The sequence below is a fragment of the Sorex araneus genome, chromosome 1, assembly GCF_027595985.1.
Source record: "Sorex araneus isolate mSorAra2 chromosome 1, mSorAra2.pri, whole genome shotgun sequence".
NCBI lineage: Eukaryota > Metazoa > Chordata > Mammalia > Eulipotyphla > Soricidae > Sorex > Sorex araneus.
Genome location: NC_073302.1, coordinates 89589415 through 89661503, shown reverse-complemented (window position 1 = coordinate 89661503; position 72089 = coordinate 89589415). Strand labels below are relative to the sequence as shown.

The 72089-nt window shown below is 43.9% G+C and overlaps 1 protein-coding gene across 1 annotated transcript; it reads right to left on the bottom strand.

The window, feature by feature from the left end:
• Positions 1–45327: 45327 nt before the first annotated feature.
• On the bottom strand, positions 45328–51133 carry RFK (riboflavin kinase). Its single transcript, XM_055135521.1, has 4 exons — positions 50837–51133; positions 50203–50354; positions 46618–46720; positions 45328–46114 (listed from the first exon to the last, which is right to left on the bottom strand). The coding sequence occupies exons 1-4, from the start codon at positions 50916–50918 to the stop codon at positions 45984–45986; spliced, it is 468 nt and encodes a 155-aa protein (XP_054991496.1). The 5' UTR covers positions 50919–51133; the 3' UTR covers positions 45328–45983.
• Positions 51134–72089: the final 20956 nt, after the last annotated feature.

Here is a 72089-nt window from a genome sequence, read left to right as displayed (position 1 = left end):
TAGTCCATGGCTGTAAGCAGAAGCTGGGGGAGGTGGGGACTGTAGAGTCCAGAGGGTGAGATGCTGGCCTCACACAAGTCTGATCCAGGCTTAATCCCCAACATCCCATATGGTCCCACAAGCCCCACCAGGAGTAGTTTCTAAGTGCAAAAGTAACCCTTGAGAATTACTGCTGTGACTGTAAAAACAACAGCAACAAAAAAGAAGGTGTGGAAGGCAAGAGACATTGTCACTAAGTACTGTATTCTGAATTGTGGAGCCAGCAAAATTTTTTTTAATTAAAACAATTTTTTTATAAAGTAGTTCACAATTCAAACACCAATCCCACCACCATTACATCTTCCCACCACCATATTTTAGATGTTTCCATCCTGAATCTCAACTCTGTCCCAAAGCAGAACCAAAATAATATATTTGGTATCATTTGTTATGAAAAATGGCTGAAAATCTTACAAAAAATTTCCTTAGAGGAAAGTGTGAAGACTGTTGTATTTCACCAAGGGGGCATTAAGCCCTTCTATAAGAGATCATTAACATGTTGTTAAAGGTTGAGCCTTCTGTGCATATGTGTGTGTGTGTGATATATGTGTAAAAAAAAATTTCCTTCTAAATTTTGCCTCCTACTTTTAGCTTCAGCAAATGTGGTGCGGTACTCTTGGAGTATGGGTGGTGTGTGGTATGAAGTGTTGCGAATGTAACCATGTGGTCCAGAAATAGGTTCACTCTGGGGTGAGCCTCGACCGGAGTGTGTGGAGAGCGGCAGTGAGCATGGCTGCGGTTGAGTTCTGGAGGTTTTTGGCTGCTAGGGCTGGGTCTGCTGGGACGGGGAGGGATCTCACAGGACCCCCACCCCAGGTGAATGAAACAGTCTGGTGTGGGTTCTGGTGGCATGATTATGGCGAGTGTTGTGTTATGCTCCCTTCCAGGAGAGGACATGCGACCAACAAATTTTATTTTTAAACTTTCTCATTAACTCACCCACGTCTTTGATATCTAAATGTTATTCAGAAAGAAGAAAAAAGAGCAAGTGTCTCCCTAGGGTTGGTAGAGGAAAGACTGGGGTGGTGTGGAACTGAATTACTCAACTCCCACTCCTCTCAGTGCATAGTGAGGATGAAGCATTTTCATCTACTGTTCAAATTCATAAGCAAAAAGAGACTTTTTGTTCATAGAACTTCATGTTGTAACACATAGAAGTAATCTATATCCTGTGTTCATGCAAAAGAGCAACCAAAGTTTATATTTTATAATATCAAATGTTATGTAAAAAACAGATATTGAAACTTCAGTCCCTAAGTCTATGAGGGACCTTCAGTTCTTCTAAAGATTTTCCTATATTTTATAATTTTATTATTATCAGTAAAATAAACACTGTTTCCACAGTTGTATTAATGCACAATGCAAGAAATTAATAGAATTTTGCGATTGGGGTCCTGGACCACACCCAGAAGTACTTGGGGGTTACTCCTGGCTTTGTGCTCAGAGATCACTCCTGGTGTGCTTGGGGGGTCATGTGATGCTGGGAATACATCTGGATTGGCCCCGTGCAAGACAATGCCCCACCCAATGTACTAGTGCTCGGGCCCTCAAATTGTGTAATTTTAATTTTTACATCAAAATAATGGACTTTGAACCATTTCCATCTACATGCTAACCAAGGAGGAAATGCAGATATTGGAAGAAACTTAATGTCAGTGAACTAAGATCTGATCCCTCTTTGTCTTGGGAGTGATACCAGGAACCTGAAGAGTTAACACCAGTACACTAATCTGTAATTTGGTTGATTTTTTTAAAGAAATCTTTTTGGGGGCCGGAGCAATAGCACAGTGGGTAGGGCATTTGTTTTGCATGAGGCCGAGCCGGGTTTGATTCCCAGCATCCCATATGGTCCCCTGAGCACCGCCAGAAGTAATTCCTGAGTGCAGAGCCAGGAGTAACCCCTGTGCATTGCCAGGTGTGACCCAAAAAGAAAAAAAAATCTTTTTGGTAGGCATGCTGTTGGATGTCACCCAGGCTGTGCTCAGGACTCACTCCTAGTGGTGCTTAGGGGATCGCATGTGGTACCAGAAAGCGACTGAACTGGGGGCTCACCAATGCAAGACAGTCCGCTTGTATCTACTGTACTACCTCTTTGGCCCTGTAATGTGCTCTTCTTAAATTGTTCTATTTTTCACTGGGGCTACTCTCAACAGTGCTAGGAGATACATCAAGGTGCTAGGATAGGAATGGTGGTGCAGAGGGGAAACTCCAGCCCTTGGTTGTGATGGACATGTACTTTTTCATGGGAGCTCTGTTCCCTGCCCTTCATGCTTGTATTTTTGGACAGATGGCAAATAAAGTGGGTTGGTGTGCTCCATAACTGTTAACCTGCTGCAGTTTCTTTCATGGGAATAATTTGTTTGGTTCTAATATCCTATACCATATAGTAATGTAATATTTAACTTGTGTTATATAATCATGCAACCTCTAAGGTCTAGTTCTTTCTCTCGGAGAACCCAGCAAGCTACCAAGAGTTTCCTGCCCGCATGGCAGAGCCTGGCAAGCTCCCAATGGCGTATTTGATATGCCAAAAACAGTAACAATGATGGGTCTCATTCCCCTGACCCTGAGAGAGCCTCCAATGCAGCACTGTGGGAAAGGGTAAATAAAGAGAGGCTGCTAAAATCTCAGGGCTAGGACAATTGGAGACATTACTGGCACCCGCTTGAGCAAATCGACGAACAATGGGATGACAGTGATACAGTGATACAGTGAATTAAATTTGAAGGGCTACTGTGCAAACAGAGCAATAGATCTGAAGTTTAAAATCTTACATGGGAGGAGTGTAACCAAAGTTGAAAGTTGAAGTGACGAAAGTGAGTCACCCAGTGTCCCTGTATCAGCTTTTCTTCAATCCCCCCTTGATTCTTACTGTCCCTGTCTCTGCCTAAATGTTCTTCTGTTTGCTGGGGGACCCCATCAATTCTCCCACTCACAGACTTGGTATCTTCTCAACAACCTGAACGATGTTTTCTCTTGAATCTTAACACCTATCTAGTGAGTTCTACTTCCTGTGCACATTTCAAGGATATCCATGATCCTTCCTGGACACCATCTCATCCCCCGGGGACTCTGTTTTCCCTTATGGGGCTGTTAGGAGACCATAGAGGAAGCGCGGGAGACATTGTCACACCTAATATTAAGACAGACTCTTTTCTTCCTTTGACAGACACCACCTGTGTGAAGGCATGTCCTGAGGGCTACTATGAGAACGGTGATGAGTGTGCCCCCTGCCACAGCTCTTGTAGGACTTGTGAAGGAGGGCGCAGCAGACAGTGCCTCTCCTGCAAACCAGGCTTCTTCCGGCTGGGAGAGGAGTGTCTGCCCCAGTGCAGGGAAGGGTAAGGCACTAACAGACTTCTCCTTCATTTAACTCCACTCCAGAGACCACCAGTATTTGCAAATCCATTTTGCAGGTGAAAAAATAAAGCTGCAGAATACTTCCATGGCTAGAAGGGACAAAAGTGAGAACCCAACTCAGGTCTAATGACCTATAAATGATTTCTGCCAACTCGTAGTTATGGAAATGAAAATGAACGAGGAAAAAATGACTGAACGAAGGTCATTTAAGGGGTCATACTGTCAAGTCAGATGCAGTTGCCAAATTTCACTACTTATTCAAAGAATTAACAATCAGAAGACAAAGACAAAGATTTCTCCCTAAAGACACCCGAGATTAGAGCCATGCTTTCCTTCTCTTCTGCATTAGGATTTGAGTTGATCAGTTTCATATGTTAGATATATGCAATCTATGTCCCTTGTCAATCTATAAAGAGAACAATTTCAGTTAAATATCTCCATTTATGCCACCACCACTCCTCTAATCTCTCTTCCCCCTAAAATCTATGTTACATGTTTAGTTATCATCAACTACTCATATACACAGAATATACGAGTGTATTCTTCTAAAAAACGTTTTACAAATGAAAGTTTTCTGTTATTTTTCTTCTCAGGAAGAGAGTGTGTGTATTTTTTAGAAGTTCTGGTTTTCAGAAAATCTAGAAGAGGATTTGATGGGGTCATCCCCATTTTTCCCCCCCAGGCATTCTCCAAAAGAAAAAGATTGATTACAGGTCTCTGTGAACTCCTTCTCCTCAACAGTAACCTAAGACACTAAGAGTTTCCAGACACAAATTGAAAGGCTGTATTCTTGAACTTAACCCACAAGTTTCACCCAGATGGTCTTTTTCCAAACGTTCCACACATCTTTTCTTTTCTTTTCAGGTCTATTATAATTGCTTACAATTAGTTGTAATTAGCTGTATTGCTAATTTTAGTACCTTATACTGCCTTGTGGTTTGATTTATCTCATTCATTCAACACATGTTTAATGAAGAACACACATATGTATGACTGTGACAAAGACCTTTTAAGTTTTTTTCTGCTTAGTCATATGTCCCTGAATGAGCTTTTTCAAAGTGAAAGGTACCGTCCAGTATAGCAATGGTCCCTGTGTATAGCAGAGGTGTGGAGTAAACTACACCCTCTAGGTTTGTGATCTAAAACTGTGACACACAATAATGAAATCTCATGATCAAGTGATGCATTGTATATCTCTTCTCATAATGAGAAAATTTTATATTTCTAAATATAAAAATACAATGAATCTTTTGCATGTTACTACATGTTTTACACTTATACTCAGCACAGAACCATACACATTACCAACTCTTAGAAAAACACCAGCAAGCCAGTCAATAAAGGAGAGTCTCATTAAGACAAGAGAGGGGATTAGTTCTTCGTCTTCATCTTAATAAGCACCTGAAAAGAGCTGAGTCCCTTATGAAGAATCTTCATCTTCATCAAATCAATATATTAAATATTTTTATACACAAAAATGCTGTAAACAGTGATCTAAATGGCATGCATACCATGAAATAAAGGAAGTAATTGTTTGACAGTGCGTGAAGCTACTGGGTAGGAGAGTCACAAGTTGACATCAATTTTTCAATGGAGAATAAACAGGGTAGAAAAGATGTGTACATGGAGACATTTAACTAAAATGGTTCCTCTTGTGAAGTCAATATTCCACACGCATCATCTGAACTCCATATGTTAAATACTTTGCCTTTGCAAGACAGGTATGTAATGCTCTGTATCCTGAACGACGCACATAGATATTTTGGTGTTTAATCTCAGAGTAGTTTGTTTACGGCCTCAGTTAATTTCTATGGCCATGCCTGAAATCCTATTTAATGCTTTGAGACTCATGCATGTTTTAGAATTTAATGTTCACACACAGGGATGGACTAGAAATGCCCAATTTAACAGACAAATAAACAGCATCAGAAGACTTACTATATACTAGCAATGACTAAATCTCCCAGCTCCCAACTTGTAAATAGCCCTATGCCAAAGTATTTTGTTTTCCCACCACATCCAAGTTTAGAGAGAAGTTGGTGTTCATGCCTCACTTTCCCTCTTGGTTTCAGATATTATGCAGAAACTTCCTCAGGTCAATGTCAGCGATGCGACAAGAGCTGCAAGGGCTGCCAGGGCCCGAGGCCCACAGACTGTCTGTCTTGTGATCCATTTTTCTTCCTGCTGCACTCCAAGGGAGAGTGTCGGCGCACCTGCCCAGACCACTACTATGCAGACGAAAGCAAACACACCTGCGTGAGGTGTCACCCCACTTGCAACACATGCCAAGGTGAGGTTTCCCTTCCTGCCCACTGCCTCTGAAGGTGTCTTACAGTCGTCAGCTGTCCTTAGCATCCGCTCCTTCCATTTTCTCTCATTTTCTGTATCTGCCCTAAAGATGTTCTGGGCAACTTTATTTTCTTGGGATCCAGCAGGATAATACAGAGGTTAAGGTACTTGTATCCCAGTAAAATAAAAATAGCTCCTGCTACAAGTGTACAATAAAGCTGTTCCCAGGTGGGAGGTGACTTCTTTTGTTTCCTTGGTTTTGGTTTGGAAACACAGCGGCTACTCACGGCTCTGTGCTTAGGAGTCAGTCATGGTAGTACTCGGGGGACCATGCAGCACCAAATATTAAACTCAGGCTTCTTGTGTCCAAAGCATATACTTGGCCCATTGAGCCATATATCCAGCTCAGGAAGTGGCCTCTAGTATCGCTGCGTGTTTATGCTCTCAATCTGCATTTCCCCTAGTAGTCATCTGGATTCCATTCCCATACTTCCAGCAGCTTGCTGCTCCAGTGGTATGCCTAATAGACACCTTAAAATAGAAATGTAGGGAGCTGGAGGGATAGCTCAGCGGGTAGGGTGTTTGCCTTGCACACCGCCTAACCCAAGTTCGATTCCCAGCATCCCATATGGTCCCCTGAGCACCGCCAGGAGTAATTCCCGAGTGCAGAGCCAGGAGTAACCCCTGTGCATTGCCAGGTGTGACCCAAAAAGAAAAAAAAATAGAAATTTAGACTGTCGAGATAATGCAGTGGGTTCGGGGACATTCTTGAGATGCAGGGAGGCCCAGGTTAAACCCTCGGGTTGCACAGGTTCTGATGCCTCACCAGAAATGATCTCTGAACAAGCAGGAAGTAGCACCTGCGACCCCTCACACCTCAAGACTAAAATGTAGTTACATTATTTATGGGCTTCCTCACACCATTCCTGCATCACATCTTCTTTCCTTTGTACCTTAATGACTGGCTTTCCCACCTACCAGTTGGCCCCATTAGAGTAATTGGGCCATTTTCCTCTATTCCTCTCTCACTCCCCATGTCCAATTTATCCTCAGTTCCCATCAAATTTACCCTCAGATAACCGCCAATTTCACACTCCCAGTTTTACAGTATCACTGCCTTCATTCAGACTTTTCCATTCCTTGCCCTAAATTATTCATTCGTTCTTTAATTAGCCTTCCTGCTTCTAATATTAATCATTCTATAATCAGCCAGTCCTCTGTTATTTTCTTAGATCTCTCTCTAGGAAAATGTCCTAATGATACTCATCTGCTTAAAAGGAGCTCTCCTTGATTTTAAGAAAGAATCTTTCACCCAAATTATATTTAGGCACCATGATTTATAATATTGTTATTCATACCTTGGCCTCAGCTTACAAAATATATTAAATTTTTAATTTTAATTAAAATTAAATTAATTTTATTAATTAAATAAATTAATATTTATATTTAGTATTAAAGGGAGGAATAGAGGAGATGAAGGTCAGAACAGAGGTGATATAAGGATGGGATGGAGGTCATGGATACTTTGGTGGCATGCAGCAGCTTTGCACATCAATACTATAAACTTAAACACAATTGCAATCATATTACCTAGATGGTAATAAAAATTTGGGTTTTATTTATTTATTTATTTATTTATTTGTTTGTTTGTTTGTTTCGGGTTGGTGTGAGGACCACATCCAGCTGTGTTCAGGATACTCTCCTGGTTTGACACTCAGAGAAACTATGGACTTCCAGGGCCTTTGTAAGGAATGAACTTGGGTTCAGTCTCTTGTCTTCAAACTCCTTGTAAAAGTGATTTCTTGGTATCTTCACAGAAGGAGATGCTTAAGTCTGTCATCACTGGGGGCTCTGAATTAAGAGAAAGCAATTAGCTCCAGAAGAAAGAGCAAATAGGATGCTAAATTTCTGAGAAGAAAGAATAGAGCTCTCAAGAGAATTTTTTTTGGGGGGGAGCATTTTTGATTTTCCCATTCTCTTCCCTTTGCTACAATGGCTTGGGGTTCCACACAGGCCTTCCTGTGGCATTTGCATATTTTTGTTACAGTGCTCAGCAGTCTTCATGATGGTTCTCGAGCACTCCCTGGCTTCAGTGCTACTCTCACAGGTGCTTACTAGGGGCTGTAACTCCTCAGACATATTCTGGGGTCCGGCTCAGAACACTCTCACTATGGTGCTCACACAGAAATTGCTTCTGGTCCCCAAGACAATAGGCCACAAAGCTGCACTGGTCTAGGAGCAAGTGGTCACTCCAGGGATTGAATTCACAGCCTTCTATTAGCAAGGCAGGCAAGCTAAACTAGGGCACAGTCCCTGGGGTGCCTCCAGAAAGTTTCAAAGGGGCTGGAGAGATAGAACAGCAGGTGGGACATTCACCTTGCACATGGCTGATACAGGTATGATTCCTGGAACAACACATGATCCCCAGAGTTAGCCAGGAGGCATCCCTGAGCACAGATACAGGAGTCAGCCCTGAGCACAGTAGGGTGTTGACCCAAAATAAACAAAAATAAATGAAATAAAGTTTCAAAATAATATATCCACAGCCACCTTTTCCCCAAATAAAGTACCACTGGAGAAAACAACCTGCTAAATTCCATTAGCCAGCCCTGTGAGCACTAAGTCTGGTGGGATTTCTCAATGAGGAAGTGCCCAGTCATGCTTTCCTAAACAATACTGGGTTCCTCCAGATTAACATGTATCATCCTTGTTCTTTATGCAGTAAGTAATAAGCAGAATGATGAGAGTTATATAAATTTTCTCCGTGGATTCTAATACTCTAAAAAAAATAATATTTCCTTTTGTGAAAATTAAAGAGCTGCCCTTTCCAAACCCTCCATTTCCAAACTGAGGGTTTCCATTGACCAAGCTAATTGTATGATTTCTAGTTAGTAGCTTGCTGTTTTATAGACATGTTTTCTATGTAGAAAAACTCACTCTTCTTGGCCAGTTAAAAGACAAAATTCTTCTCCTAAAGTGCTTGAAAATAAAGACACAGATGGAAACGTAAGGCTGGTCTTCTAACAGAGTATTTTTATTTTCAGGAAGTGGAGACTTGAATTGCTTATCCTGTGTGTGGAGTTACCACCTGATGGGAGGAAGTTGCACCACCGACTGCCTCGTGGGGGAGTACCGAGTAGGAGAGGTACTGGAGCCGGCAGGGTGCTCCACTGCCCTGCTCACACAGCCACCTGCACCTGCAGCTGCATGTCATTCTGCAAAACCTAGACGTGCTGAAGACTACAGTGCATGTCTAGTACATTAAGATCTTCTGTCACTGCACTGTGGAACAATGGTGCTCCCCACCCGAGCCTTAGAGTCAACCAGAGGAACTTGAAATACCCGAGATAATTAATAAGGAAGTTCAGTAATGAGTGCCTCAAAAATAACTTTATATTAAGACTCTTATATTTTTTGGTCTGCATATGAATGTTATTTCATAAATACTAGATTTTAAAAATATTTAAATACTTAGAAAATACACAGGACACTGATGAATTGAATGGTGACCCCATTCCACCCCTAAAAGAATATTTAGGAGATGCCAAAGAGATAGTACAGTGGTAGTGGTAAGGTGTTTGCCTTACTTGAGAGGCCCACCTGGGTTGGCTCCACTGCATCCCATATGATCCCCTGAGCACCACCAAAAGTAATTCCTGAGTGAAAAGTCAGAAGTAACCCCTGAGCCTTGCCAGGTGTAACCCCACAAATGAAACAACAACAACAAAAAATAGTCTTCTCTTGCTTCCCTCTGCTACCTAAGCTAAAATATGTGACCAATGTCATAAATATAGTTTTATTTTCTCCACTCTTTTATAGTATATTGAGAAAGAGTTTCTTTGAAAAAAAAAAAGAAAGAGTTTCTTTGTTTGCTTTGGCTTATCTGGAAACTATAGATTTTCTGAGTATACCAACTCTCGGCATATCCGATATGCCAAAAACAGTAATGATAGGTTTCATTCCCCTGACCCTTAAAGAACCTCCAATCGTTGGAAAAGACGAGTAAGGAGAGGCTGCTAAAATCTCAGTGCTGGGAGGAATAGAGATGTTACTGGTGCCTGATTGAGTAAATCGATGAACAACAGGATAACAGTGATACAGTGATACAGTGATACCAACTCTTTTTTTTTTTTTGCTTTTTTTTTGGGGGGGTCACACCTGGCGATGTACAGGGGTTACTCCTGGCTCTGCACTCAGGAATTACCCCTGGCCGTGCTCAGGGGACCATATGGGATGCTGGGATTTGAACCCGGGTCGGCCGCGTGCAAGGCAAACGCCCTACCCGCTGTGCTATCTCTCCAGCCCCAAGTGATACCAACTCTTGATCATGCTTGCAAACTTTGGAAATAAAATAAATGTCTCCCTGGTAAAATTTACACCTTCCAACATATTCACATAAATTCTGATGGTTCTTCCTCATTGTGCCTTGGAGAAACTGACATTCCAAGCCATTAAATAATTTGCTAAAGGTCACACAGAGAGAAGCAAAGTTGGTATTGAACCCAGGGGTCCTGACTCCCTATGTAGAATTTATTAAAATCAGAGACATAGATAAAGTACTATCTTGGTGCCTGAAAAATGCCATTGTACTCAAAAAATGGCAACCATATTCCTTCCTTGTCTATTACACCATTTTATGGAACTGCAAAGTAAAATAGGAAAATTTGTTACCTTACCTACATTTCTTTCACCAGTGAAGGAATCATTTACAGGATGATACTTTCTCCTGCACTCTCTTCCCACTGAGATTTACTGGCTTTATCTTGAAACTCTCCACAATATTATTCTGATGCAGGGCCACAACAGTCTAATAATCACAAAAGCCAAACTATAAATGAGTGAAGGCTATCAGGTCAAAGTCCAGCCAAAGTTTGATGAAAAGTGGAAACTGACTTTTCTCTCTGTGATTTCAGAGTGTACTGGAGCGATAGCACAGCGGGTAGGGCGTTTGCCTTGCACTCGGCAGACCCGGGTTCGATTCCTCTGTCCCTCTCAGAGAGCCCAGCAAGCTACCAAGTATCCACCCGCACAGCAGAGCCTGGCAAGCTACTCGTGGCATATTCGATATGCCAAAAACAAGTCTCATAATAGAGATGTTACTGGTGCCCACTTGAGCAAATCGATGAACAATAGGACAACAGTGCTACAGTGCCCCAGTACAGTGCTACAGATTTCAGAGCAAGTCTTGAGATTGAACTAACAAAAAAGAGTTCATAAAGACACTTGAGCCTTGTAGCTCCTAAAGAAAAATTAGGAACAGGTTTGCATATGAAATATCCTTCCAGTTCAGAAAAGGACGTGATTGAAAAAAAAAATTGAACTGTGAAGGTCAATTTAGTGTGGGTGAGACAAAACTTGTCTTTGACCAGCTGACCAGCTGCAGCTGAACTGATCTGTCAGTCTGTAACCTGAGCTATTCCAGAGTCCTGTTTTCCTATGACTAGCAGGTACCAGAAGGGAAGGCCCAGGTATGGCTCCATCCTAACACACACAGCTCTATCTTTCCTCCTGCACAAACCATCTTTCTACTGTTCCCCACATGTTTGCCTTTTCTCTGGAATCAAGATAGAATTCCTACTAGAAACTCCAAGGCATTTTTGTTTCTTTTTGTTTGGGGGCCCCGCCAGGAGGATTTACTCCTGACTCTGCATTTAGGGATTGCTCCTAGTGGGCTCCAGGGACCATGTGGGATGCTGGGGATCAAACCCAAGTGTGGAGTTACACCCAAGAAGCTCCCTACACACTGAACTATCACCCCGGTCCTACTTCAGGCTACTTTTTAGTCCCAATGTACTCAAGAGCCATCTGGTTGCTTTTCGCAGGAAAAGGAATTCAAATGTGCAAGATGTCACGAGAGCTGCATCGAATGCAAGGGGCCCGGTGCCAACAATTGCACTGTGTGCCCCGCCAACCTGCTGCTGCACCTGGACGAGAACCGCTGCCTGCACTGCTGCAATGCCTCTGACCGCACGGACACCCGGGAGTGCTGCGACTGCCAGGAAAGCACGGGTGAGTCCTGGGAGAGCAGCCTGCTACACAAGGCCTGCCCCGGGGAGCTGAGCAGGCCAGGGGGGGCAGGAGGACACTCCAGAGTGGGCGTGGCTACCGTCCGAGTGCCTGCCTGTTGCACAGCGTTTTCCTTTGGACTCTCTCGTTTTCCAGGTAGACATTGTTAATACCGTTTTACAGATGAGGGACTAAAGGGTTTGGTTAGCATGGCCAGGGGCTCATCAACCTTAAGATGCTGTACTAGAATCAGACAGGAGTCCTTGGGGCTGCAGACTTCGTAGTCCTCCTCTGCCCCTGGTACGGGTTCTAAGATCAGAGCTCAAGTAGAAAGGGCGAGGAGGGAATCAACTATCAAGGCAACAGATGCTGGCGTTGTCTTGATTCTGCTAAAGAACCATTCTTTTAAAGCTCTACAAGTATAGCTCTCTTATTAGAGGCATAGGCATTTTAGAAATTAGCTTTCAGGGGCTGGAGTGATAGCACAGCAGGTGGGGCGTTTGCCTTGCACGTGCCCTACCCGGGTTCGAATCCCAACATCTCATATGATCCCCTGAGCATCGCTGGGAGTAATTCTGAGTGCAGTCAGGAGTAACCCCTGTGTGTCGCTGGCTGTGACCCAAAATAAAACAAAAAAAGAAATTAGCTTTCAATGAAAACTAAGAGACAGTAAATTGTCTCTAAAATTTTGATTTTTGATTTTAATTAAAAGCAGTGTGTGTGTGTGTGTGTGTGTGTGTGTGTGTGTGTGTGTGAAGTTCCAGGTTCCCAGCAATTTCTCACTTCCAACTCTAACCCTATTAGTACTTGGACTTCTTTGGTCATACACTTAGAAAAATTATAAATGGAGTATTGCTTCTAAAAAGGAAAATGTACCTGTGTGTGTGTGCTCTAGTTCAAAAGCCAATTATTTCCTTGGATGTATCACCACCAGAGAGAAACATATTTATGGTAGCTGGTCTATTTGTGGGTCAAGAAAACCTTAAACCCATCACTGTTACTAGCCACTTCTTTTTAGCCCTATACTAAGCTGTCAGTTAAATTTTAAGCATCATATTTCCGGAAGCTAGCTACTCCCTTCCAATTTTCCCAGGGCAAGAACAGCTGGTTTCCCTGGAACCTCATACACATCCACTTTTGGATCAGAGAAAAATCCCAATGGTCCTAGCATTTTCTTTCCTTGCAGGAGGTCCAGGTTTCCAAAAATTGTGGGATCCTCTAAGTACCACCAAAACAAACCCTGAGTAGAGTCAGAAGTAAAGTGACCCTCCTGCTGAATGTGCCTTCCACCCCCCCAAATAAAAGCATACACCTGCACCTTCAGGTCTGGTTGCATAATATCCATGTGACTTCAGTCCAGTACTGTCACTGTCATCCCATTGCTCATCAATTTGCTCAAACGGGCACCAGTAGCGTATCCATTGTGAGACTTGTTGTGACTGTTTTTGGCATATCGAATACGCCATGGGTAGTTTGCCAGGCTTTTCCGTGCGTGCGAGACACTCTTGGTAGCTTGCTGGGCTCTCCAAAGGGGGGCGAAGGAATCGAACCCAGGTTGGCCGCATGAAAGGCCAACGCCCTACCCTCTGCGCTATTGCTCTAGCCCAGTCCAGTACAATAACCTTAAGTACATCAAGATCTGTAGGGCAAATTAGAGGTGTATGCATTTGGGGGCACAGTTCTGCAAGCCTATTCCTATGAGGAACTGTTAAATCAGTTGTTCAATATGGGCAAAAATCCTGTGAGAATGAAATTCTCATATGAAAGACAGAAAATAAGGTTATAGTAAAATTATGACCAAAAAAGTGAAAAAAATATAGTAAAATTATACAAACAAGGAGGGAAAAGGCATAATGGTGATAAAATTAATATAATTCAATAATATCTGATGAACAAGAACAATTATCTCTAAAATAATTGACAGCAATGTGTGTGTGTGTGTGACTATGAGGTGGCTATGAGAGTAATGAAACTCTCATGAATTAATCCCAAGTCTAGGCCCAAATCAAGAAATACTTGCGGTCATCTTACTATGTATTTCAACCTAGACATCCAACCTACAGGCTGCTAATTGTCCCCCCCTCCCGCGCCCCACCTTCAGTTCTTTTAAAGTCTCATTAAACTCTCACTTGGTGGATTAAAGAATAGGAAAAAAATCTAGATAACTTGCACAAATCATGTCACTGGATTAAATAAAAAAAAAAAAGACACAGGACTGCATCACTGTTGGTGTGGTTTGGTCCTTACTTCTGTGACAGTTTTGGTTAATAAGCATCAAAACAAAGGTTGGTGCATAGTGCCTAAACTGAGAGAGAAAAAGAGAAAAAGAGAGAGAGAGAGAGAGAGAACAGAGAGCGAGCGAGAGAGCAGAGAGGTGCCTGCCTTTATGGGATTGGGGGTAGCTTGAAGGGGAGGGAGGGAAACTGGTGACACTGGTGCTGGGAAATTACACTGATGGAGGGATGGGACTGTTGGAACATTGTATGACTGAAACACAATCATTACCAATTTTATAATGCTCTATCTCAATTGAAAAATACAAAACAAATATTTCTGGAGGAAGATCTTTAAAGTTCATTGTTGGATGTAGAAACTATTTCTGTTATTCATTAAATATATGATTTAATTGAAGAAAAAACAAAAGCTGGTGAACAATAGGAGGAAAAGCTTTCAACATCCAAAATCTTAACTATTATTGAAGAAATTCCTTATTACTCAATGCACCTGTCAGTATTTAATAATAGTGCATCCCTTCCTGCCAGATAAGGGTCACAGAACACCAAGGTCTTAGAAAACAGTTGTCAGACCATTTTGCCTGAATGTCTCCAAGACAGTACCACACAGTTTGAATTTTGATCGTTTCACAAACAAGCTCTTGCCTCTGACACTGTGATGATTTACTTCCTCTCCACAAGTCTCAGTTTCCTCAATGGTCAAGCCACAGGCTACGTAAATTCTAAGCCTATACACAATGATGAATCAGTGGCTCTCTGAATAATCTGCTCTCGCCTTGAATGTGAGACAAACAAGCTGAACAAGCTAAAGCACGTTCAGAGGAAAGTAGGGAGAGGACCTAGTCTTACACTCTATGAGAGTTACAAATAAGTGGGGCATGGTCCAAGAGGATACTTCTCTCCTGAGAGAGGTAGAACGATTGGCTAGAAAGGTTGAACAGTAGGCAAGCGAGTCTCAAGTTACATGGATGAGAGAAAGGGGTCCTTCGGATCTCAAACTCAACTTCATCCTAGAAGCATTTGTTGGTGTCCTCACATGAACAGAACCCAGTGGTACACACAGGGCCAGGCTGTAGAGAAGCTGCTCTTGAAATTCAGAAGTTGAGTTCTGAATGTTTGGACTTTAGGCTATTGCAAAGACTTTTAACCTCTGAAATAAGCTTTCCCTATTCCGTTCCCCTCTCCTTGCCCTCTGGGGCTGTGTTCCAACAGATGAGTGCATCCTTCGTGAGAGTGAGCTGGGGCAGAAGGCTCATTTCAAGACCGCCCTATTCATCACCTCCTCCATCATGATGGTGCTTCTCCTCCCAGTGGCGGTGCTGGTCTGGAGGCGGTCCCGGGCTCGGGCGCAGGCAGCAGGGAAAGCTGGCTATGCCAAGTTGGCCGATCCGACCAGATCTTACCCTTCCTCCACGAGCAGTCATCTGCAGAGCACACACTTCGAAGACCAGGTGATAGAGTACAGGGACCGAGAGTATGATGAGGATGATGAGGATGATATCGTCTACATGGGCCAAGATGGCACCGTCTACAGGAAATTTAAGTATGGATTGCTGGATGATGAGGAAGAGGATGAGCTGGAATACGACGATGAGAGCTACTCCTACGGGTAAACAGAGGCCACGACACCGCAGTCTTCCTCACTGGTAGTGTGACATTACAGTACATGCTGAAGTGTAGCGTCCTACATCAAATTTATGTGAGAGCATTTGCATTTGTCTTTATAATGTTGAATTCAGCTATAGTGTGTAAGAATGCTGAAATACTGTCTTCTTTGACTAAATTCAATGAACCCTAATCATTTGACCATGATTGAGAAACAAGGCTAAAATTCACAGAGATTGTCCTTAAAATAATATGGCAAAACCTGGGAAAAGGGTACTGGTGAGATTCCCATCAACTTTTATATGTGATTGAAAAAGAAAGAAAGAAGCTTATAGAGATTCTATTTCTATCTGCAGTAGCACACTTGTTTTGGACATGTTTCTTCCTGGGTTTCATCCCCAGACCACAAAAAATATGTATCAAGAATAGATAAGAGTAAAATTTTATTGTACACTTTCTATACACTGGTACAGAGCTAAAAGACTCCTTTAAGCACTACTTGTTCCCGTAACTTTATGAAGTTAGTACCATTGTTATTCTATTATTATTGTAAGAAACCTGAGATTTCTGAGTGGGGTAAGTAATAACAACATCATCATCCCATAACACATCACATAAAGCTAATAGTCGAGGAATTAATGACTCTAAAGCACATCCTCTTGGTAACTCTACAATACTCACATAATGAGAAAAGAGATACGTCCTAAAATGGAAAAAGTCATATTATCATTTTATTCTGTGATATGGCATCTGTATCACCTCTGCTAAACTTGTGAATCTTTCTAACAAGTTTAGCAGAGGTGGCAATGTCTGTGAAAGTCTTCAGCTTATGAAGATCTCAGTGTTTTTTAATAGGGCAAAGCTCTTTTTTTTTTAAGCCGACAACTTTTACTTCCATTCATATACTTCATGAAACAGGAACGGGGGCCAACAGACCGAGGCCCCGATGGGATGGGATGGGCTGCGTCTGCGCGTGGCTCTGTCTACGCCTGGGAGGATGAGCCAGTTCCGCCTCCCCAAATCCAGGCGCAGCAGTTGCACAGATGTCCCTTGGAAGGTGCATCCCTGGGCGCCCTGGGCAGCGGGAGCAGCACCTTTTCTCGGCAGAGGTGCATTTGCTGTCTTTGCGTTTGCGGTGGCCGGATCGTGCGGACACCGCCAGCGCTGCAGGGACATCTGGCGGTCCGTTTCCATTTGGCAGTGCCGGGGGCAGGAAGGCTGGCCGGCTGGTCGCAGAGGAGGTCTGATCTAGAGCAAAGCTCTTACAATAAGATTCAAAGGGCGTCTCTTCACACCCGGGAACGCGCTTGAACACACATTGAGCTTGTCTCTCTGTATCTCTTCTTGCTTTTTCCACACTGGAGAAGCCATACTCTCTCTTGAACAGGTACTTCTCTCTTTCTCCCCCCACATCTCTCTAAGCAAGTTTTGTTCAATAGAAAACTGTCTTGCTTCACAAATAATAATAGTAATAATATAGTAATAATAATAATGGATAATTTTTTGGAAAGTGACAGTAATAAAATCATTAGTCTTGGCACAATTGCTCAGCTAGGTCACAGTAGCACACATAAAGTCAACTCAAGTGATTGAACTGTTTTCCAATATTTATGTACACTAAAATTTTATAGTGTCTTATTCGTCCTATATGTGTCCTATATAGTGTCTTAGTTGGTCTAAAATTTCATGGTGTCCTATATGGTCTTTACTTATGGACACTAAAATTTTAATTGAGATACTTTTATAATCATAAAATATTACTTTTAGTTTGGTATTTGCTTTTTATTTAAAAAATGTCAAAACCATACTTAGTTAAGGATAGTAAATAAATTGGGATGGAGGGATGGGCTGGGGAGGTAGCTGGAGAGATAGGACAGCAGGGAGAGCACTTGCCTTGCACGTGCCAACCTGAGTTCAATTCCCAGCACCCCACATGATCCCTTGAGCCCCTCTAGGAGTGATCCCTGGACTCAGAGCTAGAGGAATAAACTCAGAGAAGTGTCAGGTATAGAAACAGAAGCAGGGTAAGGACTAGATCTGGTCAATAGTTTGTGATTTGCCAATCTCCTCTTCAAAAAATCCTTTAAACACTTATGATATGCTTCCCCAAATATCTGATCCTATAAAATTATCTCTTCAGAGCATTCACACAACCTGCAATACGTATTCCCTCTCTCCTGTTTTCTAAATAAAACTGTTTTACTTGAAAATATAATAAATAAAATAATTTCTTTAAAATCAATTTGAGATCTTGAAAGTTCCATTTTCAATTATTAAAAGGAAACAAGAAGATATGTAAATGTATCATGTCACTGGGAAGGTTTATTCATTTCTTGTTGTGTAATTAAAGTGTATCCTGAGGAAATAAAGAATCTGGCTATACTGTTGTTGCTTACTATATGTTTCCAAATAATAAAAGGTGTGTGGGCACATGCGTGGGACTCAGTGTTCGGTGGCCAAGAGCCACCTCCCCAAGCCCATCCACAGTGGGGGCAGAATACAGGCAAAGGATCGGCATAGAAACAGGAGTGGGCCCCAGACTGGTGGGTAGTCGGTTTATTTCTCTCTCCTCCCCGGCGTTGTCCCGTCTCTCCCTTTACGGCACAGTCATAGTCGTAGTTTTGGTCGTAGTCCTGGTCATCCACCCAGAGTTCCATCATCCTAGTCTCCTCGTGGACCTCACAGTCCTCTCCCTCATTATATCTTCTTCCTTGTCTCGATGTAGTCTCATAGTCCTCTACTTCCAGTCACCATCGTCATCTGGTTCTTCTTCTAGTCCCAAAGTCTCCAAAGTCTCAGTTCTCCTTCTCGTCTTCAAGGTCTCATCATTGACCTTCTCGTCCTGTGTCTACCCCTCAGCATCTTCAGCATCTCATCCCCCAACATCTAGTCCTCAGTGTCTAGCCTTCAGCATCTCGTCCCGACTTTCTCGTCCCCAACATCTAGTTCCCAAAATTTTCAACACCTCCTCCCCTCTTACCCCTCAGAGCATAGTTCTATAGGAACCATGAAGGGTGGGGATACAAAGGTGGGGTTGAACATTATCATAACAACAAAGAGAGGTAAAGGTCATTGCTTCAGGAGATTAACTCAAGGACAAAATCTCATCTGAGGATATTACTCAAGATTATTAGGAGACCCGCTCAAGGGCAGGATTCCATCCAGGGTGTATTGCTTTCTCCTTTCCTCAGCTAGTAATCCACTTAAATAGTTGTAGTAAATTTACTTCTAATATTTCTAGCAATGTCATTTTGTATGAACATAGTAAAAGATATATTAAGCATAAAAATTGGCTCTGACTGGGGACATCTCGCTATATATTCCAGAACACAGTCCTCAGGCCATGTTAGTCTTCCTAACCCCAGCAGGGTCCTTATTCAGTTCCTTCTCTTTGGGTCATGACAGAGTTTGTCCATGACAGTGCCCTTAACTTATCGTTAAGTATTATGGCACTTGGCCTAGCCCATTTTCATGCCAGGGGAGCTCACAACTTGCTCTGGGTCCATTAGTCCCTCATCGGGACCCTGCTTTTGGGGTGCTAGGAACTAAGGGCAACTGAGGCTTAAGTCAAATAAATATGGATGCCCAAGAGTAAATATCATCTTTGAGTCAATTAACTCCCATGTCACATAGCATAGCATCAGCTGTCTTCCTGTGTCTATACAAAAAGGACACTGCTAAATGAATCATGCAAATGACATAAAGGAAAGAGAAACCAATAAAGGATTATTAGTGCTTGATGGAATTGGGTGTGCCTCAGTTGCATTGTTGTGGGAGTGGCTCAATAAACCTTAAGCTCTTGCCAAGGAGCTAGGGCAACCCACTGTTATCCAACAGCTTACTTTCTCTCAAAGACTAAATTTCAATTTTTTTTTCAGTAATACAAAAAAATTTTTTTTCACTCTTTTTCCTGGTGGGGAGTGAGGCATGCCTGGAAGTGCTCCAGGCATACTCCAGGTTCTGCACTCAGGGATCACTCCTGGCAGTGCTCAGGGTACCATATGGAGTGCCAGGGATTGAACCTGGGTTGGCTGTGTACTAGGCAAAGACACTATCCACTATACTATCACTCTACCTCTCTGAATTTGACATTTCTTTGTGCTGTCTGGAATTTTTTTCCCTAGAAAAATTTTTGTTTATGAAACAGTTAAAGACTAAGTGAGGTCAAGATGACCTTGAGCACTAAGAAAATGAAATTGTTGTTACTCTCTGTGAAGCTGACACAAAGGTGCATGCCATGCATCATACAATTTGACAGCTCCCTCTTTTATACTTAGCCAGGCTACATTATTTTTTTGTATTCTTTTCACTACTATGCTAACAAATCTCTAAACAGATTAATATTTGGCTTGAAACAAAGTCACTTTTTAGTTTTCTGCTTGCAAATAACTTGGAAATTGAGAGAATCCTTGTAGGCTGAAAAACAAGAGAGTGCAAAAAGGCGTGGGACATTTTAGTCCATACAAAGCAATTTTATTTGTGGGTGAGGCTCGGCCCGGGCATGTGGAAAGTGGCCACGGTCATGGCGGGGGGTGAATACTGGAGGTTTTTGGCAGCCAGGACTGGGTCCCTTGGGGCAGGGAGGAGCCTCACCCAACCCCCCCAGGGTGCCCTGAATGAAACAGTCTGGTGCGGGATCCGGCGGTATGGCTATGGCAGTGTCATTTTATTCTGGCTTCAGAGAGAGAAAGACAATGAGTCTCTGGATCATGGTCACAGCTGAAATCTTCCAGAACTCAACCACCGCCATGCTCATGGCCACTTTCCACAAGCTCGGACCGAGTCTCACTCATGAGTAAACCTAACCCTGGACTGACATCTCAGACCTCACACAATTCATACTACAAGAATAGCACGACATATTTGCTGGGGTTAAAAGTAGAAGGCAATCAATCTTAGAGGGAAATACATTTTTTTACAGATATATATAGGTAGAGAGATATGGATAAATATAGATTGATATAAGCACACAAGGCTCAACCCTGAACAACATGTTGGTAATCTCTTATAGAAGGGCTTAATGCCCTTGGGTGAAATACAACAATCTTCACACACTTCCCTCAAAGGAAAGTTTTTGGGAGCATTTTCGGAAGTTTCTTAATAGCACACAATACAAAATAAATCATTTTGTTTCTGCTTTGGGTCAGGGGTTGGGCTTAGGGATGGAAATATCCGAAATATGGTGGTGGGAAGGTGTAGTGGTGTGGGATTGGTGTTCAAAAATTAAGTGTAATAAAATATTGTGAGCTACTTTATAAAATAAAATTAAATTAAAATTAAAAAAGAAAGAAATTTTAAAAATTGGAAGTAAAATGAAATCAAGATCAGATAACTATATCAGAACTTGTTTATTAAAGGACTATTTCTGAACACTTTTGGATGTCTGGTATTATGCTTTATCAAGCAAGAAAGAGATACAGCACAAAAATTGTTGTTTGTTTTTTTAATCTTTCTACCAACAATGACTAAATTAGCCACATTGTTAATCTGAAAATCCAGATGGTTAAAAAAGTAAACTGGGTTTCTTTGAGATCAAAGAGTTGCAATTCTGGGTAAATTAGTTTCAGATAGAATCTAAAATGTTTCCCCAAGAAATGATAAAGTCAAGAGTTGTGTGTGTCACTCAAAAGAACAAAAGCAACCAGTGCTGGCATGGATGTGGGGGAAAAAGGGACACTCTTTCACTGTTGGTGGGAATGCCAACTGGTCCAACCTTTCTGGAAAACAATATGGACAGTCCTTCAAAAACTAGAAATTGGACTTCCATATGACCCCGCAATACCCCTTCTGGAGATGCAAAAAAGCACAATTGAAATGACATCTGTACCTATATATTCATTGCAGCACTGTTAACAATAGCCAAAATCTGGAAAGAACCCAAGTGCCCTAAAACAGTTGGCTGGTTAAAGAAACTTTAGTACATCTACACAATGGAATACTATGCGGCTGTTAGGAGAGATGAAGTCATGAAATTTGCTTATAAATGGACAGACATGGACAGTATCATACTAAGTAAAATGAGTCAGAAAGAGAGGGACAGACATAGAAGGACTGCATTCATTTGTGGAGTATAGAATAACATCACATGAGGCTGACACCCAAGGACAGTAGATACAAGGGCCAAGAGGATTGCCCCATAGCTTGAAGCCTGCTTCATGAGTGGAGGGGAGAAGGCAGATGGAATAGAGAAGGGATCACTAAGAAAATGATGGCTGGTGGAACCAGTTGGGATGGGAGATGCATGCCGAAAATAGATAATGGACCAAACATGATGACTTCTCAGTTCTGTCTTGCAAGGCATAATGCCCACAAGTAGAGAGAGAGTATGGGGAATATTGCCTGTCATGGAGGCAGGGGGAGGGTGGGAAAGTTGGGGTATACCGGAGATATTGATGATGGGGAATATGTACTGGTGGAGGGATGGGTGTTTGATCATTGTGTGATTGTAACCCAAACATGAAAGCTTCTAACTATCTCACGGTGATTCAATAAAATAAAATTTAAAAAAGAGTTGTATGTGTGTGTTATTTATTTTTATTTCAGGAATCTTGATTTGCAACATTGTTAATGACAGGGCTTCATGAAAAAGATGATAAAAGTGAAAGCAGAAATCATGAACAAGCTTAGTTTGGCTCATCATTCTTTGACTGGACATACTGGTTGCAGATTCTGGCAGATTTCCAAGCAGTCCATTCTTGGATCAAGGCTGTCTATTCTCCTGCAGATTTCTCAAAGTATGGTTTGGTTTGTGAAATGACTGTCCCTAAGCTTGGGTCAAGGCCTTTGGCCCAATTCAAAGAGGCAATTTTTCTATTGTGGGTCTCTGGCCTGTTTTAAAATCTTCTGTGCAAGCCATCTCTTCACAAAGTTATTTACAAATCTTTTCTCCTAAAAATCTGCTCACGCTGTCTTTCAGCTCTGTTGCTGCTCTCTCAATAAATCCCCGAGTCTCTCTGTGGGAGTTTTCCCATTGCAAACTATTGATAACTTCAGTCATTTTTGGTCCCAATTCACTCTCTCCACCATTATTAAGTCACAGGGAGAGGGGTAGGTTGGAGTCACACCTGGTTGTGCTCAAGGCTTACTCTTGACTATGCTTAGGGATTACTCTTGGCAGTGCTCAGGGGGCCATTTGTGGTACTGCAGATTGATTGGGGATCAGCTGCATGCGGGGCAAGCACCTTAAAAATGACAGAGCTGAAGACATAGTATGGGGGTTAAGGGATTAAGTCCCATGACATCAGATCCCAGGTTCCTCTTCACCCACCGATTATGATATTGGAGTGATAGCACAGCGGGTAGGGCATTTGCCTTCCATGCAGCCAACCCGGGTTTGATTCCTCTGTCCCTCTCGGAGAGCCCGGCAAGCTACCGAGAGCCTCCCACCCGCACTGCAGAGCCTGGCAAGCTACCCGTGGCAATATTGATATGCCAAAAACAGTAACAACAAGTCTTACAATGGAGATGTTACTGGTGCCCGCTCGAGCAAATCAATGAACAATGGGACAACAGTGCTACAGTAATCCTTAGAATATTCTTTCCCACTGTGACCGAATTGGAAAATTCCTGACCATTTCTTAAATTTAGTTCTTTATAAGATCTCCAACGGTCTTTGGCTGCCAGCAGACTCTCCTGCCCCCGCACCTGGCTGTCTCCACCGGGGCCCCTTGGAGGGGCGGGTTGAGTTTTCCTCCCTACCCCGAGCAGAGTCCTGGCAGCCAAAGACCTCCAGAACCCAGCCACAGCCATGCTTCAGGCCACTCTCCACACGTTTGGACAAGCCTCACCCATGAAGGAACCAGCAGAGAAACCCAGGTGTGCGAGACCCAGGACTGAGGTCTCCAAGCCTGCTCGGATCGGGACTGGGCCTCCTCCACCCAGAACCCCCATTTTCCAGTAGCTAGGAAACCACACCCACAAACTTCCCCTGGTGCCGTGTAGTCCCATCAACAGCCAAGATCCAGAGACTATAATACAAAGCTCCCGGAATGCAAATGTGGCTGTGCGACCTCTTATAGCCTCCCTCTCCGAGGAGAACCTGGCAAGATACCAAGAGCATCCTGCCCACACGGCAGAGCCTGGCAAGCTCCCCGTGGTGTATTCATATGCCAAATACAGTAACAATGATAGATCTCATTCCCCAGACTCTGAAAGAGCATCCAATGTGGCACCGTTGGGAATAATGAGTAAAGAGAGGCCGCTAAAATCTCAGGACTAGAACGAATGGAGACATTACTGGTGCCTGTTCGAGCAAATCGATGATCAATGGGATGGCAGTGATACAGTGATAAGATCTCCCAGGGAATCTTCCTGCTTGGCACAGCTTGGAGAGTCTTTTATTCTGTGTCTCTGGGATGTGTATACAGGAAGCTGCTGCTTCCCAGAAATTAGTTCATCTGGGAGTTGGGTGAGCAGGAGACTTGTGGCTTATTCTGGGAATTGGACAGCAGAATTGAGTGATGATGGGGCCTGGGGTCTGCTGGGCACAGCTGACTGTGCTGTCAGGGACAGGCTCAGCCTGTCATGCCTTTGAAGTAGGGACTCAAGCTAGGTAGATTATTAGAGGCTTCTGCAAGACCATTTCAGAAAGTTTTAAACTTTTTGGGGTCTTCTTCCCAATTCTGATCTTAGGAGCTTAGTTCCTGCTCCAGCTTCTCTCCTGCAGCCTTTCTGGCCTGGTGCCGGCATGTTCTAGGCCTGTCAGGCTCATTTCCCCCATCTCCAGTTTCAGGAGGCTTTAAGGCTGGTGACAGAAACTTCCCTGGATTCTATCTTGCTTTTATGTCCTTGCTTTTAGGAGTCCTTGCTTTTAGGACTCCCTAAATCCCACTTACTACCTGCCCTCCTTACTGGCATTGCTGATGTGGCCTGGTGACCCCTGTCCCAGCACCAGACTTTCAGGCCCACAGCACAGGAGCTTATCGGCATAGAGAGGGACCCCTACAATGAAAGAAAGAAGTTAAGTGAAAATTAAGACAACACCAAGAAAAAATAAATCTTTCCAGACTTAAGAGATCTTTCAGTGATGGTGAAAAAGAAATTGCCCTGCGTCGCTGAAGAAATAGATTCAGGTGCCAACAGGGATTGAACTGAGTCCCTCATCCCAATCAAGAAACCCAACATGGGGGTTGGAGCAATAGTACAGTGGGTAGGGCATTTGAACCCGGGTTCGACTCTCAGCATCCCATATGGTCCCCCGAGTACCGCTGGGAGTGATTCCTGAGTGCAAAGTGAGGAGTAACTCCTGTACATTGCCGGGTGTGACACCACAAAAAAAAAGAAAAAGAAAAAGAAACCCAACATGTTAAATACTTCGTATGGAACAACTTTCCTAACACATTATTGGCTCTAAAGGTCAAACACTACCAACCTGTAAATTCTGCCACCAAGTCAGTGGGGCCTTTGACCATACCCACCTGCTCCCCAGCTAGGCAGAGGGGATTCCTTGCCAGAGGCTTGAAGTAATGTGACATTTGCACCCCCTCTGGTACTTCTGGGGTCAGGAAAGAGAAGCCTGCCATGTTAGTGGGCCTGTGTTCTAAGTTTGCCTCCCAGCAGCATGCCGTCTTCTGACACCTGTGTGGCAACGTGTTGGGTGTGCACAGACCCGTGGGCGTGCCTCTGGAATCCAGGCAGTGCTCCCCAGCAATGGACAAGGTGACAGGATTGGTAAGATATTTCTGACCTGCTGGTGGCTCAGCACGGTGGGGGAACAAGAGAAGAGACTTTGAGAAAATCGTGCTTACACCTCTCTTGGTCATCAAAGTTCAACTCACTTTGGTCATCCAGGGAAGTGCCTGGCACAGAGCAGGACTGGCAGAGCCTGCTGTTAATGTGTACATATGCATGCCAGCCCACGAGGCACTGCATGCCACACTGGCGTCCACCTGTTCTGCACAGCATGGGACATGCTTCCTGCCACCACTCTCTGGGAGAGCCTCGGACTCAGGCTGGAGCAAGGGATTGCTTTTAGCAGGAACAGAAAGTCAGTCCTCACCTCAGCACCAGTGTTCCAAAATTGTCGCCTTCCCTTGCAGAAAAGAATTTCAGGAGAAGGAATAGTTTTTACTGAATAAAATTTAGAAGGATATGAGGGGAGAGAAAAAGAGGAAGTACATGTTCAAAAGAGAACACAGACTTCTCCAGAGTGAAAAAAAGAGTGAAGGTACATAGAGACAAGCAGGAGACATACTGTTCAAGGAAGAACACAGGCTCGAGAAAGGAAGTTCAGGAAAGCTGTCAGGAGGAGCTTAGATACGATTCTTCCAGATGGTTCTTTCCTGGAGTTCTCTGCCACTGCCATGTGGAAGTTAATCTGGGTGTTGTCCCAGGGAAAACCTTGTCCTGTTTTTTGATTTTTAGTAGGGATGAGCTGGAGCGATAGCACAGTGGCGGGGCGTTTGCCTTGCATGCGGCCAACACGGGTTCGATTCCTCTCTTGAAGAATCTGGTAAGCTACCGAGAGTATACCACTCGTACAGCAGAGCCTAGCAAGCTCCCCGTGGCATATTCAATATGCCAAAAACAGTAACAACAAGTCCCACAATGAAGACGTTACTGGTGCCTGCTTGAGCAAATCAATGAACAACAGGATGACAGTGCTATTAACAGTGCTAGACAGTAGGGGTGAGTGGTGGTGGTGTTTAGGGGCCATTCCTGGTGGTGCTCAAGGTTTACTCCTGACTCTGCATTCAGGGATCACTTTTGGCAGGACACAGGGGACCGTATATGGTACTGATGATAGAACTCAGGTCAGCAGCTGTGTGCAAGGCAAATGCCCTCCCACTCGTACCATTGCTCTGCCTAAGCCTTGCACTGTTGATGGTTTCTCCATAATCTCATCCTTGGCAGTGTGGATGGTCTTTTCTTCTCTTTTTTTTGGGGGGGGTGGAGGGGCCACATCTGGTGATGCTCAGGGGTTACTCCTGGCTCTGCACTCAGGAACTACTCCACACGGTGTTCGAGGAACGTTATGGGATGCCAGGGATCAAACCTGGGTCAGCCACATGCAAGGCAAATGCCCTCCCCCTGTATTATTGCTCCAGCTGCCGACAGTCCTTTCATAATATCGTGAGTTCTCCTGTAGCTTCCCCTCTTCTGAGAGGTCCTCCCTTCCCTGGGTGGGACTTGGATTTCTACATCTGGGTAGTGCTTCAGTTTCTTTGTCCCCAGAAAGTTTCAATTTCAAAGAGCTCAGAATTTACAACTTCATGCCTTCGGACTGCTTCAGGGCTGGGGGAGAGATCACCTAAATTCTATTATTTCCCAAAAATGCTTTACCAAGGCCCTCAATATATCTGTCTGCAACAAAATAAAGTCAATTTGCTAACATCTCTGGCTCTACTTCTCTGGGAAGTACCCACACCTGGTAGGTTCCTGCTCTGTGATACAAAAAAATGCTCAATGGCAGAAGTGGGCTTACAAACACCCGTTTTATTTCTTCTAGCCAAGGGGCAGCAGACACTCAAGCAGCACCCAACTCTGAGGGGGAGACAGGCTCTGTAAATACCAGTGATGTTTCTGCAGGCGAGACCACATAACCGCCAGGCCACAGCAGGGCCAAGCTGTGAGGAAGAAACTCCACTGACTCCTTGCCTTTGTAAAGTCAGTTGGGGGAACAGAAATTGAGAGTTGGACAGCTTCAGTTCCATTTTACTGTGCTGAAGAGCAGGCAAATGGCCAGGGTTTGGAAAGACTTTAGTTTGGCTTCTCACCCCAAAGCCTCCAACCAGTGCAACTGAAGTCACACCCATGCCGAAGGAAATGGGATTTTGGTGTTGATTCTGGGTAGATAGGGGATAACAAACTGTACTAATGGTTGTGACATATTAAAACTGTAATACTATGCAACACACAACATGATGCATAGTATCTGTTAAGTGACACTAGTAAAGAAAATCACTGCTTGAGTGTGACTTCAAGCTAAGGCGGACTTCAGGTTCAGGCCATTTTCTTATCTATAAAACAAGCATGACAGCAAGTATTTGGTTTTAGAAAGAAGGAAAGAAAGAAAGAAAGAAAGAAAGAAAGAAAGAAAGAAAGAAAGAAAGAAAGAAAGAAAGAAAGAAAGAAAGAAAGAAAGAAAGAAAGAAAGAAAGAAAGAAAGAAAGAAAGAAAGGAAGGGAAGGAAGGAAGGAAGGAAGGAAGGAAGGAAGGAAGGAAGGAAGGAAGGAAGGAAGGAAGGAAGGAAGGAAGGAAGGAAGGAAGGAAGGAAGGAAGAAAGGAAGGAAGGAAGGAAGGAAGGAAGAAAGAAAGAAAGAGAGAAAAGAAAGAAAGAAAGAAAGAAAGAAAGAAAGAAAGAAAGAAAGAAAGGAAGGAAGGAAGGAAGGAAGGAAGGAAGGAAGGAAGGAAGGAAGGAAGGAAGGAAGGAAGGAAGAAAGGAAGGAGAACAATCCCTGATTGTTTCAACTTCTAGGCTGGCACAGATAGCTTTTAAGCTGATAAGAATGTCTCCAGCACTGACGAAAGTGTTCACAGATAAGACCTGTGTCCAGGGGCTGGAGCGATAGCACAGCAGGTAAGGCGTTTGCCCATGCAGCTGACTCGGGTTTGAATCCCAGCATCCCATATGGTCCCCTGAGCACCACCAGGAGTAATTCCTGAGTGAAGAGCCAGAAGTAACCCCTGTTCATCTCTGGGTGTGACCCAAAAAGAAAAAAAAAAAAAGACCTGAGTCCAGGGGCAGAGCCATAGTACAGTGGGTAAGGTTTTTCCCTTGGGTTAGATTCCCACATCCCATATGGTCTCTGAGCACTGTCAGGAGTAACCCCTAACACTGCCGGATGTGACCCTCCCCAATAAACAAAGACCTGATTTCAATCTATTTACAAGGAAGTGATATACGACTTATTAATCTGCTGAGGCGAAGTATGTATTTATGAAATGGGGGAGTATAACTTATACGTGAACAGGATAAGACTGGGGTGCAGGGAATTAGCATCCCTCTGACTCTATGGGATTAGTGGCCAGCACTGTGAGTCTGGGAGTGAGAAGAACCCCGCTGTGTCATTTGGGCTGCTTTTAGTTATGAAAAACAGCACGTTTAGGCCAGGGATGGTGTAGCCCAGCTGTAAAAAGCTTTCTGTGTACACATGAGGCCCTGGGTTTGATATCCAGTACAAAGAAGAAAAAGAAGAAAATTAAAGTTAAAAGGAGGAAAGAGAAAGAAAGAAAATGAAAAAGATAAAAATGCAAACTCTTAAACCATGTGGCGGTGCTCAGGGATTACACCTCGCTCTGTGCTCAAGGTCACTCCTGGTGGTGCTCAGAGGACCTGGCAGTGCCAGGATCAAATCTAAGCCTCCGATGTGCATGCGTGCACTCAGCCCTTCCAGCTCAACCATCTCTCTGGCCAGGCTTTTCCCTTTGGAGGTACCGGGGCAACTCCCCGCTCCGTGATCAGGAGTCACAGCCCTGATCAAACCTTGGGCTCCTGCATGCCAGGCATGCATCTCAGTCCCTTGTCTCACTCTAACTTTAGTTGAGATTATCTGGTTCCATTTACGTGCAAATGTTCTTATCAAAGCCAATTTCAAGCTTCAAAAATATGTCAATACATTGTGCGAAGCTTCCTTCCCTTAGAGCAGGTCAGGCTGTGCACCTCTGGGGGTGCTCAGGAAACTCTAACTGATTGATTCAAAATCCTATTTGGAGGGCTGGGAATGTAGCTCAGCTGTAAAGCTGGCACTCTAATAATAATAATAATAACAACGACAATGATAACAATAATAATAAATAACTATTGATTGTTATTATTTTGTTATTATTATATTATTGCTGGAGTGATAGCACAGCAGGTAGGGCGCTTGCCTTGCATGCGTTCGACCCGGGTTCGATTCCTCCGCCCCTCTCGGAGAGCCTGACAAGCTACAGAGAGTATCCTGCCCTCATGGCAGAGCCTGGCAAGCTACCCATGCATATTCAGTATGCCAAAAATAGTAACAACAAGTCTCACAATGGAGACGTTACTGATGCCTGCTCGAGCAAATTGATGAGCAACAGGATGACAGTGACAGTGACAATAAAATAATTATTAGACCCCGGAATTGCTGCAGTCAGATGGCAGCCTCCCTGGTAATGACATTTTTTGTGGGGAGGTGGTTTTGGATTACACCTGGTCATGCTCAGGGTTTACTCAGCGATTACTCCTGGTGGGCTCGGGGAACCACATGGGGTGCCAGACTGGCCACATGCAAGGCAAGTGCCCGGCCTACTCACTCTCTTTCTGACTGCTGCTAAAAACTTTTTCAGGAAATAGTAAAATCTGGAAGGAAGTGCCTAGTCATCACACCTGAAGCTGCCCAGAACTGGGAAAGCCACACCCCTTTGAGATGCAAATCCTGAGCTCTTTGGAGAGGGAGAAACTGAGGTGCCACCCAGAGAAGGGTGGGTCCCCTCAGAAAAGGAAGCTTCTGGAGAAACTAAAGGTTGCAGAGTCTTTCAGGGGTCCTAGGCTCTTATTGACAGTGCCCCTGGCAGCCCATGCTTGAAAGCCCCAGGTAAGGGCTATTGGGGAAAATCCCTGTTCTGAAGCCATCTCTGCAGAGGTAAACAACCTGAATTCTCCATCCTCTGTCTGAGGGGTCGCCAGCATCTCCTCATGAGCTTTTTCTCCTCTGGAGAAGCCCATGTTCCCTCTTGAAATGTATCTGTCTCTGTCTGTGTCTCTTTGCCTCTGTCTCTGTCTGTCTCTCTGTCTCTGTCTCTCTCTTTTTCACATTCTTCTAAATAAAACTATTTTATTTTTCTATTTGTATCCCCCTGAAATTCTTTCCTGCAAGGGAAAGTGGCAATCCTGGAAAGCCTGTGCAGAGGTGAGAACTGACCTTCCTTTCCTGCAGAAAGCAGTTCCTCACTCCAGCCTAAGCACTCGGGTAGTGGGACCCAGTCCCTGTGCTGTGCAGACCAAGTGGACTTTGGGTGCAGTGATGGCTGCCTTGTAGGGCTGGAGGGACACGTGTAGGTGCTCAGAGAACTTTACCAGCCCTTACTGTCCCAGGTATACTGAGGGGCAGGGAGGTGAAAGCTCTGTTCCCAAACTACCACCCTCTATCCTGCCTTGTCCAACATGCCTGTACCACGTGGCAAGGTAGCCAGAAGTCAAGGCACCTGCTACAGAATTCAGGAAACTACTTCTGCCAGGAGCCACTTCTACCTGCAGCATTATCACCCACATCCCAACATGGAGTATATGTATTTCATTCTTTTATTCCATGGGCCTCCTTTGCTCTGTGGAGGAGGAGGAGGAGGAGGAGGAGGAGGGGAAGGAGAAGAGGAGGAGGAGAAGGGGAGGAGGAGGAGGAGGAAGAGGAGGAAGAGAAGAAGAATGATGAAGTGGACAGGCATGTGGCACTTTATAAAGTCAGAGCTTGCTCAAACCTTGTAAGAATCCATCAAAGATCCATCGGGGCACATGGAACAATGCCTTAGCAACAGACCACGAGTGGGGGTGGGGAGCAGCTTGGAAAAATCCTTTGAAGACTCACTTGACTTGAGCACTGAACACTGGCCACTGTACACCTTTCCTCAGAGTCATCCACACCTGCCCATTGTGAGTGTGTGACTATTTCCCTTTGCCTTGGGGACATGGAACACTTCTGGGAGTCATCCACAACCAACTCAGGCTGTGGAGTAATTTTCCTCACTCTCTTCTCCCTGGGACATACATACTTGCATGCAGGGACATGCTAGCTCACTTCTCTCTCAGTTCTCCTCCTTCGTAATTTCCAAAGTAAAATTCCTTTGCTTCACCAATGGTCTTCTCTTGACATTCTTTTTGCTATTTGCTTGTTTTGATTTTTTTTTTGTGGTGGGGCAGAGTAAGGGCTTACTCCTGGCTCTGTGCTAGAGATCACTTCTAGCAGGGCTCAGGGGACCGTATGGTGCCAAGGATTGAACTCAGTTCAGCTGTGTATAAGGCAACTATACTATCTCCCTAGATCATTCTCTTGACATTCTTTTTTGTAAGACTTGACAGTGAACCTGAGAAAACTGGCTGAAGATGAGGATTTTATGGTCTTCATGGTACAAGAGCCCCTGCACATGTTTTGCCCCCTGACTTGGAGGGCTTCACCATCATGCGCCAAGCAGGAAGGGCCAGCAGCACCTTCCTCTGTGGCCATCCTCTCTCCCTGCGCTGCCTTCACCAGCACCACTGCCAACAGAATTGCCATGAATTTGGGGCTGAGAGATCCCAGGCAAGAAGACCAGTTCTTGCCCTTTTCTCCCTTTTCTATTTTTGGGGTTTGGACCACACCCAGTGGTTCTCAGGGTTTCCTCCTGGCTCTTGGGAGGTTTGGGGGGGTTGGAGGTCAAACCTGGGTTGGCTGTTGTGTAAGACAAGCACCCTACCTGCTGGACTTTGGCTCTGGCCCCTGTTGCCCTTCCTTGTGTGTCATCTCAGACAAGCTAGTTCAAGGGCTCTCTGATTCTCTGTCAGGAAAAACCCGCATTCCAGCTCTCCCCAGGCTGCCGTTAGGGGAAGGTGTGAGCCCAGCCCTTAGGCCTCATGCTCAGAGGAAGGCGCTGTGTGGTGTTGACCTCGCTGTGCTCTCTCTCTGTACCTCCATAGCGCCGAAGCTTGTTGGTAGCCTCCCTTTCCGAACCTCTGCTTGGAAAGGATTTGTGAAGAGCACGTAAGGGATAGAAAAGTGGACCAACTTGCTTTAGCCACTTAATCTGTAAGCACAGACACACCCCCGGCTTTCGAAGCAGGAGGCCTTCTCAGGCAAGCACGTATACTCCAAGGAGCGGTGTAAGGTAACCGAACCATTAACTGCATTTCCTTTCTTGATTTTTCAATGGGTAGAGAGACGGGAGTCTACAGTGTTTTCTTTTCTTTTCTTTCTCTGTTTTGTGCTTTGAACGCAAGGATGTGCTCTAACCATGGAGAAAAACACTTGTTTTTCACTAACATGATGAATACTTTAATTAAAAGCTGTCAATTCCGTAAACGCATCAACCAGATGCTTGACTTGTAGTGAACGTGGTTTCTATGCCTACGGCTTTTCACTTTCTGGAACCCAATCCCAGTTCCACCCAACAGGCGGGTTTCTCAACAGAAAGCTGCCAGGCTTTGATGGTGATGCTAAGACAATAGCCAGGATATGGAAACAACCCAAATGCCCCATGAGGCATGAAGGAACGAACAAAGAAACTGTGGGATATAGACATAATGGGATATCATGTGGTTGTTAAAAAAAAAAAAAAGAAATCTTGCAGCTTTGACAGAGCTGGAGGCTCTCAGGTTACAGGGAAAGATCAGTGAGAAGAAGGTCAAATACCCCAGGTGGGGCTGTTTGAGAAAAGCCTCATAATAAAACCAACACAGGGCACATTCCCAGCCTTGGAGCCTGGCCCACATTTTGAAATGAGGTGTGTCTCCCACTTTGGAGAAGCCAATGTTCTCTTGCTCTCTCCCTTTTAATTGATTTTTTTTTCTTTTTGGGTAACACCTGGCAATGCTCAGGAGTTACTCCTGGCTCTGCACTCAGGAAATACTCCTGGCGGTGCTCGGGGGACTGCATGGGATGCCAGGAATCGAACCCAGGTCAGCCGCATGCAAGGCACATGCCCTACCCGCTGTGCTATCACTCCGGCCCCTTAATTGATTTTTAAGGCACTGTGATTTACAAAGTTATTCATAATAGAGTTGTTTCAGGCATACAGTGTCCCAGCACCAATCCCACAAGTGTGACCTTCTCTTGATCAAAGTCCTCAGATTCCCTCCCAACCCCTAGTCTGCCCCTTTGGGAAGCCTTTAATAATTTATTTCATATTGCTTGCTTCAAAAAATCTTAAAGAAATGGCAAAGGGAATGGCCAGAAAATAAACTAAAGTCAGTTTGTGATGATTGAGTGCTATATGATTTTAACTTTATAGTTGGTTTTTGCGCCACACCCAGCAGTGCTCAGGGCTTACTCCTGGCTCTGCACTCAGGGCTTACTCCTGGCTCTGTGCTCAGGGGTCACTCCCATCGAGCTTGAGGGACCATATCAAATGCCACAGATCAAACTCCGGGCAACTGTATGCAAAGAAAACCTCCTACCAGCTGCACTACTGCTCCAGCCTTTAGCCTTTAAAGATTTTAACCTTTCTTAATCTAGTAGTGGGCCAGGATATGAGTGAGGCCATACTCGATGCCACTGCTGGGAGGTTAGTCCTGTCCTTTAAAGCAGTTCCGTTAACGGTTCTTGCAAAACTGGTTTCAAGGCTATGAATTTCCTAGAATATTCTTGGGAAGGTATTCATTGCACTGAGCATCTGTACTATGACCTTCCATTCTCTTCGTGCGCGTAAAGTCTCATTTGATAGATCTGTTGTGAATATTATGGGATTTCCTTTGAATGAGGTTCCTTTTTTTGATTGTTGCTTTCAATAATCTATCTCTATCTTTTAATTTTGTCATTTTGAGTACATTGTGTCTTAGAGTTTTCCTAACTGGGTCTATTTCTGCTGGGATTCTTGGGGACTCTTGATCTCAGTGCCTGTTATTTCTTAGTTATGGGAAATTCTTATTGATGATACCTTCATTTAACTGTTTCTTCATCTAATTTATCTTCCTGTTCTTCAGGGTATCCAATGCTTCTTAAATTTTCCTATTGAACTCAGCCCATAGTTCTCTGGTGTGTCGCTCATTTATTTTCAGACTTTTGCCTACCTTCTGTTGTTTTCTAGCTGTTTCCTCCATCTTGAAGCTCATCATTTTTTCCCTCAGCTGCTGCTATTCTGTTATTCTTCTACTGAGTTTTTTTTTTTTAATCCCCTACCACACCACACCTTCATAGTCTCTTGTACTGTGTCATTGTTTCTTGGAGCTTACCAACATCCTCATCACAGTGTCACCAAGTCATTGTCTGATAATTTACTGAGATGATGGTGCTGGTAGAGCCTTTTGCTTTTCACGTTGTTTTCACTCATTGAACTTGCGATACTCCTGCTGTACTGAGGGTGAATCTTTGTAGTTAGCCATCCTGGGACTCTGAATTAAGGCGAAAGTTGATCTTTTCCTTCCTGCCGGTCATCACCCAGTCATAGGGTGTATAACTGTGAGCAGTGTGAAACCTCATGAGAAACTGCCGCCCAGCTCCTTACGTGACTGCACACTGGAGGGGCTACGGATGTGGGACCAATGAAGTGGGCCAGGGAAATTTTGCTGTATCCTTAAATTTGTCATTTCATTTTTGGCCAGAGGAAGAAATAACCATCATTACAACAACTATTTGGTTCATTAAGAACATATTGTTTTTCAGGTACTATCATAAGGACTTTACTGGGCTTGTCTAATCCATATAATCATGGTAATGATCCTAGGAAGTGCAGGCACCACTGTTATTTCAGTATTTTAAGTATAAAACAGATTTAAAGAGGTTTGCAAGAGATCCGGACCCAGTTCTGATTTTAGTTCTAATCTTGCAGATTTTAGCTTCTTAATCCCTCCAGAAATAATCAGTCTGTACCATATACCAAAAAAAGCTAATTAAAACAAAGACATTCAAGTTTGTGTTTATTTGCTTTTCTGGACATTACAATAAAACTTACAGACTAAGGATATCTTTCTCTTGCTATTGCATAATCCCTCTCAAATACTGTGAGGAACAACCCCCAAGCAATGAGTCAGGAGTAGCAATCTGAGCACTGCTCAGTGTGGCCCCCCAAATAAAACAAAGTCATAAATGATATTATTACTTATACCAACATCTTTTTCTAAAACTACAGACAATTTTTCAATGAAATATACTTAGTGCAGGTTACATATCTTCTTTTATAATCTACATTCTTATAAAGTTGATAGCAATCTGCTGACTTGATTTCATAACACATAGTTAAAACACTCCTTTTTAGAGGAAAAAGTCCAATTCTACTTGGCTGACCCCAAGCTCTCTGTAACTAAAGCTTGTTCCCGTCCTAGTTTTTCCTTCTGACGAAACTCAAGTGCACTGCCTGTGGTACACTGGGAGCCTGTTAGGCCCTTTATGGCTGAGTCTCTGGATACTCTGCATTTGCCTTTTGGAGTCATTTTAGAACTCAGGCTGTCGTCTGGAAGGAGGCTCTTGTAGACAAGACTGCAACCATATCTGCACATCTAGTTCAAGGGCAGATGCACCATTCCCCCTTTCAGAAAAAATTACCTTCTCTTTCTCTAATCTTGTTGAAGGCCAAGCTAGCTGCAATTCTTTGAAGATTCTGAAATCCAACTTCCTATTTTAGGGTAGTCATGATCTGATCAAACTGTAATAAGGCACAAATGGAACACATGGTTACCATCTCCAGAAGACCTGCCTCCGAATCCTCTCTCCAAGCTTATATTGGTTGAGGCGGGGATGATGGAAACAAATAGTTTCACATTTCCTTAGCAAGGCCTAAATAGTGTAGGACCCAGTATTAGAATATTGGAAATTCAGCCTTATTACAAAACAATTACCCTTACTTGGCTCTTTCAACAGTCTAAAAAAATGTTCCATGTTCTTGTTTATTTTATTTGTTATTGAGTCACTATAAATTACAGTTATTCATGATTGAGTTTCAGGAATACAATGTTCCAACATTGGTCCCTCCACCATGCCCACTTCCCTCCAACAATGCCCTAGTTTCCCCCCACACACACCCTCTGTACCTCCCTCCTGCTTTATGTTCCCATTTTTTAAAAAAAATTTATTAGTGAGTCACTGTGAGGTACAGTTACAAACTTATGAACTTTCATGTTTGCATTTCAGTCATACAGTGATCGTTTACCCATCCCTCCACCAGTGCCCATTCATTCCACCAATGATCCCCGTATCCCTCCCACCACCCCCACCCCATCCCCAACCATATGTTCCCATTTTTGAAGATCCCAGGAGAGCCTATATCTACAGAAATCTTTGTAATGTTTACCCTCAAACTTGAATTACAAGAACCAAGAGATTCTTTTTTGTTTGTTTTTGTTTGTTTGTTTGTTTTTGCTAGATTTGCTTTTTGAGTCACACCTAGTGGTGCTCAGGAATTATTCCTCACTCTGTGTTTAGAGATCACTTCTGGCAATGCTGGGGTGGCAGACACAGGTGATGGGTCAGCTACATGCAAGGCAAGTGTCTTAGCCTCTCTGATCTATGTGGCAAAATAGAGAAAATTCTAATAAATTAAGTCAGAAATTAAAGGGTAAAAATTGCAACAGATACCACAGAAAACACAAAGGAAAATAAAAAACTACACTAAACAAATATAAGGTACCACATTGGAGAACTTGAAGATACGGACCAATTTTTGTAGTAATAGGACTAAATCAAAAAGAAATAGGATATTTGAAATCAATTAAAGCAACTTTGTTATTTTAAGGTCACAGTTCATTCACTGTCACTGTCATCCCGTTGCTCACCAGTAATGTCTCTCATTGAGAGACTTATTGTTACTGTTTTTGGCATATCCAATACACACGGGTAGCTTGCCAGGCTCTGCCATGCGGGCTTGATACTCTTGGTAGCTTGCTGGGCTCTCCGAGAGGGGCGGAGGAATCGAACTCGGGTCTGCCACGTGAAAGGCGAATGCCCAACCACTGTGCTATCACTCCGTTACTGGTGTCCGCTCGAACAAATCGATGAGCAACAGGGTGACAGTACAGTACAATTAAAGCAAGAGCAGTAAAAATATCTATCCAAGCAAAAACCAAGGTAAGAAGGTCCGATTAGTGAATTCCATCAAATCTTCAAGATGGACTTACTGCCTTTTCCTACTCTGCCAAAAATTTAAAGATAACAGAATTCTTCCACTCATTTTCATGAAACCAACACTTCCCTGATAATAAAAATAGAGATATCACACCAAAAATGGAAAGACAGACCAATATCTCTGATGAACATGAATGCAAAGATCCTCAATAAAATCCAAGCAAGTTAAATTCAACAATTTATGAAAAGGATTATACACCATTACCAACTAAGATTTATTCTACAGATTATAGTTCAAGAAACATGAAATAATTAATGTAATATGCTTTATCAACAAAAGAAAAGAAAAATCATATGATATTATCACATTAAAAAACTCAATCAAATGGAGATAGAATGAACATATCTCAAAGTAAAAACAAATTTGACAGACTCACACTACAGATAAGATCAACAATCAGTTAAAAGATATCAATTCTTGTCAGTATTAGTCAACATAGAAAGTTGTAGTCACAGCCTTTAGGCCACAAAACACAAAAATTTTTCTCCACAGAAAAATTTTTGGAGATAATAAATCAATATATATAATATAATAAAAGGATGGACATATCAACTATTCCTAGAAACTAAGATCTAGAAACAATCCAAGTACCAAGCAAAAACACAAGGAACTACTACTTGATTCCAAGAAAAGATGAGATGTTTCCTTTTACAACAACATGGATAGAACTATCGGGATCATATTGAGTGAAAGGTGTCAGGAGGAGAAAGAAAAATATGGGATATTAATATCACAGATGAGTTCATTCATTCCATTTTTGTAGGGGCCTCTTCATGTGGTGCTCAAGCCTAACTGTGCCCTGGTGCCACAGGGCCATGCCTGATGGAATTGTGGGGGCTGCAGGCGTAAGGTAAGCTGCCACATCACCTCTGGACAGGGGTGGAAGGATATTGGTCCTTTGATGCTGCATGTGATATAGCAACACTGGTCCCCTTAAAGAGTTAAACATTTACCATCCTATAAAAAATGTTTCCTTTACAAATGTTTTTAAAGATTAGTGAGCCATGTATGCATATGTGGAGTGGAAGGATTCACAGATCCCTGAGTGCAGCATTAGCACTTAGAACTCATAGGCCAGAGAAGGTGAGCTCACCAGTTCACATGCAGTCCCACCACACACACAGCGCCACGCAGGGACCACCAGCTGCTGTCAGTGGGGTCTTCTTGGAAGCTAGTTGAGTAACCTAGTCCATTTGTGAGCTGGATTCCTGACACATCCTGATTCTTACAGACTCAGAGATTCTATTCTGTCCTGTGTACATAAAATTTATTAAGGCCTAAGTGTTTGCAAAATTTCTGCCATTTTGATGCCTAAGTCAAAAGTTTGACTTCAGTACTTGTTCTTGAAATACTCTACTAAGAGAGGCAAGAGGCAAACAAAGGGTGTACTACCAAGTCCCACCAACACTACTAACTTGCAGACCTGGAGATAACCTTTATCCAGCACTCCACCATCCGTAGCATCCACGTCCCAACTATGCAGTTACAGATCAAGTAGCTAAGCCTGAGTCTAACAAGCTTGGTTCCCTCCTGAAACAGTAGGTCTTTGACCTACCTTCTTTTTCCTTCCTTCCTTCCTTCCTTCCTTCCTTCCTTCCTTCCTTCCTTCCTTCCTTCCTTCCTTCCTTCCTCCCTCCCTCCCTCCCTCCCTCCTTCCTTCCTCCTTCCTTCCTTCCTTCCTTCCTTCCTTCCTTCCTTCCTTCCTTCCTTCCTTCCTTCCTTCCTTCCTTCCTCCCTCCCTCCTTTCCTTCCTTCCTTTCTTCCTTCCTTCCTTCCTTCCTTCCTTCCTTCCTTCCTTCCTTCCTTCCTTCCTTCCTTCCTTCCTTCCTCCCTCCCTCCCCTCGCTCCTTCCTCCTTCCTTCCTTCCTTCCTTCCTTCCTTCCTTCCTTCCTTCCTTCCTTCCTTCCTTCCTCCCTCCCTCCCTCCCTCCCTCCCTCCCTCCTTTCCTTCCTTCCTTCGTTCCTCTTCCTTCCTTCCTTCCTTCCTTCCTTCCTTCCTTCCTTCCTTCCTTCCTTCCTTCCTTCCTTCCTTCCTTCCTCCTTCCTTCCTTCTTCCTTCCTTCCTTCCTTCCTCCCTCCTTCCTCCCTCCTTCCTCCCTCCTTCCCTTCCTTCCTTCCTTCCTTCCTTCCTTCCTTCCTTTCTTTCTTTCTTTCTTTCTTTCTTTCTTTCTTTCTTTCTTTCTTTCTTTCTTTCTTTCTTTCTTTCTTTCTTTCTTTCTTTCTTTCGTTCTATCTTTCTTTCTTTCCACACCTGGCAGTGTTCACGGCTTAATTCTGACTCTATGCTCAGGAATCACTCGTGGTGGTGCTCTGGGTAAAATATAGGGTGCTGGGGATTGAACCTGGGGTCAGCTGTGTGCAAGCAAACACCCTACCCTCTGTACTATCGCTCCAGCCCTAAAAGAACTATGGTCTGTGTGTGTGTGTTTTCAATGATGTTTAAATAAGATGGTTACAATTGTGTTAAAGTTTATGACAGTCATGTTCAAAGGTACTGCAAAACCTGACACCAAAGTGCCCACGCCCCTCCGGCTCTGTCCCCATCTGACTTCTGGTCCCATCTTCATCCCCCATTCCTTTCCAGGGTCTCTTTAAAGCAAGCAAGGTGGGTGGAAAATGGCAGCCCCTGGCTCGCCCACCCCTTCCCTGGCGTCCTTGGGAAATGTTTTGCAAGTCAAGGTTCTGGGTAGTTGCTGAGATGGAGCATTAGCCCTGAACTCCCTGCCAATTCAAGAACGAAGGACAGATACCTTAGGTCACAGTTTTCTTCTGAGAGAATGAAACAGGTTTCGTTAGGTGTTGGATAACACAGGGTTGTCCTTGCTCCTCCCGCAGGGAGCTTAAGTTTATTAAGTTACTCCCACAACAGTGCCCCTGAGGCACACCCAATTCCATCAAGCAATAATAATCCTATATTGCTTTTCTCTTTTCCTTTATGATATTTGCATGGCTTAGCAATGTTATGTTGTTGTTGTATAGACAGGAAGATAGTTAATGCTATGCTTTGTAACATGAGAGTTAATTGACTCCAAAATAATATTTACTCCTGGGCATCCATATTTACTTGACTTAAGCCTCAGTTGCCCTTAATTCCTAGCACTCCAAGCAGGGTCCTGATGAAGGGACTAGATGGACCCAGGGCAAGCTGTAAGCTACCCTGGCATCAAAAGGGAACAAGCTAAGTGCCATAAGTATAATAAGTTAAGAGCACGGTCATGGGACTAACTCTGTCATGACCCAAAAAGAAGCAACTGAATAAGGATCCTGCTGGGGTTAGGAAAGACTAACCTAGACTGAGAAATGTGGTCTGGAATATATAATGAGATGTCCCCAGGAAGAGCCAATCTTTAAACTTAATAGATCTCTTACTGTGTTCATACAAAATGACTAGGAATATTAGTATCCAGTGTGATTGTTTAAATGGATTACTAGCTGAGGAAAGGAGAAGGCAACACACCCTAGATGGAATCCCACCTTTCCTAGTAATTTGTAGTGCTGAACCTTCAGATGAGATTTTGTCCTTGAGTTAATCTCCAGTAACTTCCCCTGAAGGAGTGGCTTTACCTCTGTTTGTTGTTATGTCAAAGTCCAACCCCACCTGTGTGTACGCCCGCCCTTCATGGTTGCTGCATAACTGTGCTGTGAGGGGAAAGAAAGGACTCTGGGCCTACGAGGAGATGAGGAAGAGGTATAAAGAGAGAGAGGACTTGGAGGCCTACAGGGAGACTAGGATGATAGGGCTATGACGACTGGACTACGACCAAGACTAGGAGTACAACTGTGCTGTAAAGGGAGAGATCAGACTATGCTGGGGGGGAGAGAGAAACAAACTGCCTACCAACCAGCCTGGGCTTCTCCACCCGCCTGGTCCTTCCTCCGTCCATCGCCCTGGGCCAGTCAGGGAAATGGGGACGGTTCTTGGCCATTGAACGCTAATCCAACATGTGCCCCCATGTTTTTTCCCTGGAAACCCACAGTTAGGGTCTTGGAAACATTCTAACTGAATATAAGTACTGTTTTATTTTTGGCACGACATCCTATAGCCTACTTCTTCCTCTGGGAGAACCTGGCAAGCTACCGAGAGTTTCCTGCCCACATGAGAGAGCCTCGCAAACTCCCCATGGTGTATTCATATGCCAAAACCAGTAACAATGCTGGGTCCCATTCCCCTGACCCTGAAAGAGCCTCCAATGCGGCATCGTTGGGAAGGACAAGTAAAGAGAGGCTGCTAAAATCTCAGGGCTAGGACAAATGGAGATGTTACTGAGACCGCTCAAGAAAATTGACGATCAACAGGATGATGATGATGATTATTTAATTTTGGAAGGACTGAAAAACTGGGTGGACAGTTTGTATCCAGGCCATTTCCTTCAGAGTTGTAGCAATAGGTCATTAGTGAAGACCAGCACACTAACTCATTTCCTTTACCCTGCTGAGTATCTGAAACCCCTCCTCTTTGGAAATTTATTTCCCACTGCCTGAAACTTGGTGGAGAAGATTCTGAAACAGCAAAATATATTGTCTTCCAGTTTTTTACAGTAGGATCTGGGCACACTCTGAAAGCTGGCCAATCTGATGCTTCAGTACACAAGCTCGTCTGCATGGTTCTGGGTGCTAGGTGGCAAGCGGGCACCCTGGCTTGGCAGCAGAGGAACCCTTCCTAGTGAACTGGCTCTGCAATGGAAATTGGGCTCCACTTTTTATCTTTTACTTAGAGATCCCCCTTTTTCTCACTGAAATTCAGGCTTTTCTGTCTCTGGGTTCCCTGTCATTTCCCCAAGATTTTCCCCCTGCTGCGATTAGTTAGAATCTGTTTCTCGTTACTTGCCATCAGTGAGGGTTTCTCCTGGAATAACGCAGATTAATATGTTATGTAACATAGGCAAAGGTGAATACAACGCAATTGTAGAATGCCTGTTTGCCACTCAAGACCATTCAACCATCTGGGCTCAGGGGACAAGAGGCCACATAGCTGGCGTCCTTGCCCAAGTAAACACAATACAGGCTGGCTGTTCCAAAATTATGTGGCTTTGGCACGAACACAGACGTATGAAAGTATGAAATCTTAGGTTCCATCAAAATGAGCCAGGTTTTCATAATTTAAAAGTAATTTCACGGGCATAGAGACAGTATTGTGGGTAGGGCCCAGGGTCTATCCCCGCACCACCTATGATCCTTGGCCCACAGAGACAGGAGTCAACTCTGGGCACTTCAGGGTATGACCCCCAAAATCCAAGGCCACAAAGTAATTTTAGAGTTGGAGATATGACTCAGTGGGTATCATCCCTCACACTGAAAAGGAAAAAAATCAAAGGATTTTTGGTGGGTGGGTAGAACCATGTGTGGTACTGGGAATCGACCTAAGCTAAGCGGCAAGCACCCTACCCGCTCTAGTGTCACTCTGGCTTGGAAAGAAAAGATTCTTAATTGCACAAGGTCTGTCCAGGCGTTCATTTATTTTCTACACACACTTCATCAGACCTGCTTCCTGCTTGTCTGACTAACCCAGGACACCAGGTAGGGTTTGGGACGTTGATCTTAGTTTGACCAAGACCAATATCCTTGAGAAAGGAAATCTGACATTCCCAGTCTAGTTGAAAAAAGGGGAATATATATATATACGTATATATATATATGTATATATACGTATATATATGTATATATACGTATTTATATATACATATAAATATATATGTATATGTGTGTATATATATATACACACACATATACATATTTATTTTTGTATGTATGATGAAAATCAGTTGCCTTATGCTTTATACCCCCTCAAACGTGGTACGCTACTGCTCTTGGTACATCAGTGGCATAATGTATGAGATATCGCTCCAGGAATTCTAAAATTTGAAAGAGTGTGCTAGAGCTGGAGTTAATTTTTTAACTGGATGGTGATTTGGGAGTCCAGAGGCATCTCTGCAAGTTTCTCTCTTTAGAGATTTATTTCTGAGTCTCTGGATCATGACTGTTAATAAGTAGATAAGGCTCCTGAGGTAGCTCGTGGGCATGACTGCCAGGCAGCGAGATGCGAGAAGGGGGCGCATTCCTGACTCCATGTGAGCCTGGAAGTTTGTCACAAAATCCACCTGTTTTTTTCAGCAGGTTCATTCTCACGTATGAGGGGCTGGTTCCAAGCCTGTGAAGATCAGCCATGAGCATGGAGGCGATTGGGCTCTGGAGTTTGAGGATGTGGGGGTTCTGTTGGGCCAGGCAAGTGCCTCGCCCACCCGCCTCTGAGGTTCCCCAGATGAAGTCAGCCTGATGCAGGGTGAGGCAGTGTCTCTGCGGCGTGTTGCTCTCTTCCGAGATTTATTTGTAAGAACTTACCACAACTTTTTTTTATTTGCAATGCACCTGGCTCTGCACTCAGGAATTACTCCTGGCGGTGCTCGGGGGACCATATGGGATGCTGGAAATTGAACCTGGGTGGCCATGTGTAAGGCAAATACCCTACCCACTCTGCTCCACCCACCACAACTTCTGGATCCATTCATCCATAGGTGGGCAATTGGGTTGTCTTTATATTTTGGCTACTATACTAAATGCGATGCTGAACATAGTTGTGCATACAACCTTTTAATGTTTTTGTGTTTGGGGTAGAGATGTCAAGAAGTGGCATCATTGTGACTTTTAAATATGGAAACATTTTTCATATTCTAGGACCCCCAGAAAAACCTTTCAAATCACACTGAACAGGTACATTCTACTTTTGGGTAGGAGAAATGTAATGTCCTGAAAAGCAACTATCAGTTAGGAAACAGGGAGTGCACACAGACATGACGAAAAACTCAAGCTGAGAAGGGGGAAGAAAAGCCATCCCTTAATTAAAATTTATTTCTAGACCTGAAAATGCTCAGAGCTAATCAAATACAGCACTAATGCAATGTCTGTGATATATAAAAAATTGTAAAAAATGCAGGCACTACTGATTTAAAAGTGCAAACATTAATTCCTAGACTACACATATGGTTTTTAAAAATGATTGTGACTACGTAAAACATAAGGTAAACAACAAAACCCCCAAAACTTCCATTTACTTAATGAGGACATAAATAGCCGCAAGTTATTGCAACATAAATCTTTTTTCACTCTTTTCGAAATGGAAATAATGTTTCTTCTAACTTTGCTTCAGTGATAACTGAGCCTTCTTTCAAATATAAGATTTCTATTAAATTGACATTTTGATTTTATAAAGAAACCAAGACACAAATGACATAGTCATATATTCATACACCGAGAAGTGAAAACAGAATCAAACTTAATTTATCTACACAGTGTTTCTTCCCAATATTTTCTTCGGATATCTTTCTAAATACTTTTTCAAATGCTCCCTGTTAAAAATCATTTCTGATTCACTTATACAAATTAAGTTATTTACAGTAAATTATCTTGATTCACCGTATGTATTCTTTTGCCTCCTATACTTCCACCTAATCTAATCCTAATGTCAGTAGTACTCTAAGGTATTAATTCAGGAGGGTCCGAATAGCAATATTAATTTCATTAAGAAGCCAAATATTTCAACTTTACTGACAATATAAATAAAAGATCCCAGTGGCCAAAATCAGTTAGTGGAAGTTTTAACTACAACTTTATTATGTATGCCTTTTTCCCCAAGCTATAAGCACTCGTTAGCATTAAATTACACTGCATATACAACCATTTACATTTGCTCAAGAACATAATTAAAAATAAATAACTTTCTATTTCATAGTTTAATTGGTTTTTAATAGTTTCCCTCAGGGAAAAGGAAACATTTTGTTTGCAGAAACTTGCATATATAAATGAACTTCTGTATGTCCATTTAAACTTGGAGGAAACAAAGATGAAGTTTTAGGATTTTCTTTTCCCTAAAATGCAATATAATGCAATATAGATAAACAATGAACCAGTGGTCTTATAATGCAGGGGAATGGCAAAGATAGGTGCACTATTTTCTAGTTTAGTCCAGTATTCTAGATGGGAAAAGCAAAAACATCCTGACAATTTTCTGAAGAAAAACAAAATTAAGAAACATAATGAAGATCAAGAATACTTGTTCTGAAAGAGAATGGTTCACACAAAAATGACACTTAAAAGAGATTTGGAAGGTATTCATTTTACTGTTTTAAAAGACAAACAAGAACAGGCAGAGGAAATCTACATTAAGATTTCAGGCAACTGTAAAAGTGATACACAGAACAATGATTTGATCTCATAGGAGAAACAACTAACTGAAATGAAACTTCACCATTCTTCAGGTCGTAATAATACATTAACGTTAAAAACATCGAAAGAACAATTTGGGTTATTCCTACTAGATTTATAATAAACTATCATCTATGAATTTGCTTTTATAAGTCTTCTCTGTTCAATAGCACGTGCCATCCAAATACATACATTCTAGTAATTTACCATGAAAATAGTTTCATCTCAAACTAGTGATAAGCCTTTTCACCCAAACTTACATACATTCCATCTTATCAGAAAATATGAAAGATGATTCTACCAGTCCATTCTAATCAACATAATACATAAAAAAGAGTTCTGATTCTTAAAATGAATCATTTTAGTAGGACAGCCTGGTGGGTTTAATTTAACAGCTGAAGCGTAATACAGTAACTAGAATATACTGTACTGTTTAAACTAATCCACAGTTGCAGGAATAGGTCTGATTTATAAAATATATGATGATGAAACTACATAGTATGAGCAGCAAAATACTAGAAAACAGTGAATGAATAAATGATTTTCATCAGTGGCCATTCATTATTTTGCCTTTAGGAACCTGGAAGAAACTGTCTTCTTTGAGTTTCAAATGTTCTGGTAAATCTAGTCGTTTCTTAGCTTCCTCAATATCGCCTTGAATTGCTGAAATCAGTGATTCTGCAGAAATATATAGCAGGGAATGATGATTAAAAAAACTAATACAAAGGACATAACTAATTTTACAATTTATTAAAGACTAGCAAAAATCCGTATTTCAATTTTAAAAAATGCAAGAATCAAATATCCAATATTCTTATAATCCTGTAAAAGGACATAAAAATCAAAGCTATCATGCTACATTAATAATGTATTTGATCTCCATTTACTTCCTAATGTGTGGCATGGGGAATGTCACTCACTATATGGCATGGATGAAACGAGTTCCTTCATGGAAGGCATTTTCTAATGTCTGGCACATTTGAAGTACTCAAGTACTACATGTCATGCCATTCAAATTATTGGTAGGAGTGGTACCAGCAGCATAGTACTACACCAAACAATCAAAATTAAACTTAATTTTAATTGTTTAAATTAAAAACAGGTTTAATTTTCTATTTTAAGACATTAAAATAGAAAACGACACGGTGAGTGGTTAATAAAACAATAAAGGCAATTCTTACCTAAAGAATCAAAATTTTTTTCTGGTCTGAGGTAGCTGACGATGGCCACGTTGAGGATTTCTCCATAGAAGTCCTCTTTGAAGGTGTGCATGATATGAGTTTCCTACAGTTAAGAAATGTTAAAGATTATGGTTGGAATACTAAGGACCTGAAACTTGGAATCTACCTTCCTGTTTGTGGCAGGCTAACTTGAGATTCTCTTTAAAGTTTTGGAGAGAGATGAAATTCTCGGTGCAATTTTCCTTGTTCCTGTTACTAACCTGATATGAAAATATTTTATTCTGAGCAAAGTAGAAGATAAAAACACCATATATCTCGTATGATTTATTGTTTATAGAAAAAACATTTTGGTTTGGTTTTTAGTGCTCAGGAGTCACTTCTGGCAATGCTTAGGGGACCATATGTGGTGCTAGAGATTGAACATGGGTCAGCCAAGTGCAAAGCGAACATACTGACCTATGTTCTCTCCAATCCCATAATTCAGGGGTACGGGGGTAAGGGTGGGGAACTCACTTGTACCAAAGGAATTAAAAATTTTTTCAAAGTGAAAAATATTAACCAACCAAAGACAACAAGGAGGAAATAAGCAAAGTATAAGATGTTGTTTCTAAGAAGAACTAGTTGTAAGGTTAATCACGACCCACATTTCTCTGCCTACACCGGTTTATGGAAATCTGAGGATTAGGTCAAGTGATTAAGGGACAGACAAGCCAATGCAGGTCTTTAGATAGAAAACAGAACAAAGGGTACTGGGGCTTGAAGCAAAACAGTACGGAGTAAATAAAGTAATAGAATATGGACTTGTTTGTTTGCTTTGGGGCCACACTTGGAAATGATCAGAAAAAAAGATCAAAACAATCTGGATCTGAATAGGTACTAGCTGAGGGTCCGAGAGAGCTACACACGCATTCACATGCATCCAATTCCTGGTTAAATGTCACATCCCCAAATGTGATCACCGGCAAGGCCAGAATCACTGGTGCCGTTCCCTGGCACAAATGTGTGACTGCACTGCTACCAAGCATGTCTATACGTGAGCAGTGCAGCCTAGCAGGGAACAACAGGACACTCAAGAGGTAGCAGCAGTGGTAGTGACAAAAGGAAGGGGTTAGAAATTAGAACAAGAAAAATCAATATCCAAGACACAGAAACCCAATGACAAGACCAAACAAAGATAGGCTGTGTCTGGTCTAGGAGAGCCGCATTGGGAATTTAGTTTCAGCATAAATAAAATTTGATATTAGAGGTATACTTTGTCAGTTTGACTTGATTGGTAGATTTAATCCACCAACTAAAGTGATCCTCAAAATGGAAGCTTCAATCACAAATCAGCCAAGCGCACAGAGAATTTTATAATAAAACCAGCAAAGAGAGGCTGGAGACATCCGGAAACCCACTGGGCACCTGCTCTGCATGCACGAGGCCCTGGTTAGTTCCTGGCACCACATGGTCCCCAGGGAGCAGAGGCTCACACAGTCCCTGAACGACAGTAGGAGGCCTGCAAACCACAGATCAGCCAATCAGTTCAGAGCAAAGAAACATTCTCCGGACAAGCCAACGTCGTAAATATAAACTAGATAAGGAAGTTAGAACTGGGTGAGGGGCAGGGGCTGGAGCACCTTTTGGTCGCTGGACGGTGCTGACTTTGGTGACAGGTGTGGGGAATACCAGGCACCTACAGAACTATGCTGTACCCCGAATTTTAAATCTTAAACTCACAATAAATCAAGACTGAATCTGTAAAAAATAAGAGAAATACTGAGCCAGCAATTAAATAGTTCCAGACCTTTTCTCCTGCTTACACTAGCATTATGATTTTCCAACTGGGACACACCTCCATAAACTTTTCAAAGAGGATAAAATTTAGATCAACTATAGTCGTTTTGACCACAAGCTTGAACTAACAAAAGATTCAGCCATATCTAAGCAGATCAAGCACTTCAGGGTGTGTTGGCAACTGGAGGGGGAAAAAAAGTAGAGCAGAAGAATATCCTCTCAACATGTTTAAAAGAAAAACAAAAGAATTGTCTTGTAATTTTATCAGAAAGCACCATCTATGTAATAAGCAATTATATCTTAATAGGGCAACCACATAATTAAGCAGTTAATGAACTACATTAACTTTTATCTTCAGTGAAGGCTATAAACATATAGGCAGTTATGAAAATTACTGTAATTTGGTTTAAAACTCCACCTTTCATTTTCTACATGACTTAAAAGATAAATATGTCAAAATTAATCTGCTCTCAGGCACAGACACATAGCAAGATTTAATTTGTGAGTTTTTATATGCGACTTAAGTTGGTATAAATGTAAGCACAAAGAAAATCTATTGAAAGGAAATAAAAGAAAAAGAGAAGGGAATAAAATAGTGCTTCTGAAAAACTACATCAAACATGAGTCAACAGAGCAATCAGTAGTGGGAGAGATGAGAAGGAAAAACATAAAGGCAGACTGAAAAGGCAAAACAGCGGTCTTCTGGGGCTGGAGCAATAGCACAGCGGGTAGGGCGTTTGCCTTGCACGAGGCAGACCGGGTTCTATTCCCAGCATCCCAAATGGTCCCCTGAGCACCACAAGGCGTAATTCCTGAGTGCATTAGCTAGGAATAACCCCTGTGATCGCAGGGTGTGACCCAAAAAGCAAAGACAAACAAACAAACAAAACCCAGCAGTCTTCTGTTCTCAGTGAGGACTCGCATGAGTTAAGGAGAGCACTGGGGCTGAAGAGAGGCAGGGAGGTGGGCAGGGCTGCAGGTGGGTGGGACGGTCCCAGGCAGACACAGCAGCGCTAGCGGCTGAGCTGGACTCCAGCACTGCAGGGCCCCAAGTGGTCCCAGCCACAGCTCCCCTGGAGACCAAATCCAACCAACACCATCCAACTAAGCTGCTGGTTCCATCCTGACACAGAGACCCAGGGTTTCAAAGTCCAAGGGTGGAATTGGAGGCTATTCCTGCGCAAAATCTCTCTGGCCTCAGCTGTCCTTTGAGCCCCTGTTTCCCGGCAGGGCACAGAAGCACTGACGGTCACGATCACGGCCCTGCATCCTGGAGAGGCGCCGGGCGGGGGAGGATGGGCCCCCTTAAACTGTGCCTTTCCGGGTGGGGTACCCCCGAGGCGGGCCCCTCCAGGTTTGTCTTGAGCAGATGTCATCTAAAGAGATGGGATTCCTGCCCTGAGCCTGCGGGGTTGCACGGCTCAGAGTGGGGGTCGCCAGCAGTCTTGACTCCTGGGCCGGGGGCTAGACCTCACCTGGGCTGGTCCTGAGCACTGCCAGGTGTGGCCCCCAAACCAAACCACCACAATAACCAACTCCTTCCTGGGCCATCACACATCGGGGGTGTGAAACACTCCTCCAGTGAGCAGGGTCACGAATGGGAAGGCTGGAGCAGCCCTGGCTTGGCCCGCCGGCTCAACCCGTTCTTTGCGGAGCCTCTGTCCACGCGGAGGAGACGCGGTGCTGGGGGGCTGTGCCTCTCCTCCCAGGGCCCAAGGGTAGAAGGAACAGAGAGCGGGGGCTCCCCCACGCCGGCCCCTCACCCCGCCCCAGGCCTCACTCCCCCTGCCCGACCCCAGCCCCACTCACCACCGACTTCTTGGCGTTGCCGTAGTAGGGGTTCCAGCCCACGCTGGCCACCATCGGGAGCACGGGCCCGCCGCCCACGCTGGCCCAGCCGCAGTAGATGCCCGTGGGCAGGTCCGCGGGCAGGCTGTCCACCACCTGCTCGGGGAAGTTGGCTGTGTGGGGGAGAGAGGAGTCCAGGTCACGCGCGTCCCGGGCCGGCACGTCCCCGCAGGCCTGGCCGGTGCTTCCTCGGGGGCGGGGAGCAGAGCCGCACCCGCGGGGAGACGCACCGACGGGGTATTCGCGTCGGTGTCCGGGCGGGGCAGGGGCCAAGCCCGCGTAGACGAGCCGCCTGGCCCGGCCATTGCCCCCGCTCCCCGCCCTGTGAAAAGCTCATTTCCGAGCCCGCATCCCTAGACAGAGCCAGGCGGCCTCTGGGCGGACTTTCTGGAGGGAGTCCCGGCCCCGGCTGCCCGTAAGCCCGGCTGCACGGGCGGGAAGCCGTGACGCAGCGGCGCCGCCGAGGGCCGGGCACCGGGCACCGGGCGCTGAGCACCGGGCACCGAGCGCCGAGCACCGGGCCGCCAGCACCGCCGCGCGCGAAAGGCGCCGCGCCCCGGAGCCCGCCCACCCCCGCCCGCGGGCCCGCGCTCACCCGTGGGGATGCCCAGCTGCCGGGAGCCGCGGCCGAAGCCCCGCACCACGGGCCCGCGGCAGAAGTAGGGCAGGTGCCGCATGGCGCCGTCCGCCGCGGACGGGGGCTCGGTCCACGCGTCCCGCGGGGCCGCCGCCGTGGGGGCGCCGCCCGGACCCCCGGGCTAGCCGGGGCACACGGCCGAGCTCGGGCGGGCCGGCGGGTTGACAGGCGCTCGGAGGGCGGCGGGGCCAGGCGGAGCCAACAGACGCCGCGGGCGACAGAGACCGCGTCCGCCCCGAGCGCCGCCGCGACCCCGGAAGTAGCTGAGGGAGAGGGCGGGGCGTGTCTGGCAGGGGCGGGGCGCGGACGCGTGGGCGGGGCGAGGCGGCGTGGGGCGGGGCGCGGGCGGTGGGAGGGGCGCGGGCTAGTAGGCGGGGCGAGGCGGGGCGGGGCGGGGCGCAGTGTGGCGGGGCGCGGGCGGGTGGGCGGGGCGAGGCGGCGCGGGGCGGGGCGCGAAAGGGTAGGCGGGGAGAGGCGGGGCGGGGCGCGCTGGCGGGCGGGACGAGGCGGCGCGGGGCGGAGCGAGTCGCGCTCACTTCCGGTCCCCTTCGCGGCTTCCGCCCGCCCCCCGTAGCCCCGCCCCCGCTTCGCACCGCCCTTCCCCGAGGTGGGGCGCGTGGGCGCGGGCTCGCCAAGCCTTTTTATTTGTTTTTTATTTTGTTGTTCTGCTCGGGGCTGAGGAGCCCTGGAGGTGCTCCGCGCCTCTCCCTGAGGCCTGAGAGGCGCGCTCCCGAGCGCCTGGGGCCCGCGGGGTTGACGTCGCCGCCGGCCTCGCGTGGTCCCTCGGGCTGACGCGGAACGGACGGGCGGCCGTGGGGGCCACGGGCAGGGGTCTCGGGACCCGGCGCCCCGACTTGGTCCCGCTCCCTGCTTCCCGGCGGCCCAGGGCTGCGCGTCCAGTCCCCTGCCGCGGCGCCGTCGCTTCCCCCGCGCAGCTCGCACCTCCAGCCGCCTGGTCCTGATGCGGGGCTCGCACCCAGGACGCCGCGAGGACGCAGTTCCCGGAACCAGGAGGTGCCCTGGAAGAGCCGTGGCGGGAACTCAGGCGCTTGGCCGAGGCTTCAGGCCCTGCAGGCGTGTCCCCTGCGTGCTGGGGTCCCCCCAGGCAAGCCGCCGCGGCAGGGCGCGTCCCCTTACTCTCAGGCTCTCCCCCTGTCCTGCCTTTCTCCTCCTCCCATCATCTAGAGGATGCTCTTGGCCGCTGTGACTCCGTCCAGACTCCGCACTTCCCTTCCCTCGCGCTAGCACGGAATGCTGAGTCGCAATCTCAACTAGGGCACCACAAGCTGTTTTATTTCTCTCTGTACCAGGTTCCTAGCAAGTGATTCCTAAGTGCATTTTAAAATAATGGGCCAAAGAGCCCTCATTTGCCGGGCACAGTGCTAGTGGCAAGGGGGACATGGTGACTGATAAACCAGGGTCCTCGGCGTTTTCTCCTGGCTTGTGCTCAGAGGTCGTTGCTGGTGGTGCTGGGGACTGAACCGAGCCTACCCCTGTACTCTCCCTCTGGCTCCTTAAAGGCATGCCTTTAATTTTAACGCAAGGGACTTTAATTCCTTTAAAAGCGGGGCAGTGGCTTCAACTAAGTTCTACCACTTTTAGTTATCTTTGAGATTAATTGACCCATTTTTGAGTACAGGAATAGACTTAAACTTTATTAAACCACATGATTTCCCCACCCACCCACATCACCAATTTTGTCCTCCCTAAAAGTCCCCCTCTTTTGTGTTTGGGGGCAGGATGTGTTCACGACTAAGGGTTCAGCAGTGTTTTTCCTGTGCAACCATTAACTCCCAGCCAGGCCAGCCCTAGCCAGTGGAATGTCTGCTGTTTGCTTTAGTCCCAAATGCATCTGCGTCTTCTTAAGAGTGATTTCAGCTGGAGCAGGGACACAGTATTCTTTTCCAAGTACTGGCCAGAAGTGTTGGCAATCAGAATAACTGGAGGTGGCAGAGGAAGTGTTTCCTCAACCAGACGTGAAGACACCGGAAAGAAACCTCAGTTTGGGCTGGAGTGCTAATACGGTGGCTAGGACATTTGCCTTGCACGCAGTGACCTGTGTTCAATCCCCGGTATCCCACATGGTCCCCCAAGCACTATCAGGAGTAATTCCTGAATGCAGAGCCAGGAGTAAGCCCTGAGCATCGCTGGGTGTGAGCCAAAAAGAAAAAAACACACCTCAATTTAACATCTTTACCTCAGTTCATTAGATTTTACCTAATTTGACCACATTCAAGGTTTCCTTCCCTAAGATTCATATCTCACAAACATTCTGTGAAAGTCGATGTGGAGGTCTCGTTCTGTTCAGCAGGGAGAACCCTTCGTAGGGCGCAGCCAAAAGAACAGACGCAGAGCCCGGAGGAGGGAGAAAAGGCATTTATTCTATGGCAGTTACAGTATTTATACCTCCCTGTTGGGAGGAGGTGGTGCCAGGACCCCCAACAGAAATGCAGGGTGTGGCACGGGATTTAGCTAGTAATAAACAAATGCTGATAGGATAAGATCAGTAAGATTAGGAGTGGCAACCTTTGCTAGGTGTGGCATGGGGTTAGCTAGTGATTAAACAAATAGTGGCAGGATAAGATCAGTAAGGTAAAATGGCTCCCTACAACATTCTACACATTATTTTATATTCACATTCTACCTTAAACTCTTCATTCCATTCCATGAATAAAGTTTCTCTTAAAAATAGAAGTTCTGGTCCCTCGACCCGCCCTTCCCGCGTCCCAGCCTGCTCCTTGGACCCCAAGCACCCCAGCCATCCCCTCCCCTCCGGACTGCCTCCCTAGTGGCCCGCATGCCAACCCTAAGCACCGCAGCTGTTCGCTCTTCTGGCACAGGTGTGTGCTATTGTGGGGAAAGGGGCTTGGCCTAATCATCAGGGGGCGTGGCCTAAGCAAAGTGGGTATGGCCTCTTTTGGCGTCACATGAGTAACATCCTAGCTATCCAAAGAACAGTAAGATAATAAGCCAGTAGTCTATCCTAATTTCACCCAATCACCAATAAATACAAGTACCCGTGCAAAACCCAATGTAGAAGAGCACATACACTGAAAGCATCATCTTAGTCCTCACCTAAGGATTAGAGGAACATCTCAGAGGGAGGACATGTTCTAGAAGAGAAAAATTAAAAGGTAACTACCATTGACCGATACCATCCAGATTACTTTTTTGCAACAAGAGGGAACAGGAATAGTGAACTTGAAGGTCCCTCTTCCATACCACCACAACAACATCAAGAAATAACGCAAATCCCCACCATGAGGAGAGGACAATGAAAGGAGTCCAGAAGCCTCAATAGGCATTTTCTACAAACTTGAGCTCTCCGATAAAAAATTCAGAGTTGAAGTGCTGAAGATGTTCAATGATTTCAACGTAAAGATTGAAAGGAGGACCTGACAGAAACAATACAAAAGACATCCTGGGAAAATACGGGAAGAAATGAGACCAGAAATAAAAAAGCTACAAAAAGAAATGTCGCGAATGAAGGATTCAGTAGATGAAATAAAAAACTCAATGGGTGCCCTCAACAATAGAATGACTACAGCAGAAGACAGAATCAGTGAGCTTGAAGATGAGCTGCAGGCAGCCTACAGGCAACAACTATGGGAAGAGACCTCAAAATAGCTCTAGGACGAATCAGAGTCCTAGGGGATGATCTCAAGAGGAACAACATTAGAATCATTGGAGTACCAGAAGGACAGGGAACCAACCCCAGTGAAAAAACCACAATCAAAGAAATTATTGCTGAAAAGTTCCCAGAGCTGGAGAATGCAGGTATCCAGATTCAAAGAGCCCGAAGGGTGCCAGCTAAGAGACCCTAACAGAAAAACTCCAAGAAATATCATAGTTAGAATGATGGACGTCATGGATAGAGACACAATACTGCAAGCAGCAAGGTCAAAGAAGGAAATCGCATACAAAGGAGCAGACCTATCAGAGGAAACCCTCCAAGCCTGAAGGCAGTGCTGGGATATAGTGAAAAAACTCAATGAAATGAACGCTTTACTAAGAATACTTTATCCGCTAAACTCTCATTTAAACTCGAAGGAACGATACACTATTTTATGTATAAACAACAGCTCAGGAACTTCATTGACTTAAAACCAAACCTAAAAGAAGGACTAAAGGGGCTATTGGAAGACAAGAAAAACCCCTACAAGCACAACAAACCCTTACAGAAGGATGGCGCAAAATCCAATAACAATAATCTCTCTCAATGGTCTAAATTCATTAATTAAGAGACACAGAATGGCAAAATGGGTTCAGAGACTCAACCCAACATTCTGCTGCCTGCAAGAAACACACCTGAATAGCCAGAACAAACACAGACTCAAAGTCAAAGGATGGAAAACAATACTGCAAGCAAACAACTCCCTCAAAAAAGCTGGGGTGGCATTACTAGTAAGAGACAACATAGATTTCAGGTTGAAAAAGATTAGAAGGAATAGTGAAGGCCATTTTTTATTAATCAAGGGATATGTACAGCAGGAAGAAATCACACTCCTAAACGTGTATGCACTCAATGAGGGACCAGCTAAATACCTACAAAAACTGCTAACAGACCTTAAGAAGGGCATTGTGAACAACACAATAGTAGTTGGAGACTTCAACACCATCCTATCACCTCTGGATAGATCAAGAAGATTAAAACTCACCAAGGAAATACTGGCTTTGAAGGAAGAAATAGAAGAGAGAGGGCTAATAGATTTATACAGGGCGTTATATCCCCCCCCCCAAAAAAAAGAGTACACATTTTTTTCCAGTGCACATGGAACATTTTCCAGAATAGACTATGTGCTGGGCCACACAACATACCTCAACAGAATCAGGAAGATAGGCATTGTATCAGCTATCCTCTCAGACCATGATTCACTGAAGATAGAAGTTAATCATGTACAGACGCAGAAAACCAAATCAAACACCTGGAAATTAAACAACTTGATGTTGAACTGTGAATGGGTCAGGAAGGAAATCAAGGAAGAAATCAAAAGGTACTTGGAAACAAATGATAATGAAGACATGAGCTACCAGAACCTGTGGGACACAGCTAAAACCGTGTTAAGGGGAAAATTTATAGCTCTGCAAGCATTTCTCAGGAAGGAAGAAAGGGCCCACATAAATAACTTGACTTCACAGCTTAAGATTTTAGAAAAGGACCAAAAAAAGGAGCCCAAACCAGGCAGAAGGAAAGAGATAATAAAACCTAGAGCAGAAATCAACGACATGGAAACCCAGAAGACAATCCGAAAGATCAATGAAACCAAGAACTGGTTCTTTGAGAAAATAAATAAGATTGATAAACCACTAGCAAAACTGACAAAGAAAGAGAGAGAGAACACTTATAAACAGAATCAAAAATGAAAAGGGGGACATCACAACAGAAATTAAAGAAACTCAAAAGATCATCAGAGACTACTTTGAAAATCTGTATGCTACCAAGCAAGAGAACCTAGAAGATAATTTCCTGGATTCCTATAATCTCCCAAGGCTGAATCAAGAAGACATGAAATACCTGAACAGTCCTATTAATATCAAGGAAATTGAAACGGTAATCAAAAGTCTTCCAAAAACAAAAGCCCAGGTCCAGATGGATTCACTAGCGAGTTCTTCCAAACATTTAAAGAGGACCTATTGCCAGTTCTGCTCAAGCTTTTCCAGGAAATTGAAGAAACAGAAACCCCCCCAAACAGTTTCTATGAGGCTCGTATCTCCCTAATACCAAAAGCAAAGACACCACAAAAAAAGAAAACTACAGGCCAATATCCCTGATGAACACGGATGCAAAGATTCTCAACAAAATATTAGCAAACAGAATTCAACAACACATCAAAAAGATCATACACCATGACCAAGTGGGATTTATCCCGGGGATGCAAGGATGGTTTAACATTCGGAAATCAATCAACATAATCCATCATATCAACAAAAGAAAAGATAAAAACCATATAACATATCAATAGATGCAGAGAAAGCATTTGATCCATAACCCATTTATGATGAAAACTCTGGCCAAAATAGGTATAGAAGGGACTTTCCTCAATATAGTTAAAGCCATCTACTACAAGCCTATGGCAAGCATCATCCTCAATGGGGAAAAACTAAGAGCCTTCCCTCTAAGATCAGGGATGAGACAAGGATACCCACTCTCTCCACTTCTGTTCAATATAGTACTGGAACTACTTGCAATAGTGGTTAGGCAAGAAAAAGGTATTAAGGGCATTCAAGTAGGAAAGGAAGAAATCAAGCTCTCACTATTTGCAGATGATATGATACTATACTTAGAGAACCCTAAAACCTCTACCAAGAAACTCTTAGAAACAATAGACTCGTATAGTAAAGTTGCAGGCTATAAAATCAACACCCAAAAGTTCATGGCTTTCCTATATGCAAATAACGAGAGAGAAGAAAGTGACATGAAAAAAGCAATCCCGTTCACAACCTCAGAAAAGCCTCAGAAAATCAAGTACCTCAGAATCAGCTTAACTAAGGAGGTTAAGATATCCCCTGCTAATGGATTGGGAGAATTAACATTGTCAAAATGGCAATACACCCCAAAGCATTGTACACATTCAATGCAATCCCTATAAGGATACCCATGACATTCTTCAAAGAAATGGAGAGAACATTCCTGAAATTCGTATGGAACAATAAGCCCCCATGAATAGCTAAAGCAACTCTTGGGAAAAGTAATATAGGAGGAATCACCCTCCCCAACCTCAATCTATACTACAAAGCGGTAATAATTAAAATAGCATGGTACTGGAACAAAGGCAGAGCCACAGATCAATGGAACAGGGTTGAATATCCTGACATACACCCTCAAATATATGATTATCTAATCTCTGATGAGGGAGCAAAAAATGTGAATTGGAACAAGAAAAGCCTCTTCAACAAATGGTGCTGGTAAAACTGGACAGCAACATGCCAAAAAATGGGCTTAGATCTCTACTTAATGCCACGTACAAAAGTCAGGTCAAAGTGGATTAAAGATCTCAACATCATACTAGAATCCATAAGGTACATGGAAAACAAGGTTGTCAAAACCCTCCACAGCATTGAAGCTAAAGGTATTTTCAAAGATAACACACCCCTGTCCAAGCAACTGAAAACAGAGATAAACAAATGGGACTACTTTAAACTAAGAAGCTTCTGCACCTCAAAAGAAACAGTGACCAAAATACAAAGACAGTCTACAGAATGGGAAAGGACATTCACCCAATACACATCTGATAAGGGGTTGATATCAAGGACATACAAGGCACTGGTTGAATTCTACAAGAAGAAAACTCCCAACCCCATCAAAAAATGTGGGATAGAAATGAACAGAAATTTTCTCAAAGAAGAAATTCGAATGGCTAAAAGATACATGAGAAAATGCTCTACGTCACTAATCATCAGGGAGATGCAGATTAAAACAACAATGAGATATCACTTAACACCAAAGAGACTGGCCCACATCCGAAAGAAAGAACAAAAGCAACCAGTGTTGGCATGGATGTGGGGAGAAAGGGACTCTCCTTCACTGCTGGTGAGAATGCTGACTGGTTTAGCCCTTTTGGAAAACAATATGGACGATTCTCAAAAAATTAGAAATTGAGCTCCCATTTGACCCAGCAATACCAATCCTGGGAATATATCACAAAGAGGCAAAAAGGTATAGTAGAAGTGACACCTGCATTTCTATGTTCATTGCAGCACCGTTTACAATAGCCAAAAACTGGAAAAAAACAGAATGCCCAAAAACAGATGACTGGTTAAAGAAATTTTGGTACATCTACACAATGGAATATGATGCAGCTGTTAGAAAAGATGAAGTCATGAAATTTGTATAAGTGGATCTACATGGAAAGTATCATGTTAAGTAAAATGAGTCAGAAAGAGAGGGACAGACATAGAAAGATTGCACTCATCTGTGGAATATAAAATAACATAGTGGGAGACTAAAACCCAAGAGTTATAGAGAAAATAATTCTGATCTGAAAGTAGACTATAGACCAAACATGATGGCCACTAAATGCCTCTATTGCAAACTACAATACCCAAAAGAAGAGAGAACAAAAGGGAATGCCCTGCCACAGAGGCAGGGTGGGGAGGTGGGGGATGGGGTGGGGGTGGTGAGAGGAATACTGGACTCATTGGTGGAGGTGAATGGGCACTGGTGGAGGGATGGGTAAACGATCACTGTATGAGTAAAATGCAAATAAAAAAGTTCATAAGTTTGTAACTGTACATCACAGTGATTCTCTAATAAAAAAATTTTTAAAAATAGAATTTCTTGATTCTCAATAAATTCCCACAACTAAACTTAGTAAATGATTGACGAGATCCAGAAAATTATTTAAAACACATTCAGAATGAAATCTTCTAAGCTTTCTTTGTGGCTTCAGTGTCATTAGAAGTGGAGTTTTAAACCAGTCAATCTGAAACCACTCTAGGCATATTATCTTGCTTCAAATAATCTTTTTAGGATCCCATTAAATAACTGAAAAATTTCAAGTTGCCAAAAAAATCTGAGATCACTCATTGTGATTTTTATTATTCACTGAACTGTTACCTCTCTGGCAAATTTACTCAATGTGAATATTCCATACTGACATTCCTGGGCCACGTTAGCACATGATTGATCTTGTTTTCCTACTTGGCAAAACTTCATTAGACCCAGTTAGTTACTCTCCAGTTTAGATCAATGAGTTAACTCAGATTAATATACACCAGTAGGGGAACTGACAAAGATCCAGAATCTTGGGTTTCACTACAGACAGAGAGTGTGGATGAAAATACTTCAGGCTTTCAAAGATCCTCACAAGAAGAATGAAGACTAAGATGGCAGAGAAGAGAAAGAAACCAGAAGACCAGGCTAAAGAAACCAGGCTAAGACCAGGCTAAAACCAGGCTAAAGAAAGAAACCAGAGCGATGTCTTGGTAGGTGGTCAAGGACTCAGTGAATGGGAGGACAGTAACTGGGCCTTGTGAGAACCAAGTAATAACTAGGTTCTTGAGTCCTGCAGTTCACCAGACAGTCAGGCTCTAACCTCCATAGGTCCACATGTCTTTGGACATGATTCCTACAGCCAGGACAGGAGTGGGAGGGGAGCATGAAAGCACAGGGAATAGGGTGTTGTCCTATCCTTACTGCTCAATGCACTCTGGATGGCTGGTTATCCCAGAAAGAAACTGAGGCTGGAATAGTCCAACCATAGTCTCTAGTTCCTGTTTGTTTATTTATTTGGGGGGAGCAGGTGAGCGTATCTCTGAGCTCTCCTAGAGGCAGGTGGTTAGTCGTTGTGAAGTTGGTGGTGCCCAACATAGGGTGTCAGTTTGTCAGAGCTTGACGAGGAATATCCACCCTAGATCAGAAGTAGTTCTTACCTGATTGGAAAAATCTTTTGAGAAGAATGAGGCACTGGCCAAAATGAGACTTGACAGAGAAAAAGGGCACTCTGGACATTGGTTGATCGTTCTCGTGTTTTTATTGTTTGGGGGCCATTTCCAGCAGTGCTCAGAGCTTGAGTTGCACTCAGGTTGGGGCCCCCACTTTTGGAGATCAAACCCAGCAACTGACAAGTGCAAAGTCAGGCTCTGGGCTTGCCCTTTGGGTTATCTTCACAGCTGAGGTGGCCAGTGTTTAAGAGGGTTCTGGCTTTCCCAGTTCCCTCACCTCCAGTTTGGTCTGCAAACAATCCCACCTCTTTCCTGCATGCAGCTCTCTGGAAGGAGTCTCAGAGGTTTAACTCATTCACTCTAGTGTCTTCCATTTTCTGCCTGCAGTTTCCATGGTGGAGAAATGTTTCCAGGTTGAGAATGTGGATTCAACCATGCTGAAGACTTCCTGATCCAGCACTCATCTTCCTGGCCTTTTCCCACCCCGGACACCCCCAGTTATGTGGGAACACAACTGGGCTCAGAGCAGAGCCAGTGTGGTAGTGTTGGAGAAAATGGGCTTCTTCCCCCAAGACCATCATTAACCAGAGTGAAATGCTTTCTTCATTAATTGCTGGCTAAATATGGCACAAAAATAGAAATGGAGCATTGTCAACAATACAAATAAGTTTTGATTTTGTTTTGTTTGGGGGGCTAGAGTCAGCTATGCTCAGGATTTACTCCTGGTGGGCCTTGGGGGATCATATGTAGTGCCAAGAATCAAACCTATTAAGGGGCCGGAGCAATAGCACAGTGGGTATGGCGTTTGCCTTGCACGCGGCCGACCTGGGTTCGATCCGTGGCATCCCATATGGTCCCCCAAGCACCGCCAGGAGTAATTCCTGAGTGCAAAGCCAGGAATAACCCCTGAGCATCGCTGGGTGTGACCCAAAAAGAAAAAAAAAGAATCAAACCTATTCAGAAATAAAATTATTAACAGTCATTCATTGCTTTAAGAGAAAGCGCCTCAAATCTAGACCAAGACATTTTTTTAAATAATTTATTTATTTTTAATTAGAGAATCACCGTGAGGGTACAGTTACAGATTTATACACTTTTGTGCTTATACTTCCCTCATACAAAGTTCGGGAACCCATCCCTTCACCAGTGCCCATTCTCCACCACCCGTAAATCCAGCGTCCCTCCCACCCTCCCCAATCCCATCTCCCCCCCAACCCACCCTGCCACTGTGGCAGGGCATTCCCTTCTGTTCTCTCTCTCTAATTAGCTGTTGTGGTTTGCAATAAAGGTGTTGAGTGGCCGCTGTGCTCAGTCTCTAGCCCTCATTCAGCCCACAACTCCCTTCCCCAACATGGCCTTCGTCTACAATGTAGTTGGTGATCGCTTCTCTGAGTTGCCCTTTCCCCGGAACATGAGGCCAGCCTCAAAGCCATGGGGTCAACCTCCTGGTACTTATTTCTACAGTTCTTGGGTATTAGTCTCCCACTCTGATATTCTATATACCATAGATGAGTGCAGTCTTTCTACGAAGACCAAGACATTTTTTAAATAAACCATTTAAACATCCACTCTTCTGTTTTCTTGTGTATTTTGACTGAAAGAAACATTGCATATGTGACTGAACAAAAACCATTGAAATGACCATTTTAAATTAACACCACCAAAAAATATAAAATCCCCAAAATATCCAACAAAGACCCAAATCATACTACAGTATTCCTTTCCTTGTGTATCCACAAGGTGGCATATCACCACTGTTTTTCCTTCACTGTTACTTAAAATTAGAGAAAAAGATATCAAATCTAGGCAGTTAGGTTCACTTCATTCAGATGGAATGCTCATACATTTGGATTCTATTTTCAGTATAAAATTTGACGTGCCTATGGTTTCATGCACTTGAACTTGGCTCTTTAGTGAGATACATCATGATGATCTCATTTTTTCACTCATGAAAACGTTTGTAATCTATCACACTTTAATATCTACATACAGTATTGGGTAGAGTCTTCCGGTGCTGGCTTGTGTATTGTACATTCCTGCCACTTAATATCAAATACTAACTATGGATTGTTCTAATTTGAAAACTTGAGGTTTGTGGAACTTGCTTTGAGTGTTTGTGCCAGTAAGGACAAGGAGAGGGCCAGAGACATCATCCAGGGGCTTAGGTACCTACCTTGTATGTGGTCACGCTGAAATGACCTGAGTACTTCTAGGTATCTCCCCAATCCCCCATTCTCCCTCCCTAAAAATAAGGATAAGGTAGGTAAGAGAAGCCACACTTACTGAATGGAGGAATACAGACTTTCATTTGTGTCGGCATTAGGGATTACTCCTAACGGTGCGTAGGGGACTATGTGGGCCAGGGAAGGACCCCTCCAGAACTGCATGTAAAACAACTGGAAAAAACTGAATTTAAAATCATCATAAAATAAAATCATCGTAACTGATCACTAGATTTGACTAAACTTAATTCTACCTAAAATTTCCTTCCCCAAGGTTCATGCATCACAGATATTCAACACATTTATACCCACATTCTGCCCTAAACATTTCATTCCGTTTAATCACTGTATCTGTAAGATAGAATGTCTGGATTCTTAATGAATTCGTGTCCTTGAATAGTAAAACTGGGTTGTGGAGGATGTGAGGCTTGTGGTGGAGGATGTGAGGCTATAATGTTGTATGCACGAAACTAACATGAATAGTATCTAAATCACAGTAACTAAAAAATTTTAAAATTATCTGAATAAAGTTAGAAATATAATTATATTTATTAAATGATTCAAAAACAGTAATGATAGGTCTCATTCCCCTAACCCTGAAAGACCCTCCAATCATTGGGAAAGACGAGTAAGGAGAGGCTGCTAAAATCTCAGGGCTGGGAGGAATAGAGACATTATTGGTGCTCTCTCCAGTAAATCGACAAACAATGGGATGACAGTGATATAGTGATTAAATGATTCATGAAAAACTGGACTGCTTTCCATTCAGAAACAAAACGTCTCAGCAAGGGATTGTAAAAAGTTGAAGGAATATTTTGGAAGGAGGTGGGGAGAAGTTGGGTAACACCAACAGGTACTCAAGTCTTTAATAGCCCCAAAGACGGTGGGACAAGTTCATTAGCGAAAAACACAGGGCAAAATTACTAGGCAAAGCCTCTCTCCTCGCTAGGAGGCAACAGTGGTGAGTGACTTGCAGATGACACAGCTGTGAAGCCAGAAATTGAGTTAGATGGATGGTTTAAAGCTGGCTTAAGGGTGTCATGCATATCACTTTACATCCTTTCAACACCCAGACTAATCCAGAATGACAACTTCCTTCTAGCATTGTCTAGAGGTCCCTTCCCCGGCCTATCCCCCTCCTCCTCTGGTGGCCAGTAACAGTATTGTAAACCACAGTGACCTCCACACAGCCTCCCCAACTCTCTTTGGAAAAGAAAAAGAATAAAGCTCTTCCATAAAGGCTAGCTGAGGGGCAGAAGGGAAACTGGGAATATTGGTGGAAGGGCTCTGTTGAAGGAATTGGTGTTGGAACATTGTACACCTTGGAACTCAATCATGAATAACTTTGTAACTTTGTAATTCATGGTGGTGCAATAATAATAATAATAATAATAATAATAATAATAATAATAATAGAAAAATGGTTTTAGGGGGCCAGAGCAACAGTACAGTGAGTAAAAGATGCACATCCTCATCATCACAGGGGTGTGGCCACCCAAATAAAATAAAACATACAAAAAAATAAAACTGGTTTAAGATTTTATTTGGGGGGGAGGCACCGGCCCCTCCCACCGCCGAGATGTGATCCCGGGGGGCCGCAGCTGCATGAGCGTGAATCCAGACCAAGCAAAACCTCTTTCGGCATGGGCAACTCCTCGCAGAATGTCTCCAGCCTGAGAACTAAGCCTCGGCCCCGTGCCCGCCCAGGAGGGGAAAGGTATTTCTCTCTCTCTCCTCTTTCTCTCCGGGGATGAAGGTGCGGTGTCTGCCATATTAGATGACCACAGATTGGATTTTCAAGCCTGCAATGATCCAATATCTGGAAGAAATCTCCCTGGACTTAGTTGTTAAAGTACGAAAATTCAAAACCGTGCGGCCGCACTAGCAGCCGCGCGACCTCATTTGTCTTCACAGTAGGTCTGAATCTAGTGGGGTACTCCTAACAACAATAGTGAGGTTTGTGTTGAAATATTGAATTTAACCAAAGTAAACAGAAAGTAAAATGAAACTTATCAGTTACAAGGCGGGGCGTGGGGGGGCGGGATGGGAGGTGTGTGTGGGGGTTGTATTTTTTTTTGGTGGTGGTATATGGGCGCTGGTGGAGGGATGGTTGTTTCAGCATTGTATAACTGAGACCTAAGCCTGGAAGCATTGTAATCTTCCACATGGTGATTTAATAAAATAAAATTTTTATTAAAAAAAAAAGATTTTATTTGGGGAAGCTGCAAAGAGAATACAAAGGGTTGATTGCATGTTTTATATGTGTGAGACCCCAGGTTTGATCTCTCACTGGTTTTGTTCTTCTGGAGCACCACATGGAGTGATTTTATGATGAAAATTTATTATACGTATTTTTGGTTTGCCCATCCCCCCCAAGGGCCCTCGGAGGGGATGGGCTCCAGCTTCCCTCCCTACCCGGAGCAGAGCTCCCAGCAGCCGAAGACCCCCGGAACCTAGCCAGAGCCATGCTGGAGACTCCTCTCTACATGTTCTGACAGGCCTCATGCAGGAAGGTACCGGCAGAGGAACCCAGGTGTGTATAATCCCATCAACAGCCAACAACTTAAAAGCAAGCTCCCAGAAGCATATCTTTAGCCTACTTGACCCTCTGGGAGAAACTGGCAATCTTCTGAGAGTTTCCTGCCCACATGGGACAGTCTTGCAAGCTTCCCATGGTGTATTCATATGCAAAATCCAGTAACAAGCTGGATCTCATTCCCCTGACCCTGAAAAGCCCCCAGTGCAACATTGTTAGAAGGGCCAAGTCCAGATGGACTTCTAAGATCTCAGGGAAAGGACAAAATGAGATGTTACTGAGCCCGCCCGAGAAATCGGTGATTAACGGGATACTGTGATACTGTGTGTGTGATTTTTGGCTTGATACTTGACTTATAGCATGTACTCTAAAGTGCTCAAGGCCACTCTCCACACGTTCGGATGAGCCTCATGCATGAAGGAACCGGCAGAGAAACCCAGGTGTGAGGGAATTTGGTGCCGAGTTCTCCAAGACTGCTCGGATCGGAACTGGGCCTCTTCCTCCCAGATTCCCCATTTTCCAGTGGGTAGATGGTCACACCCAGAAACTGCCCCTGGCGCCGTGTAATCCCATCAATGGCCAGAGACTATAAAACTAAGCTCCCATGACATCTAATAGCCTAGTTCTCCTTCTTGGAGAACCTGGCAAGCTACCAAGAGTTTACCGCCCGCACAGGGGAGAACCTGGCAAGCTTCCCATCACATATTCATATGCCAAATACATAAAAACGATGGGTCTCATTCCCCTTACCCTGAAAGAACCTCCAATGCGGCACCACTGGGAAGAACGAGTAAAGAGAGGCTGTTAAAAATCTCAGGGCTAGGATGAATGGAGACATTACTGGGCCCGCTCAAGCAAATCGAGGATCAACAGGATGACAGTGATACAGTGATACTCTAAAGAGACGATTTTGCTTGTGGGTGGAAAGTCTTAAAAGGTGCTCATCCTCCAGCATGTGAGGCCAGCTTCCAGGGGTGAGGGGGTGGGAGGGATACTGGGATCATTGGTGGTGGAGAATGGGCACTGGTGGAGGGATGGGTACTCGAGCATTGTATGAATGAAACACAAGCGCGAAAAGTTGTAAGTCTGAACCTGTACCTCAAGGTGATTCACTAATCAAAAATTTAATTAAAAAAGAAAAAACAAAAAACAAAGGTGCTCACCCTGTCTGCACTTGGGATGAACTTCCCTGCTCTAAGCTAAGAAAATGCTGATTTTAGGAAACTCCCTGTACCCATACTGATAAGATGCCATTATGGGTATTTGCCCTAACGTTGCTTGAGCATGAAGCAAATTAATCAGCTTGCAGTGATGTCCTATAAAAACAGATTCTTGGACCCGTGAGCTTTGTTTAAGGCTTCAGGTGTTTGTCTAGCCTAGACCCACCAGCCTGATCAACAGGTATGTTAAAGAGCTCCTTGTTTGCCTGCCATAGATTGTGTCCATGTGCTTAATAAAGTAAGCTCTCGTTACAACAGTGACCCCTGAGCACTGAGACAGGAGTAGCCCCTGAGCAGCACCAGATGTAGGTCAAAAACCAAAATAGAATAGTATTTTACTATTGGGGTACCAAAGAGATAGCACAGGGGTAAAGAACTTGCCTTGTACTTGGTTGACCTGGGTTTGATTTTCAGTACCACCTGTGGTCCCCACAGCACCAAGAGGAGTTAGCACCAAGTGCAGAGTCAGGGATAAACCCTGGTACATGGCAACCCAAAGTAAAGGTCAATAAAAGTGTTTTTTCCTTTTAAACGTTGAGGGGCAAAGACAGGGAGTTCAATAGGCTGAGCACATACTCTCCACACAGGAGGCCCAGGGCTAATATGGACCCTGAGTCTCACCAGGACGGATCCCTGAGCACAGAACCAGGAGTAAGCCCAGAGCACAAAGCCAGGAGTTGTTCTCAAACAAGCACAAGCCTTTGGCCTTCACTTAGAAGATTAAATTGTTTTTAACAAAATAGAGACGCCTTGATTGTGAAACCAAGTATTCAGAAGTAAATGATGTCTGATGAGAAAAGTAAACAAGTAGGATGGTTTAATACTCATACTTTAGAAAAGCTGTGCTCTTTACCCTCTTCAAAAGGAAACAAAACAGAAAATTAGAAAGAAGAAAACTTGACACTTCCTATTTATCTTTCCATTATGGCTTACTAATCCCTATCCTCAATTCATGTTCATTTACTTACTTATTTAAACTGCATTACAGTGAGATACACAGGTACAAAGTTGTTTGTGCTTGGGTCTCAGTCATACAACGTTCCAACACCCGATCCTTCACCAGTGTGCATTTCCCACCACCAGTGTCCCATTCCCCCCCACACACACACCTGCCTCTGTGGCAGGCACTTTTCTTCTCTCTCTCTTTCCCTATCTCTCTCCCTCTCTCTCTCTCTCTCTCCCTCTCACTCTCTCTCCCTCTCATTGTCCCTCTCTCTCTCCTTCCCTCCCTCTCTCTCTCTCTCCCTCTCTCTCCCTCTCTTTCTCCCTCTCTCTCCCTCCCTCCCTCCCTCTCTCTCTCTCTCTCTCTCTCTCTCTCTCGGCATTATGGTTGGCAGATACTGAAAGGTTATAATGTATATCTCTTTACCTATTCTCAACACTCAGTTCTTGTACAGAGTGATCATTTCTAACTATAATTGTCATACTGGTCTCTTCTCTATCCTAACTGCCCTTTGCCCAACCACATCCACTCCCATACACACACAGACACACAGATACAGACACAGACGCAGACACACAAACACACACACACACACACACACACTTCTGGCAAGATTCCAACCATTGACCAGTCCTCCTGGGCCTTGTTTTTCCTGGCCTTGAATATTAGTCTCATACTATTTTTTTTTCATATCATACAAATAAGTGCAGCCATTCTATATGAGTCCCTCTCCTTCTGACTCATTTCACTCAGCAAGATACTCACAATGTCCATCCATTTACAAGTGAATTTCATGAGTCCCTTTTTTTCTAACAGCTGAGTAGTATTCCATTATGCTCCAAAGTTTCTTTACCCAGTTGATTGTTTTTGGTCTCTCGAGTTGGTTCCAGATTCTGGCTATTGTGAACAGCGCTGCAATGAACATACAAGTGCAGATGACATTTCTCCTGTGAGTGTTTGGGCCCAGGGTATATTCCCAGACTGGTTCTGTTGGCTTATATGGAAGCTCAATTTCTAGGTTTTTATTGGAATGCTCATATTATTTTCCAGAATGGCTGGACTGGTCGGCATTCCCACCAAAAATGAATTAGAGTCCCTTTATTTCTGCATCATGCTAGCATTGGTTGATCTTGTTCTTTTGAATGTGTGCCACTCTCTGTGGGGTGAGATGATGTCTCACTGTTGTTTTGACTCGCATCTTCCTGATGATCAGTGATGTAGAGCTTTTTTTCATGTTACTATTTGTATTTTTTGAGGAAGTTTCTATTCAATTATTCTCCCCATTTTTTGATGGGGTTGGATGTCTTTTTCTTGTAAAGTTCTACCAGTGCCTTATTATCTTTGATACTAACTTCTTTTTTAAATTTTTTTTATTTTATTAGTTTATTTTTAATTAGAGAGTCAACGTGAAGGTACAGTTACAGATTTATACATTTTTGTACTCATGTTTCCCCCATACAAAGTTCGATAACCCATCCCTTCACCAGTGCCCATTCTCCACCACCAGTAAACCCAACATCCCTCCCACCCTCCCCAGTCCCGTCTCCCCCCACCCCACACTGCCACTATGGCAGGGTATTCCCTTTTGTTCTCTCTCTCTGATTAGGTGTTGTGGTTTGCAATAAAGGTGTTGAGTGGCCATTGTGTTCAGTCTCTAGTCTATATTCGGCCTGCATCACCCTTCCCCCACATGACCTCTGACCACATTTTACTTGGTGGTCCCTTCCCTGAGTTACCCAGAATGAGAGACCAGCCTCCAAGCCATGGAGACAACCTCCTGGTACTTATTTCTACTATTCTTGGGCGTTAGTCTTATAGTCTATTATTCTATATTCCACAGATGAGTGCAATCTTTCTATGTCTGTCTCTCTCTTTCTGACTCATTTCACTTAGCATGATACTTTCCATGCTGATCCACTTATATGCAAACATCATGACCTCATTTTTTCTAACAGCTGCATAGTATTCCATTGTATAGATGTACCAGAGTTTCTTCAACCAGTCATCTGTTCTAGGGCACTCGGGTTTTTTCCAGATTCTGGCTATTGTAAACATGATACTAACTTCTTATCAGGTGGGTATGGGTAAATAGTTTTTCCTATTAAGTGGGCTGTCTTTGTATCTTGGTCACTGGTTTTTTTTGTTTTGTTTTGTTTTGCTTTTTGGGTCACACCGTTCTGTTGTACAAGATGGGAGACATCCACGACACCAGCAACTATCATAACAATCTGCCTGTAGTCTGTCGTCTACAAGTTGTTCACTCGTGTCATCCTGAATAGAATAGGCGGAACACTAGACGAAAGACAACCATGCGAGCAAGCCGGGTTCCAAAGAGGATTCAGCACGATAGACCATATCCACATAGTGAAAACTCATTGAAGTTTCACAAGAGTTCAAGATGCCACTCTGTCTAACATTCATCGACTTAAAGAAGGTCTTCGATTCTGTTGAGACTGAGGTGGTCATTGAAGCCTTGGTCAAACAGGGCATTCAAACTCAGTATATCAAAATCCTCCGAGAGCTGTATTGTGGATTCACCACCAGGATCTCACCATTCTACAAGGAAGTGATCATTGATGTAAAGAGAGGGGTGTGGCAAGGTGATACCATTTCACCAAAACTCTTCAGTGCCGCCCTTGAGAACATCATGCGACAATTGGAATGGGAAGGAATGGGAGTGAAGATAGACAGTCGGCAATTACACCACCTCTGCTTCACTGATGACATAGTTCTCATAATGCCAAACATTAGCCAAGCGACACAAATGCTGGCCGACTTTGACCATGAGTGTGGAAAGGTCGGATTGCAGCTGAATCTCAACAAGATGATGTTCATGAAAAACGAACTGGTTCCTGGAGCTCCATTTGCTCTCAATGGAATGAACATCTCCGAATGCAGAAGCTATGTGTACTTGGGTCGAGAAATCAACATGAGGAATGACTTGGTGCCAGAACTGCATAGGAGGAAAAGAGCAGCGTGGAATGCCTTCAAGAGTGTCAAAGAGGTGGTTAAGAGAACGAAGAACCTCCGACTCTGGGCACATCTTTTCGATTCCACTGTTCTTCCTGCACTAACATATGCCTCAGAGACCTGGGCCCTATGCAAACAGGATGAGAATGCTATTAGGGTATCCCAAAGAGGAATCGAAAGAGCTATGCTGGGAATATCATGTCTCACTCAGTGAGAGAAGGAATCCAGAGTTCTGACCTCCGTTGACGGTCAAAAATCAGGGATGCTGTCTTGTTTGTTTGCCAAGGCATCAAAACTCAGATGGGCCGGTCATGTAATGCGATTCAGAGACAACCGTTGGACTAGAGCTGTTACAGACTGGATTCCACGGGACGTCAGAAGACCTCATGGCCGCCCACCAACTAGATGGTCAGATTTCTTCATCAAATCTCTGAGTGAACGATTTGAGGCTCTTTCTGTTCCTGGAGCGAGCAGGTATCATTGGGCTACACTAGCTTGCAACAGGGATAAATGGAGATGTTACTGGTGCCCACTCGAGCAAATCAAAGATCAACGGGACTACAAGTGATACAAGTGATTTGCTTTTTGGGTCACACCCAGGTCACTTCTGGCTCTGCACTCAGAAATTACCCATGGCGGGGTTCAGGGGACCATATGGATGCTGGGAATGGAACCCGGGTCGGCAGCATGCAAGGCAAATGCCCTACCTGCTGTGTTATCACTCCAGCCCCGTCACCATTTTTTTTTAAGGTGTGGAAGCTTCTTATTTTTATGTATCCCCATTTGTTGATCTTTACTGCCACTTGCTTAGTCAGTGGTGTTTCATCTTCGAGAATGCCTTTAGCTTCAGTGTCGTGGAGGGTTCTGCCTATGTTTTCCTCCATGTACCTTATGGAGTCAGGTCTGATGTAGAGGTCTTTAATCCCTTTGGACCTGACTTTTGTGCATGGTTTTCGATAGAGGTCTGAGTTCATTTTTCACGTGTTGCTGCACAGTTTTCCAGTACCACTTGTTGAAGACACTTTCCTTGCTCACTTTATATTTCTTGCTCCTATATAAAAAATAATATGATCATATGTTTTGGGGTCTGTGTCAGGATATTCAACTCTATTCTATTGATCTGTGGGTCTGTCCTTATTCTAATACCAGGCTGTTTTAATTACTACTGCTTGTAGTACAGTTTGAAATTAGAGAAAGTGATACTTCCCGTCTTCTTTTTCCCAAGGATTGCTTTAATTGTTCATATGGGTTTATTGTTCCATATGAATTGTAGGAGTGCTTGATCTATTTCTTTGAAAAAATGTCATGGGTATTCTTATACAGACTGCATTGAATATGTATAATGCTTCGGAAAATACTGCCATTTTGACAATGTTAATCCCCCCAATCCATGAGCAGGGGATGTGTTTCCATTTCCTCATGTTCTCTTTTATTTCTTGAAGTGTGTTTTATAGTTTTCTTTGTACAGGTCCTTCACCTCTTTAAGCTGATTCTAAGGCACTTGATTTTCTAACACACTATTGTGAATGGAATTGTTTTTTAAATATCTCTTTCTTCTTTTTCATTATTTGTATATAGAAAAGCCATGGACTTTTAGGTATTGATTTTGTAACCTGCCACTTTACATATCTTTTGTTAATAGGAGCTTTTTAATGGCTTCTTTAGGATTTCCTTAGTGTCGTATCATCTGCACATAGTGATAGTTTGGACTTATTCCTTTCCTATCTGGATGCCCTTGATATCTTCCTTTCCTCCTCCTTCTCTTCTTCTCCTCCTTCTCCTCCTCCTCCTTCTCCTTCTCCTTCTCCTTCTCCTTCTCCTTCTCCTCCTTCTCTTCCTTCTCCTCCTCCTCCTCCTCCTCCTCCTTCTTCTTCTCCTTCTCCTTCTCCTCCTCCTCCTCCTCCTCCTCCTCCTCCTCCTCCTTCTTCTTCTTCTT

Bases quoted from the DNA above. Each gene is read 5' to 3' on its own strand.
- RFK (XM_055135521.1), bottom strand. From the start codon at position 50,918: ATGCGGCACCTGCCCTACTTCTGCCGCGGGCCCGTGGTGCGGGGCTTC. The intron at 50,355-50,836 runs GTGAGCGCGGGC...TCCCCCACACAG, and splicing joins GCAGCTGGGCATCCCCACGG to CCAACTTCCCCGAGCAGGTG. The intron at 46,115-46,617 runs GTAAGAATTGCC...ATATTTCTGCAG, and splicing joins AAAAAATTTTGATTCTTTAG to AATCACTGATTTCAGCAATT.